At 39.3% G+C, this 67863-nt stretch overlaps 5 protein-coding genes and 1 long non-coding RNA gene across 9 annotated transcripts; 3 read left to right on the top strand and 3 right to left on the bottom strand.

Annotated features, from left to right (window-relative positions):
• Window positions 1-9544: 9544 nt before the first annotated feature.
• On the bottom strand, window positions 9545-17898 carry p3h1 (prolyl 3-hydroxylase 1). Its single transcript, XM_057362088.1, has 15 exons — window positions 17396-17898; window positions 15066-15218; window positions 14559-14742; window positions 14320-14451; window positions 14074-14213; window positions 13622-13711; window positions 13478-13530; window positions 13277-13398; window positions 12999-13153; window positions 12786-12881; window positions 12557-12707; window positions 11792-11885; window positions 11636-11711; window positions 11259-11399; window positions 9545-10276 (listed from the first exon to the last, which is right to left on the bottom strand). The coding sequence occupies exons 1-15, from the start codon at window positions 17849-17851 to the stop codon at window positions 9776-9778; spliced, it is 2544 nt and encodes an 847-aa protein (XP_057218071.1). The 5' UTR covers window positions 17852-17898; the 3' UTR covers window positions 9545-9775.
• A 1055-nt stretch (window positions 17899-18953) lies between these two features.
• lg20h1orf50 (linkage group 20 C1orf50 homolog) lies at window positions 18954-20522 on the top strand. Its single transcript, XM_057361889.1, has 5 exons — window positions 18954-19093; window positions 19454-19569; window positions 19769-19855; window positions 20052-20183; window positions 20321-20522. The coding sequence occupies exons 1-5, from the start codon at window positions 19045-19047 to the stop codon at window positions 20504-20506; spliced, it is 570 nt and encodes a 189-aa protein (XP_057217872.1). The 5' UTR covers window positions 18954-19044; the 3' UTR covers window positions 20507-20522.
• Window positions 20523-21078: 556 nt separating this feature from the next.
• Window positions 21079-24506, bottom strand: ap5b1 (adaptor related protein complex 5 subunit beta 1). Of its 2 annotated transcripts, none has more exons than XM_057361886.1 (3): window positions 24392-24506; window positions 24129-24317; window positions 21079-23722 (listed from the first exon to the last, which is right to left on the bottom strand). In XM_057361886.1, exons 2-3 carry the CDS (start codon window positions 24270-24272, stop codon window positions 21080-21082), a joined length of 2787 nt encoding a protein of 928 aa, XP_057217869.1. In that variant the 5' UTR covers window positions 24273-24317; window positions 24392-24506; the 3' UTR covers window position 21079. The 2 variants fall into 2 exon arrangements, with proteins under 2 accessions (XP_057217869.1, XP_057217870.1); XM_057361887.1 differs by having other exon boundaries at window positions 24129-24293; window positions 24392-24500.
• Window positions 24507-26174: 1668 nt separating this feature from the next.
• cdc42 (cell division cycle 42) lies at window positions 26175-38337 on the top strand. 2 transcript variants are annotated; one of them, XM_057361937.1, is made up of 6 exons: window positions 26175-26276; window positions 31362-31504; window positions 31713-31785; window positions 32124-32233; window positions 32384-32581; window positions 37047-38337. In XM_057361937.1, exons 2-6 carry the CDS (start codon window positions 31400-31402, stop codon window positions 37134-37136), a joined length of 576 nt encoding a protein of 191 aa, XP_057217920.1. In that variant the 5' UTR covers window positions 26175-26276; window positions 31362-31399; the 3' UTR covers window positions 37137-38337. The 2 variants fall into 2 exon arrangements, with proteins under 2 accessions (XP_057217920.1, XP_057217921.1); XM_057361938.1 differs by lacking the exon at window positions 37047-38337 and adding an exon at window positions 34012-34733.
• Window positions 38338-45406: 7069 nt separating this feature from the next.
• On the bottom strand, window positions 45407-56253 carry wnt4 (wingless-type MMTV integration site family, member 4). Its single transcript, XM_057362239.1, has 5 exons — window positions 55477-56253; window positions 48745-48980; window positions 48537-48668; window positions 48015-48157; window positions 45407-47930 (listed from the first exon to the last, which is right to left on the bottom strand). Exons 1-5 carry the CDS (start codon window positions 55551-55553, stop codon window positions 47460-47462), a joined length of 1059 nt encoding a protein of 352 aa, XP_057218222.1. The 5' UTR covers window positions 55554-56253; the 3' UTR covers window positions 45407-47459.
• A 1398-nt stretch (window positions 56254-57651) lies between these two features.
• LOC130570851 (uncharacterized) lies at window positions 57652-64636 on the top strand. Of its 2 annotated transcripts, XR_008965024.1 has the most exons (5): window positions 57652-57955; window positions 58028-58087; window positions 58348-59408; window positions 60683-60843; window positions 61967-64636. It is a non-coding gene; the product is annotated as an uncharacterized LOC130570851 (long non-coding RNA). The 2 variants fall into 2 exon arrangements; XR_008965023.1 differs by having other exon boundaries at window positions 57652-58087.
• The last annotated feature ends 3227 nt before the right edge of the window (window positions 64637-67863 follow it).

Genomic DNA, 67863 nt, shown 5'->3' with positions numbered 1-67863 from the left:
TTTACATTCAAGTGCGTCTCATTGAAAGCCTTTTTCAAACATCTCATCAGTCCATCTCCCTGCATGGATTAAAATACCACGCAAGCATGCTTGTGTGCAGCTGCACAAAACCCACAATGAGCGGCCAGATAGAACCGAAGATCATTGGTCTGCATTGGGATGGATGGATGGATGGATAAATGGATAGATAGATAGATAGATAGATAGACGGACGGACGGACGGACGGACGGACGGACGGACGGACGGACGGACGGACGGACGGACGGACGGACGGACAGACAGACAGATAGATAGATATCAGACAGAAGAACACAGTGAAGAGACTTAAGTGGATTGAGGTAAAAGCTCCCCCCTCATGGCCCAAACTTCAGCGGCTTAGGAGCTCACTGGGAAACTTTGTCCATTGAAAAGACCATCTGGTCAAGTTCACGGCTGGCTAATTAGCGATGAGACATTCATGCGGTTTTTTTTTATCTCTGATATCAACAGACTCGTAATTACTGGAACTTCACATGAAATTGTGCAACTGTTAAGTTCAAAACTTGTTTTTTATGTAAACGCCAACAATGTGTACTACAGAATTCATGGTAATTCATACAGTACAGTACATGACAACTTTTATTTTGTCCAATGTAACGGTAGTAGTAAACCTAAACCTAAGATTGCTTTAGATAAAGTCAACTTTTGTTGACATTGACTTAAATGTGTGTGTGTGTGTGTGTGTGTGTGTGTGTGTGTGTGTGTGTGTGTGTTTTCATTTCAAAGCATTTACTGTACATAGATGTCATGGGGCTTTTTAAAAGAAAGATGTCGACAGATGTAACACATTGAATGTTGAACGCATTGTACGAAGTATCACATGACCAAGCATCCAAACAGGAAACTGTTTAATAAGGTTGATGAACTAAGTACATTAGGTTGTTATCAAATTGTACACAAGCACAGTTTGCTCAAGTGTTGTTGTTTTCTTGTGGTAAGAAGCGTGGGAATCCACTGGGAATGATGTGTTTATACTGGATGTTGGGATGTTTACAGCTGTCTGGTACGATGAAAGATTCCTGTATACTCAGTTTTATTTCTGTTTGTTGTTTATATTGTATAAAGAGACACATAATATGACAGCAGAATTGGGTATTAAAACCTGTTATAAGTTTAAACTGTTCTTTGCTTTGAGCTGTCAGACTTTGAAACAAACCAAAAACAGCCCCAAGAGGATTTTCTTTGCCAAAAGCCAAACTGCCAAGGGACTCTCCCAGAGTCTGAAGTTTAAGTTTCAATGTGATTGTCGAATGAGCCAAACCAACAACGCTGTATATTGTTTGCTGTGGATTGGTTAAAAACACAGTAATGCCGAGCGTAGTAAAACTGGTGTACTGGAAACAATGGTCAATGAAGCATAAACCGTGTTGTTGAAAAGAGAACATGATCAAAGAGGCCATCTCATGTGAAAGTGTCTCATCTCATCATCGTTTTAAAACTCTTCCTTATGTAGCCGCATGACCCAATTCCAGACCTGCCCTTGACGTTCGCGCACAAAATCCTTCCTTGCATTAGTGAAGGTGGTCGTACCCCGTCCGTTTTTCCACTCTTCTGTCCACAGATTTTTCCAGGTGCTTACAACGCTAAACTGAGCTTACAAGTCAGCTGACATGATCAAAGATACCAAGTCATATTCCAGCTACAAGAAAAGATGCATGGAGGAGACCTCCCAGAGGACGGGGACGCGGTGCGCTCTGACATGGGAAAAGAGTGACTTTTGTTGGCCATGGAGAGCCCCATTACAGATTCTATAATGGCTTTTCTCATTCTCATCACAAAGTTTTCCTCCTTTTATTGTACTCGCATTCGTCTTTCACCCCCTTTCCATAATGTACTGTACATTTGGAGGGTCTGCGTTGCGTGTACTTCCTGGTACGTCGGAGTGCACTCAAAGCTAGCACAACAGGAGGCCCTCTCTGCACTTACCGAAATCCGGATGAGGTCTTTGTTATCTGTGGCCCCTGAATTGCCTCTTCCACCTGACCTATAGAAAGTTTTCCTGAAGAGTTTCCACCTGGGCCAAAGAGAGGCACACGGCCCCCACAGATGAAGAGGGACGGGAGGGAGAGTAGCCAACATCAACATGCCCCTATTGAGGGGGCCAAGCCCCTGGGCAGAGCAGCTAAATTGGACACAGAAAAGTGGGGTAGATTAGGAGGGGAATGTGTTGAGCTAATCCACCATTATGCTGCTCCACTCGTGTCTTTAGTAACCTCAAAGACAAAAAGGACATTCTGCCGTCGTAAATACTGTGGAAGCAATGAGGTGGTAGAACTTTATTTTGTTGTAGACCCACGTCTGTCTCAACACAGCAACTCAAGCGATGCTACGTAATGATTTGGCTCATCTCCGTTTTTTTCCAATTTTGTTATCAATGATGTCATAACTCATAGGTCTCTTCCTTCTCTTGATTCTCACCTACCAGCGGCTTGTTTGAAGTTATCGTCTCCAGGAGCTTGCCCAGCCAGTAAGGATGAGCTTCACACGCTTCCCTCAAGCCCGAGCACAATCAAAGTGACTTGGAGTCTGTCCCGGCCCGGCACCGGAATGATCCAAGTCTTATAAGAAGACAGTTCATTGCGGTAACGGCTGAAGTCGTCATTCAGGCATCCATCAAAGTACACCAACAACACCAGCCTGTGTTCACGTTATAACCAGATTTGATTAGGAATGTGACAACTCAATTAAAAAAGATAGTATTGACATTATAACCACTGTTTCGGTGTTTGTTTAAGTGTATTTATGATACATGATTTGTAATGTCGAGCTGTTTAGACGGCCATTTACAGTCAAGCTGACAATGTGTTATTGAAATAACATTTTTTACAAAGTTTATACAAGTTTGATGATGTCCTTTGTGTATTTCAGCTTTCTATTAAACAGTTTCACATATGTATTTGTGCAATGGCCTTCTTTGTGTTTATAGCCTTATAGTTTATTATTATGAACATGGAATTTCACATGTTGATAGTAATTTTTTGTTGATTTAGTCTCAGGTTTGATAAAGCTGTAAAATATTAACCATTTGATAATCTTTTGGGTAAAATGAAAACGGTCAAGAGGAAAGTGGTGAAGATCTGACAAGTACAATGTTTTTGACTGGTTCAAAAACTCTTATAAATGCTCTGGGGACACTGGAGAGCTTTTATGTGATTTCCAGTTGGAAAATGATGTGATTACAATGAAAAATCGAACTTTTGCTCCTGTTGCTCCGGCCTCATGGAAACTTTGGCTGATTTCATGTCAGGTCTTGTTATCCTGCTGCTTTGCCTTCCCGTCCACCTTTTCAAGCCGGAGAGTTGGAATTAATTTGGTCAGGGCGCGTCCTGCTGCGTCCAGCTAAATCCTGCCCCGCCGAAGACGTGCTGAGTCGGTCTCCGTGGAAACGGCTGATGGATTCTTTAAGCCTCCTCACTTTCATCTAATGTTTCTTCTGGGAACACGGGAGGAACGTTATCGGTTTAACTGACACGTTTCACATCATTGGCTTTGTGGGAAAAAAAGTGTTATTCTATACTTCTTTTTAAGCGATTTGAGATGACTACGTTAATGACTGTTTACCCCAATGCCCTACAGCTTGCAGTACAACCATAAATGTCAATCTATTCAATTTTTGATTGAATTAATTGCATGTCATGTCAATTATTTAAATTTTTATCACATTTATCAAAGTTTGCAGAGAAAAGCTCCCAAATAGTATTTAAACTCATTGTTTGACAGATATCTTTCTCATATCAGTTCAGTTTCTTTCCAATATTTGATTAATATTTTAATAGTTGGTCTGTATACAGATATAAATGAATGTCTAATTATTTTTTAATATTGTCTTACTGTAAAAAAAAACATAACGAACTGAGCAAGATCTTTTAAACAGGAAACCTGTTGACACTTTATGTCGTGCAAGGCAAAGGGGGCGATTGCCTTTATAAACGTCAAATAATAAACCGAGACAAAAGCGTTTGTATGTAGACAACAGAACATGTTTCATACTGCTTGGTACATGGCACTGATTTCTTCTGTAAAGGCGTGGATTTATGCAGTCCTGTATTGTATTCAAGCCACAGTATTAATGCTTTGCTTTTCTGTTTGAACAATAGCAAGTTACATACACCACAATCCCTGAAGCGGACAATGTGCTCTGTGTGTCTCAGCGTTAAACAGAGTTTATACAACACGGCAGGCGGCCCCACACAAAGATGCCATACAGCACCGACACGCCCTGAGAGAAGGACAGTAAATGTCTCTGGGCCACCGTGATGCTTTATAAAATGCAAATAAACTTCAGTTAAAACACAGTTTGATCACAAATGTTATGGAAAGTGATGCATGCCACAGTTTGAGCTGAGCGGTGATGCCAACCAACCCTGGCAAGCCCTTTGGCACACTGACTGTCTGTCCTCACATACAGGGTCAGATGGACACATGTGAGGTATGCAGATGACTAAAGATGTAACATTACAGAAGCCACTTACATGGAACTCTGAATTGTTTTGCATTTGTTTTACATCTCATCAGCTCAAACAAAAGACAATGGATGAGTTGTAACAGTTAAGATCTACACCGAGCACTCAGCAGTCAGTCATAACACAAGCAAGTATTTCTTGCTAATGGCTCATCTGCAGTTACAGAAACTAAAGTCAGTACTTTAGTTTCTGCCGAATGCGAACAAAAGACTGTATAGTGACACACTGTGTATAACCTTGTGTGTTTCTTATAAGACAAACTTTCAAAACAATGTAGTAGGTGGTTTGCTAGCCGACCGCTTGCCACAAAACGTAGGCTGATGGTTACTATTAGTGGCTAGCATAAAAATGCTAAGCATGCCAAATATGAAAGTATAAGATAGTCTTTGAATACATTAACTCAATTTATTTAAATGTAATACTAATTTGCTTGTGTTTTAAAAACACAGCTATTGCAAGCTTAAAGTGGTAAAAAAAATGTTAACATAAAATCTAAACCATATAGGCTACTTGTAACAATTAGATCATGTATCGCTGATATTTTGTTTCTGAAACCCAAACACGAATGTCAAGATAGAAAAACATGACTCATGTTTAAGGGGTTATTCCTGTATTGAAATATCTTCGGCCCTGTCCACACGAACACGGTCAAAACAAGTTTTTTTTCTATGCGGTTTGGCCATTCGTCCACACGCAAACGCAGTACCCGGTCACTGAAACCGAACTTTTTTGAAAACTGCCAGGGTGAAGATTTTTTTTTCTTTTTATTGAACTTCAAATAAATACAAGACATGTTCACATACAGGTAAACTTAAGTAAACATTTTCACATGCAAAGTATACGATGCATTAAGGATGTAAAAAGTATGTTCCATATCATCACCATAGAACATAGAAAAAGATTGAAGTAATGCACTGTTAGGTGGTTGCCCTGCAGGCTTATTACAAAAACTCCAATTGGTCCAAAACGCGGCAGCTCGAGTTCTTACACGTACAAAAAAGTATGAACATATTAGCCCGGTTCTGTCAACCTTGCACTGGTTACCTATAAAGCATCGCGTTAACTTTAAAATCTTGCTTATTACCTATAAAGCCTTACATGGTTTAGCTCCTCAGTACTTGAATGAACTCCTTTTGTATTACAGTCCTTCACGTGCATTACGCTCTCAGGCGTCCTGTCAGTTGGTAATACCTAGAATTTCAAAATCAAGTGCAGGTGGTAGATCCTTTTCCTATCTAGCGCCTAAACTTTGGAATAGTCTTCCCTGCACTGTCCGGGAGGCAGACACACTCTGTCAGTTTAAATCTAGACTAAAGACGCATCTTTTTAATCTTGCATACACTACTCTTCCATAATATAAATCTTCAGAGGGTTTAGGCTGCATTAGTTAGATCAACCGGAACCAAAAACACAACTGATGTACTTGTTGCATCAAAGAGTACAGAACAGTACTCTACTCTCAGCCAGTCTTGTCTCATTGTTCCAAGGTTACCACAGCGAGCAGGATGCAGTTCATGGCCTGACCTGATGGTAGAGCGGAGAATGGGAAGTGGGGACCTGACAAGAGCTGAGATGATAGAGCTGGATAAAGAAGGACGCGGTCTCTTGACATGTCTTCACCACAAAACTTCAAATGCTATTAGATTATTAATGATAATCTTAAACTATAATTTATTTTATTATTAAGTTTATTTATTTTATTTAGCCTTGTTGTGCAAGTTCTCTGGAGCTTGTGCAGAGGCAGCAGCTTTTGCCAGAGGGGAACTGGAATCCCCTGGTTGGGCCTGGGTTCTCCTGAGGTTTTTTTTCTCGATTAGAGTTTTGGGTTCCTCGCCACCGTTTGCATACTGTTTTTGCACTATCTGCCTGACCGGGGGGGCTGCTTTAGAATTTTAAAGTTTTACTTAATTAATATTGCATATAGGAATTTATAGTCTGTTATATTTGACCTGTGCTTCTCTCTCCTTTATCCTAAATGTGTGCTCTCACTGAGCGTGTGTGTGTGTGCGTACTTGTCTGTGTACGTACGTGTGTGTGTGTGTTGTGTGTGTGTGTGTGTGCGTGCGCATCCGTGTGTGTGTGTGTCTCTGTGTCTGTGTGTGTTGGTGCGTGTTGTGTGTGTGGAGTGTTTTGTGTGTGGGTGTGTGTGTTGGTGCGTGTTGTGTGTGTGGAGTGTTTTGTGTGTGGGTGTGTCTGTCTTCTGTGTTTTCAACCTTTTCTTGTTTTTGCAGGTACAACTTTGATTGTTTTGCTTGTAGTCAATGTGTCTCATGTACAGCTGCTTTGTAACAATGAAAATTGTAAAAGCGCTATATAAATAAAGTTGAGTTGAGTTGAGTTGAGAAGTGTACAAAAGTAAAAGATAAGAAAAAAGTAAAATAAATAAAAATTAAAACAAACCAAACACGAGGGTAAGAAATTAAATTATACATCAGTTACAGTATATAAATTAAAGTGTTTACAAACTGAAATCGTCTTAATGGCTTTCTTATTTAAAGAAGGTGAAATAGAATCCAGGTATAACTTAAGATCTTTTCGGAAGATCTTATATAATGTCTTATTATTTGCGAATTTACATTTATGTATATAAAATTTACAAAGAAAAAAAATTGAATTAACAATAAAACAAGCCAGGGTGAAGATTTTTAGAAAAAGGAGATTTAGCGTATGACGTTGAATGCGTGCCGCTATCTCCGTTTTTTGACGTCAGATTCCAGGCTTCTGATTGGCCAACACGGCTTTATGGTTAGGGTTATAGCGCCACCTGTTGGTTTGGCATGCTTTTGACAACACTTTATAGCATGTTTTTGTGTGGACGCGGGGTTTTTTTAAACGAAGGAAAAACTCAGTTTATAAAAATACCGTGTACGTGTGGACTAGGCCTAATACGTTTACACGATAAAAACGGAAACGTTTTTCCTTTGCGTTTTCGAAAAGTTTCACGTACACACGACAGCGTTATCAAACGATCTGCATTTATATAGATCCGGGAAAACGAATAAAAACGCTGTATTGTGCATGTCAGGCCAGTGGATGGCGCTGTTGCGCTATAAAGCAACCCTACGTGCTTGCGCACATCCGCACACACTGTTTTAATCTAAAAGCGCTTTTAACACACTTTGTCGGCGTGTATGTGTTTTTATAGTAGTGTGCATATAAATACTATGTCTCCGCTGGTTGTAGTGGTGCAGTAAAACTACGTTTTGCTGGAGAAATGATAATAAGTACGTCACGCGGCACAAACATGCAGCACGGAGGCCGCCATTATTGTTTGGGGAATACTCGCGCATGCCTACAGACTGAATGCGTAATACGCATGCGAATGAGGTCATTGCTTTTGGAAAACGCCGCTTTCAGAGTTTAATGCTAATGCTGTCGTTTTCAAAAGTTTGCGTTTTCAGTCCCCGAAAACGCCGTTTTCGTGTAAATGAAAAGCCAAAATTTTAGTTGAAAACGGCTTACAGGCCTGTAGAGGAGCATTGTGGGAGTCATTGTCCCCACCAGTCTCTGGCATTCTGTTCATGGCTGGTTCTGCCCACCTCTCACCAGTGGGAGGTGCACAAAAGGACCCGTTTGTAGCAGCAGACATACACGAGGGGTCTCGCTGCAGCTGCCACGGGTCACCCTTCACTCTCACCTCCACTATTCACCCGCCAACACGGTCCAGGTGGTCCCTACAGAAACCCAGCATCATTCTGTGGATGTGGCCTTGTGTTTGCATTAGAATGCATACTAAACTATATAAAGAGTAAACTATAAGTATGATTTTAAGTTCTCTTATAGAAAAACAACAAGAAGTCTTGCAGTATAAAACTGTGAAAGTATAGTGTACCTTTTAAACAAACAAAATGTGTAACAAGTATTGAACTAAACTAAGTCAGTATATGTATACAGTAGATTAACTTGTAGTTTAATATTGTTAGACTACTGTTACACTAGACTACAAGTATTCTTTTTTGCTAAAAAAGTGGACCAATAGGTATTTAAATAGTACACTTACAGGTAGGCCTATACAATTAACCTCTTTCAACCTAAAAAGGAAAGCTGCCTTGAATGTATAAATTAAATCAAATTGGCTTACATTACATAGAACTGCCTTAAAAATCTAGTAATATTTCGAAATGCAACTCGATTTTTAAAGTCAGTTTAATAAGTTCATCTGAATAGTAAATTCCAATTGCCAATTTGATTTAACTTCAAACATTTAAGGCAGCTTTTGAAGTAAAGTTTTTTTTACAGTGTACTAGTACATGGATATTAGTATACTTGATACAATGAACTTCATGTTTTTAAGAAGATACTTTTTAGGGGTTGTCATTAACACTTATTGTGAACACTTATAGTGAAATAAGAAAATAAGTGCATAAAACATTGAATTGGGGTCTTAATTTCACATACAAAATCCAAACAGCTGCCTGGCATCATTACAGCATACAGCACCCACACAGACGTGCTGTGGTCGCTCTGTTGTCCTGCTTATTTCTGTTCAGTTAACATAAGAACTCGAATGCTTTCTTCACATCTATTGGCAGCAGTAAATGACTTTCGATTAGACAGAAGAGGTGACTCTCAAGTAAGGAGTAATACTAGCTGTCGTGAGCCCTTGAATATAGTGCGCAGCGCATTTGTCCAGAAAATTGTTTCGGGTGGTTCAGGCATAAAGAGCAAACAAAACCCTTCAAATCGAAGAAGAAAATAAATCACCATTTTGTGCCCATTTAGAATTCCTATTTTATATAAAAAAGTAGCACTACAAGAAAAAACAGCTTGTCCTGTTATTTGTCCACTTGGGATATATGGAATAGCCTCTCAGCTCTCTGCTGCCACCTAGTGCAGAGTTACAGCAGTGCATGTTCAAGAACAGTAATCTCATGGGTTTGATTGTTTTTAGGTATAATTGAAAAACAATTATAACTGCTGATAGATGTAGATATGTATATGTAGATGCCACATTCAACCACTCCAGACACATCTCGGAACCACCCACATTTTCTTCATAAACAAAACTCTTTGTAATAATTTAGTTCACTGATTTAATGTAACATGTCATTTTTATTGGGGAATTGATATGGAAATGCCAAGTGACACATGAAATGTCTAAAAGCTGCATTAGGTCTGTTCCTGAGAATTCAAACAACAAAAAAAGAGAAAATATGACACCCGGCTTGATTGTCACCCACAAGGTAATGATCCTGCGTTACGCTTTTCATTTCAATAGTCTTTAAAAACGTTATAAAAACAGTTCACCATCACTGTAAAAATGTCATAAAGCTCATAGTTCATCTTTGTCTTCCTCTGCTTTGGAGTTTTGAGGCTCTGTGCTCTTTGATTTTGTCTTCTGGTCATTTGAGGTATTTTTCCCAGTTGCCTTCTTTTTTGCAGGCGGTTTCTCCTCTGTCGTCTTGGGTTTTGTTTTGTTTGCTGTTTTTGACTTCTTTTTCTTTGTTGCTGTGCTTTTCGTTTTGACTGCTTTAACTTTCGTCTGGCCTTCTGTTTTGGCTGGCTTTTTGGATGCTTTGGCCTTTGGTTTTTCACTTTTTTTGTCCGCTTTGTTGTTAGTCTTTTTCTCAGCGGCTTTGGTGTTCTGTTCACCAGTAGTTTCGCTGGTTTCTGCAGGTTTGCTTGTCTTATCGTCTTGCTCTGATGTTTCAGCAGGTGTCACTACTACTTCTGGTTCTGAGGTTTTCGTCTCATTGTTGTCTTCTGTTTTCTGGATGTCAGGTGTTGCTGGGTTGGAAAGTGTTTTTAGAAGCTCTTCCGCTTGTAAACGTTCCTATGGATGTCCCAAAATACTAAGGTTAGTAACTGTAGACACATTTTATGATCATAACAAAACAGACCTTTTCCTCAAGAATTAAAGACCTCATGAAGCGTTTTGACAAGTAGAGTTTTCTCTCTTGTATTAATGTATTGAAACAAAAAGTTTAATATCAATAGCATAACAAAGGGCTTAATTTTCAACCCCAAAACAGATACCCCTTACTTAATTATGTTGAGCAAAGTTAAAATATATTATTAAGTACACTCAAGTACTAGTACTTGTAAGTGTACTGTTTCAGTATTGCTTGGGACCAGAGGTGGAACATTTATAGTATTTTTATGAGAGTGTTTTTATACCTCACTGAATTTTAAATCATCTATCATACTTGTACTCTACTACATTTCATAAATACATTTTTAACGTTTTTTCTACTTTAAACAGTAATTTAAGTACATTGTACTTCCAGACTTTTATAAGTAAAAAAAGTAAAAATACTTGAGCAAAAGAAAGTACTAGATTTGAGATTGCACTCAAGTATTATTAGGTAAAAAACAACATTTATTTATGAAATGTAATGGAGTACAAAGTATTTGATATGCTTAATAATGTAGTGAAGTAAAAAACACTCACAATAAAGTACACATATGTAAACATGTACTTGGGAGTGAAAATACTTAAGTAATTTCCACCTCTGCTTAGGACTAAATTGGCCCACGTTTTAGTTTACAAAAGTGTACTTTTAAGTGTAACAGTAGTAAACGTTTAGTGCACAACTGTGTTCTGAAAAAGTACAAAAAAATAAACGTATTTTAAGTTTAAAGGAAGTATACAAATAGCTCACTTGAATAAACTTCTTTTTTGTAAGGGATGTTATGTGCATATGTCTGGTAAAAGACAAACATTTACTAAAAGAAAACTTCAACCTTTATGTCATGAGGTCTTTAATATATCACTTACAAAACTGCATTGAAACAAACTGTTAAAGTGTACTTGCCTTTTCACTGCTGTGAGGATCCAGAGTGAAGCGAATCGCTACAGCACACCTCTGACCTTTAGTTAGTGATGTCACTCCATGAAGATTCTCCTGTCCGGCTCCAAACGCCACGACTCTTCCACACTGAGGTTTCACCACAGCCTGGACACACGATGAAAGAAAATATGACCAGTTTCTAACCAATCTCAAAAAACAATGCATTTCACATTCACATTTGCTGTAGAAGAACAGTGTTGAAAAATGTATTACATAGTTGTCGAAAAAGCTAAAGTGATACCGTATAAATACTAAAAAAGACAAAAAAGTGCAGTTAAGATACAAGTTAGTTACTACTTTAGGTTAGTTATATATAGTTTGAACAAAAATAGAAATCTTACAGTGACAGTTTTAGCGTCCGGCCCAGTGAAGAAGAAATCTCCCCCTTCAAAATCTTGATTCAGGTACAAAACGGCACTGAAAGCCAAATTAAACATTAGTAAAAACACTACAAACTGCATACCCATAATGCATCAGGTGTTCTGTGGGCAGAGTACCTGTAGTCACCATGTGAGAATGCTGATGGGTCTTTAATGCACTCGTTGAGCTCTGAGACGAGCAGACAGCCGTTCTCATGGCCTTCTTGTTTCCCTGCACATGAAGAGAGACGAAAATAATTAAAAAAATACTCATAAGGCCCGATTCACATTTCGCATCTTTTCCCGCGCAAATAGGCACCGCGGGTCATTTGAAGAGAGAAAGCGGCGTGGCTCGCATTTTTAGACGCGAAATGTGAATTGGGCCTTAAGAAGCTAAAACAATGTCTGCTTTTCATAAAAACAATATTCTAAATGTAAATAGGAATTTTCATGACAGTACAAAAAGTGTTGTTTAATGTGCTGTGTGTAATATTTAGCAGGATCTATCGACAGAAATGCAATATAATACACATAACTATGTGTTCAGAGGTGTATGAAGACCTCACATAATGAAGCGTTACTTTGTTTTTATTACCTTAGAATGAGTTATTTCTATCTACATACACCGCGGGTCCCCTTACATGGAATTCGCCATGTTGTTTCTACAGTAGCCCTAAAGGGACAAACTGCTCTACAGAACGCGTTTCATAAATACGTTATGTCCTTCGGCAAAGAAGCTAAAACCGTGAAATCTTTTCCTGTGTTAGCCACCGTAGTGCTTTGAAAGGGAGGGGTGGAGTGAGCCGTCGCTTGCAATTCGCAACCTCACCACTAGACTAAAATCTCCACATTGCACCTTTAAATCAAGAGTATCATGCAAGTCGAATTTCGGTATATTTGTACCTACAACGACGGACCGGCACACCAGATTTGAACTGGAGAAATAAAGAGGCGATTGCAGACCGAAGTGAGACTCCAGAACCTTCCGGATCTTCTCAGTGAGGTTAAAGAAACCCTGAGCACTCTTCAGAGGAACCACACCCTCCCGTCCAAACTATAAGACAAAAACTCATCATTTTAATTTGTACAGTACAGTTGTAAATCATTTAAAAGTAAATGAACGTGATCGTACCTGCAGAGCTTTAAGAACTGGGAGTTCCTGGAACATTTCATTCTGAGAAAGAGGCGAAGGTTTCGCTTTATATTCATCCCCTTGAAGAGCTGCCGCCTGTAAGATGTAATATTTTGAACTAAAACACTAGGAAATATGACCGCTTTAACAGATTTACTAAAGAAACGTTCTCTTTCGACGAAAGGAGAGGGTTGAAGAGGTTTTAAAACACACTTTGGAGAGGCTGTGAAGCTCCTGACACTCATCGTACGTGGTCACACCATCCAGAACGACTCGCTGTGAACCGTTCAGGGCTGCGGATGTCATGGATATTGTGATGTCATCAAACGGGAGACTGTTGCTAGCTGATGTAGGTGCTGATTTGATTTCTGAATGAAACCAGACGGGAATTTATTGTTGAATTAGGACAGGCACATGAAACTGAAAAGAAATTCTTCCTTCCATATACATTGATAATTTTATTGCGTCTCGTGTTTTTTTTTTTTGTCTACCGTCTTTCACCGTCCTGCCGATGTCGAATGATTCTTTACTCTTCTCCTCCACAAGCGTCTCGATCTCTTTCATCAGATTTCCGATCTCTTCTGTAATCCTCGCGGCGGTTTCTTTATCTGCCCTGCAAGAGACACAACGACGAGTCAGACGAGGGTTTCACCGTGGGAAATCGTACTGTCTGAAAGAAACGTGTATTTTACTTTTGTTTGTCTTTAAGTTTCTTAGGCATGATGTTTTCTGGAGTCCACGTGTCCTGAGACAGAATGAGATAAAGATGAGATTATCACTTGTGAATAAAAACAAATACGTATGTTAAATGCTGGGACACACATTGAGATACTTACCGGATCAACAAAGGGTTTACCAAATATTTCATAGCCGAAATAAAGAAGCTCTTTTTCCAACACAGACCTATTAATGTACTGCTTTACAATCTGAAACGAGAAGAAACACTCATGATGAATTTCTATGTTAAACTGATATTGTGACGTTTCTGACCATCTAAAACTTGTTTCGAATGACGTGAGGATGAAAAAATGTCACATTTTTCTTATTTGGGGTGAATCCCTTTCAATCTTTTACATTACAGTTTGTATACACCGTCAGATGTTGGTGAGCATTCTAAGGTGACACGGTCTACGATGTATAAGATGCATTTTATTGTTGTTTGGGTCTTAACTTTCTTCATCTAATCGTCTGGTTAGAATTGTTGAAATGACTCGTAAACTGTGTTTAGTGTCCGTTTGGCTGTGAAAGACAAGCACGCTCATGCATCAGGACAGTGTGTGGTGTGTACCTCTCTGGCTGAGATGTTTGCGGCTTTATCTTCTCCCAGCACAGCAGAATAGTACGCCAAGTTCTGCACCATCACCTCATCCTCAGGGTGAAACAGCAGGTACGTTTTGGCACATTCAATGGCTTGTTCATATTTTTCACCTGGGACAGAAACAAACAGAGAGCGAATTTAAATGTCTCCCATTTGAGAAATGTTGGGGAATGTCTCCCAAACTGATATATGGGTCGGGCGCAGAATGTGTCGTACTGTTATAGTAGGAGAACTGAAGGTAGTTAAAGTGCGATGGGAGAAAATCTTCGAAAGGTTTCTCTCTTCCAACGTTTGAAGCCAAATCTACAGCGCAGTTCTGTTTACAGTTCAAAGCATGAAGATAATGATCTGGAATCAAAGCACATAAAAACACATGAATGCAATAATATAAGTGTGGCATGAAGCAATGAAAATACATAACTTTCTTAGGTGCGATCGAAGAGAAATGCACCTACCTGTCATTGCCTGAAAGAGGTCGGCGTTATACTCCATGTAATTGTCGTAGCTGAACGCTCCCTCACAGAGAACCCTGCACTCCTCATAAGCAGTGAAATATTCTTCAACGGCCGCCTCAAAGTGCTCAATGGCTGGTGCGAACTTCTCCATACTGTACTGCATCTTGCCTTCTATAAATTCAGTCTGAAATAAGAGTCAAGTACAGCTCAAGATTATGAACATATTTCACTTGGTTTACACTGTAAATGTTTGTTTACATGGGGAAAAATGCCTCATATATACCTAAGTACCTAAAAATAATATATATTTAAAAACCTAGCAGAGAGAAGACCATACAGGGTATTTGAAATCCACGCAATACATTCCGTTGTGAATTTTGTATTTATAATGGTACAGTATGCATTGCAGGTACTTTTATATTTACTATAATGTGGCCTATATTGTATAACACTGTGTCATACAGTATGCATCTATCCATCCACCCGGATTAATATTCGGATTCTTACCATGTGTGGTTTCTCCTCTAAATCCTTGAAATCCGCATGCTGCACCCCAGCCATCAGACTGTAGTACTCCAAGTTCTGTTTCATCTCCACATGGTCGGGGTTTGCAATAAAAAATGTATTTGCCGCTGCCACGGCCTTGTCAAGCTTGTTTATCTGCAAATATACAGCGATGAAAACATTCATTTAATTTATACGTTTGCTGGTAAACATTAAGTGTCAGGCGTGTGAGTTACACCCAGAGGTGTAAAGAGTACCTGAAAACCATACTTAAGTAAAAGTACAGATACCTTGCAGCGAAAATTACTCCGTTACAAGTGACAAGTCACCAATCCCAGTATCTGATTTGAACAGTACTTGAGTATTTTACTCGTACTGAATGTAGGCTCAAAGAACACTTAAGAGACATTTCAGTGAAAAACTAGAAACAGTTGATTCGTGAGGAGAGCAATCGCATTTATTTTCTTGAATCATAATAAGACTGAACACCTCAAAATTGCAAAAAATCATGGTCGACACCATAACCTACTGTACGTCTATTACAAACACCCAAGTCTCATTTAAGCTCAAGTGCTCATAAGTAAACCAAACTCCTTCAAATGTCTCTTCAATATAACGGATAAATAAAATAATGTTAAGTAAAATTAAAAAGTCAAAGCCTTTTTGCACTGGACATGCTGGTTTTCGCCTCATCGCCAGCTGCAGTCATGTCCTCAGTTCACATATAAACCGCCAGCGATTGACACCTGATACTGCACTCGTATTCACATCAAGAAGCCATGTTGACCAGTTTTGGTAAATTAGGGCAAAATCCACAATATATAGTACCTTCAATGCCCTGTAAATGGCAATATTAATTATTCTGTAGCAAAAATAAACAGCTGCAAAAAACGATAGGTGCCATGCAAAATGTAATGTGTAATTGCATTAGTCATTACAAATGTAGTGGAGTAAAGAGTACATATGTGACCCTGGATCACAAAACCAGTCTTAAGTAGCACGGGAACATTTTTAGTAAAAGACAAAAATACATTGTGTGGGTCAAAATAATCGATTTTTCTTTTATGCCAAAAATCATTAGGATATTAAGTAAAGATCATGTTCCATGAAGATATTTTGTAAATTTCCTGCCTTAAATATATAAAAACTGTATTTTTGTGAGTGGATGGTCTGCCACAGTGCCCCTGATTAACAACTTCAAAGGCGATTTTCTCAATATTTTGATTTTTTTGCGCTCTCAGATTCCAGAGTTTTAAACGGTTGTATCTCAGCCAGATATTGTCCTATTCTAACAACTCATATATCTACAGAAAGTTTATTTATTCAGCTTTCAGATTATGTAAAAATCGCAATTTCGAAAAATTGACCCATAAGACTGGTTTTGTTGTCCAGGGTCACATATACTTGTTCAAAAATGTAGTCAAGTAGAGAATAAAAGTTGCTAATATCTTTAATACTCAGTACATCTACAAAGTAGCCAAAAAGATACTTAAGTAATTGCATTTACTCCAATACTTTACACCACTGGTTACACCTGAGAACACCTGAAGGGAAATGGAATAATAAGCATATAAATGGTGCTTATTTGAAAATGTAGGGTTGGGGCATAGAGGATACTATTTGTTCAGTATAAAAACAATAGAATTTATTGGCAAGTCCCCACGGTGATGTGTGTTTACTTTTCACAGGGGTTTGTTAAATTTGTCTATGGTGCTACATCTAGGCATTTGACAAGCATGACTTACAGTATATATTTACAGTATAAAAGTATCAGTAGCCTATGTATGTTCACTGGGTATCGAACCCATGACCTTATACTATCAGACTGCTCTACCAATTGAGCAACAGGAGCAGTAATATGTTAGTATAAAACCAAAGAAGGGGATTGTATTCTAGTATTAGCATGCATGCTCTAAACTCATAAATGAAAAGCCTGTTTCATAGGAATCCACTAAAAAAGTGTCTCTCCGTTTTGCATCCCTCCTTTTGGTGTTTTAGTGCGCCTAGTGGGAGTTCTGGAAGCACGCGAGAAGTTCGCAAGGCTCCACCTAAAGACGTGGCACAGCGAAGTGAGTTTGGGGGGGGTTGGGGAAGCCCAGAAGCGCTTCTCATACATTTAACCATTCAGTGATATCATCATTCATTATAAAACATTTGCACGGGATATAACTTGATATGGTGAAACTTTATGCGCGTGCATGCAATGCAATAATGTAACAGACACGAAACGTATCGTTAGTTTTTCGAAATGATGCAAAGTGACGCTTCCAACAAGACGCAGTGATCTTTCTTTATCATAATACACTTTTTGTCATTTCAGTACACTCGTTTACCTTAAAATAAGCCACTTGCAGGTAGTTATAAGGCGTCCGCTTCTTAAACTCCAGCTCTACAGTCTCGCTAACTTTATGAAGTGTCGGTGGTCCCAGTTTCTCGCTTTCACATGCATTCACACATTCGGCCCGTTTGAGAATCCTCTGGAAAAACGCTAAATCCTCCACGGGACCGGCTCCAGGGATCGGGACACCGAGACCTGGAAAAGGATCCCCGAAAGCGTCCCGATCCGCGCAGGATAAGCGGCACTGCGTCTGGACTTTACGCACCGTTCCTTTATTCCGCAAAGCTTTCTCCATATTCAGAATCACAGCCAGCCAGTCCTGTTTATAATACGCCTCCACTGCATTGTCAAAAAGCAGATCGTGTGGCTCAAGTATTGCGCTGATTTGGGTTTCACTGAAGGTGAAATGTAAAACGGACAGGATAATGATCAGGGACCGTGCGCTCCACATCTTGGCGACCCCGGGCCTGTGAGGTAGAGCTCGGTTTGGTGTCGGACGCTCAGCTGAAGTCTGCAGAGAGGGTGGAGCTTCGGGATTTTGGGGTCTGAAACTTTGGGAAACTGTGAATTTGGGAAGCAACAACGGATGCATACATTTTGGTCTCAACAAGGTTCAAAATATTAACTCTGCAGAACATCAAAGTCACAGCTCCAACAAAAACACGAGGCTGACATAGTAAAAATAAAATGTTTTTTCCTCTTAAGAATAATACTTTACTGGGTTACTCTATAGACATTTTGTGAAGTCAATATCAATAGTTTTCACCCCAAAAAGATATTTAAATAAATAAATGATTTGTAGTTTTAGGTGAACAATTCTTAAACGAATATAAATACTGTACTTAAAAGTTCACTTTCAGACTTCTAAAAATAAATAATCTTTTATCATTAAAGGCTGTTAATAAATCATTAGAAAGAATAACATTTTGCGCGTGCGAGTAGCCACTGCATGTTTTTCTCTTGATGGTTTACAAAGGCTTTACATTTTCACAAATGAAAATTATAGTTAAAATAGACTATTTTATATTAGTAGGTCAGATTTTGGGATATTTGGGAGTGAATACAAATAACGAAATGTATATTATATATGTATGACTAAAAGTAGAAACAGAATAGCGTTTTAAATTTGGCCACTGTAGACTCTCTGTGTAGACTGTCCTGAAATTACAGCAATGGGTTTAAATGTAGATGATTTTATGGCAAAAATGTGCGCTTTATGGTTTTATAAGTTCAACTACTGTTCTTTCACAACTACATAAAAGTCACGTTGCTACAGTCTAGACACGTGACTTAACGGTTTAAAGGTATGCGATCTCTATACATGCACGATTGGTTTTCCTTTTAATTTTCGATTGGTTTGCCTTCTAAAATCACTTTATCTTCCAAAATGTAAAATATAATTCAAGAAAAAATATTGTATACATGCGACAGTTTTTTGCCCTACGAAATATTTCTATAAAATTATTATGACAAAATAAGGGCCATTTTTGTACAGGCATCTATTAGGACTACCGCTTGAAGAGGAAAACACAGTAGGACCCAGCAACGCCCCCTTCATGTTTGCTCAATTTTGTAAGACACCGGTGAAGCTGCTCGGGGTAGTTTCCAACAGTTTACAAAGTTTTAGAGATATTGAATTAGAAAATGGATGAAACTGTCAGTTTACCACACCAGACCAACAAAACTACAACAGGTGAGACAAAAGATTATTCGTTCTATCCTTAATAAACGACTTGGATCTTTACTCTTTACCACCAAAAATAATTAACTTTCTGTATGAATGCTTGCTTATCCAACCTGCGACATAGTAAACGGTTACCTAAGTTCACCACCTCTGTCTCGTGTGTAATTGGAATTTGCATTGTTCTTATAAAACATATGCATTGTTGTGGATAGATATATTGCAGTGGTGAGTAGGTGATATACATTAATGTGCATATGGATAAGCTGTGTATATTACATTTTTGGGAGTCATGATTGTTCACTCATCTTTACAGAAATGTGCATTAATAAACTGATCTGAGTTCAATATTAATATGCTACTATATTATAGTTACATTGGTGGAGACCAGCAGTAACCCGAGTGGAGTAGTGCTGGTTAGTCCCTATCAAACTAACCGGGTGGGGGATCCCATGGATCTGGTTACTCTTGCACAACAAGTACAGAAGGTAAGTGATATTTAACCCTGTATTGATCTTGTGTCCGAGAAGTGAAACTGCTCCTTGAACTTTTTTTTGTTAAAAAATGATTAGTTTTTACTGTTTATTTAACTCGTTTTAAAATGATCATCACATGGCACAATTTGTTTGGGTTTTAATGGGTTTAAATGATTCAGAAATATTCATTGTAGTCTTCTGTTCTTTTCAGGGTGATGAGTTTATCAGAGCAAATGCTTGCAACAAACTCACAGTCATTGCTGACCAGATAAGATACCTTCAGGAACAAGCAAGAAAGGTTAATGGTTATCAAAAATCAGATCAATTTTATTTTACAATGATTTCCTGGCCTTCTATTGGCAGCAGCGCTGATGATATATTTGTAACAAAGATGTATTATAAAAAAATCAAATAAATCCAGTTGTTAGAAACCTTTAAACCAATAAAACATATCAAAAAGAGATATAAAAGATAATTTCTTTAAAACGCTTGAGGTGTTGGAAGATGCCAAGAAAGATGCTGAGCTTCACCATGCAGCCTGCAATGTTGTGAAGAAACCAGGAAACATGTACTATCTTTACATGCGTGAATCTGGACAGCGCTACTTCTCAATTCTGTCTCCAAAGGTGAGTTCATTGACATGTTGAGAGAATGTCTGAGAACGTCTTTAAGTTGGATTTAGCAGAATATGAAACAATTGCACAGTAAATGGTGAAGTTTCTGTATGTTAAAAATGTAAGACATTTATTTCAATGTTTTGCAGGAGTGGGGTTCCAGTTGCCCGCACAAGTTTCTTAGTGCTTACAAACTTCAATATGACATGTCTTGGACACCACAGGAGGAGGTTGCAAAAAGGGATGCTGAAATTGGCATCATGGACAAACTGTTGAACAGTCAAACTGCACTTCCAGCTGCCACAGAGCCCAACTTTGAGGGTCTTTCAAAGTGAGAGGACACAACTCACTCTGTTTTATGTGGTCATGGAGGGCACCTGCTCTTCTAGGATACGGTTTAATGAATACGGCAAAAAAATGAACTGCTTTACGGTTTCAGAAAGTGCATTTGACCTTCAGTCATTGGTTGAATGTTTTGCTGGACCACACTGTGTGGAAGACATGATATTACCAGGATGTTTTTAAATCAATGATTCACATAATTAATGTGTTCTTAAACGTACGTCAATCAACTTGAAATTTCATTCTTGTTGTTGTGTATATTGCTTTCTTAAATTTAAAAAGAAATATTATTTTGATCCTTGGTTTTCACGAAATAATTGTTGAAATACCTTGTGTTGATTTTGTGAGCAGCAGAAAATGAGTGCATGCACATCACATGAAATAAAAAATGTATGTGCTCAAAAACACTTTATTGGACTTTTAGTCAAATATTATTTATGTTTATATACAATGATGTTATATACCTATAAACAAGAAACACACTTTTTTAATCAAAATCAAGAAACAATAAAAAAATGCAATAAAAGCATGTAAATGAAGGCTTCCAAAGGTGAATTTATCATCCGTTACCGTTGTGCATCAGTAATGTTTTGTAGGTGGGAGTTCACAAAGGGTAAAAGCTCCCAGTTGTCTGTTGCGATGCTGACCTGAACTGCGTCCTCCGCCCGTCTGATCATCAGCAGAACATGAAACATTGGTGGAAGGAAAAACAAGACTTTCCAGGATCTCTCGCTTTGCTTTTCCTCGATCAGGTAACTTCCAAAATGGGTCTTGATCAAATCCCATAGACTCTCATCTCCGTTCTCGAAGCAGAACAGACTGATGTCAGACCTGTCAGGATTCCCGGAGGCTATGGACTCCCACATGCGGTCAAACACTTCTACTTTGCGTTCGCATGACGTGTTAGGCGGCACAGGTACAGGAAGAAATATCTCTGGGAATGAAACGCTTACATCGGGCAGCTGCGTGTGCCAGGAACGGCTGTCTTGTGTGGTAAATATGGCACTGACGCACAGAGTTGTTGGGTACGGTTGATGGGGTTTGAGAATGACGCTGACCTCTGGAGGCTTTCTGTCTCTAAACACACACGGGACATGTATATCACTTATCTTTCCATAGTTCGAGTCTTGCAGCTCAAAGTGCAGACAGATAGTAAATATTTTATCGAATAAAGCGTCGGTCTCTTCTGCATGAGTGAGATTGTACCTCAATGTGACCTCAGAACCAAAGCCAGGCTTTTGAAACTGTTCCTGATAAACCTCCAAACAATTTCTCTCCTCGTCATTTTCACCCAATGACACTGAACTTGTCATAGTGCTCTTTGAGGTTTCTTCCTGCACTTTGATGAGTTGCAGAACGTGACGTTCAGTTTTGTGTAGCGTCAGGTTGTTGGCAAGTCCTTCACTCTCAGCCATGATGGCAGAATGCGACCGCTCCTTAGCACGTCCTCCGTCGGGCCCTTTGGCGAGAACCCCCGTCAGCTTTTCCCACGAAAGGTTGGTGAGCAACGTGTAGTAGAAGCGAGCGTGATCCTTAATGTCCGTGTCGTCGTAGTGAGCAGACATGTATTGCAAAAGGTCAGCTAGCTCGATAAACACTCGATCGATGGAAGGGTGCTCCAGCAGGTTGCGACAAATGGCGAGAACCGCATTTCCCACTTGCCAGTTTCCTCTTTCGCACAAGTTGGAATTGATGAGAACATTGAGAAGTAGATAGACGGTGTTCCTCTGTGTAATCTGTCCTTCTTTCGCTACTCTTTTCAACACTTTTAGGTGCCAGCTCAAATTATGAATCGTCAGCTGCAACGGAGGCATTTCCATGATGCGTTTCTGAAGGCCGCTCAGCAGCTTGAAGGACCAGACGGGGTCATCCAGACGTACCTGGATTTGGTCAGCGAGACCGATCAGGTGTGGAGCCAGACGACAATGTCTGGAATACAGGTCGCACAGTTTGTTTATTAGCTTCTCGGCGAGTTCCTCCATTCCGTTGAAATGCGCGAGAAAAATAAACAACGCCCTAAATGAGGTCACCACTACTTCTCGGCTTCCATCGTTGTCTACGATTTTCAGAAGTGCCATTATGTGACCGAACAAGTAACTAATTCCTTTGTCCGCATCTCCTTCGTCGGCTTCCAAGTGCACCAGACAGAGCAGGTTTAGTCTGCAAAGCATGGTAGCGCTGTCGTTGAAAACGGTCGGAAGAAGAGATGCGGCCAGACGGGGCGTAACCAGCACGGGTAAACTCTCCTCTGAGGTGCTGGATATGGGTCTGTTCTCTGGAAAGTGAAGGATGCAGTCCATATAAAAGAGTTTCTCGGGAATTCGAAGGAGCGGGTGTTGGGCCATGCCCACCAGACGCTTGAGCAGAAAGTTCTCATCCTCGGCGGTGAACAGGCTGTCGGTGAACGTGTCTTTCATGAACAGCGTAGCGTGCATGAGCTCGACCTCTGCAGTACCAAAAAGCCGTAGAAGCTGAGATTTGAATAGCGCTGGAGAAAGTCCTGGCACCATGGCTACGATTTCCACGAGATCCCTGAGCAGGGCGGACTGGGAAATGGGTGTTAGAAGGTAAGACTCCTCTAAAAGCGAGGACATTATGGATTTGAGTTCTTTACAATCCAGTCCTGGTGGTAGGGTGGGCACCTGCACCATCATGTTTATTGGCAACAGGGTTAAGGGTGTCGGATTATTTTTCCACGCAAATCCTTCGTTTCCTGCTAAAACACTCTTAAACTCTAAATCGGTGACATCATTCTGGTTCGTCAAGATCCGTGTGGCATTCTTCAGCCCTAATGTATACAGCATGCAGTAGGATTGATGGAGAACTGTTGTTTCTTGATGTTTCAGAAGATACAGGACCTCTAATTTTTGAGAGAGAAGACCAGGATTGCACGTCTCCATTTCACGTAGGCAATCACATGCGGTGGTTCTAATAGGCTGCTGGCTTAGCCCACATCTGTAGTCGTTTGTATCGTGAATTGTTTGTAGTAGAAGGTCTAACCAATCCTCAGCCATCTTTGTGCGGCTGGCCAGGCAAGATGTGCATATTATGATGTTAGTGATGGCCAGCATTACATTGCACTTGAGGTTGATGGATTTTTGCGCTGTGTGGGTGAAAACTGACATTAGTTCCAGGGCAGTTTCCTCCCCCACAGAGACGGAAGGACATAGGATGGTTGGATGCTCCAGTAGTACAGACGCAAGGAGAATCTTGTTAAAAGAACAACAACATAATTAGTTAATAGCAAATGAAGTTAATAGCAAATGAAAACGTGCACCGTTTCAACAAAACTGTAATAGAGCTATTACTGTTGTTAATTATAGCATGCGTGTTCTGTAAAGCTGGGTTGAAACGATAAGAAAAATTAAAAAAGAAACATTTGATACTTTTCTTACATAAAATAAATATTTTTTACTGTACATTATAGAAGTAAAAAACTACAGTATCAGAATTATGCTCAACTGTCATAAAGAAAATATCAGAGTGTAAACAATCTTAGTGTGAAATGTCAACTTGACATGTTTGTGTAAGAATCACCTTAACTGCAATGTTAATTTATGTAATATAGAAATGTATTATAATCATAATTTGTGTCTGTTGTGTTTATTTCATTACCTTAAGTTGATCATTTGCTGTATCATTTCTCAGTTCTCGTAACAGCTCAGCCAGGAAACTTTCAGCAGTAGTGGCAGCCAAAAACTGAGAAGGGCTCAGTAGAAATGCAGATATTCTCTGATCCCACAGGTCTCCAAACGTCATGATGATGGAGATCAACTGTGACTGCGGTTTACAATAGAAGAGCTCCTGTCAATTGCAAGAACGCTGTTTATTGATTTCACAATACGTCAAAACGAAGTATTCCTATATTTAAGACTCACCTTTTAAATGAAGTTTTAACAACATCAATGTTATAAATTACTATAAATCTTCGATCTATTGTCGTATTCGAAAATCATGTGTTCTCAGACTGTCGTATGATAAATCAGGTAGTGAGCGAATTTCTACTCTTCAAAATAAATGTTTTACAAATATTTGGTCATGTTTAATTTTAGCACATCACTTCATATGATGGCCTGAAGTGGCATATGTTACAGTTTTGTATAGTATAAGGTTTTATCATATAGATTAGCTTTCTATTTTAGTACATTTTACTAATCGCATAAAACAGGACTATTATTTTGGTACGGTGGAGCGACCCTGGAGGTGCGTGCCATTTGGCCGTAAGTAGACTGCAAAGTGGACTTCACAGGGTGTTCCGCCATCTTAAGTGAGATTCCAATCCTAAGGGAGCGAACATGTTCAGTACGAAGGGCACTGCGAACGGCGTAGGGAATCAGGGAACATCGATCCATTACTTCGCCGGAAGTGGAATGGGAAAATCACCCAACTGCCATTGCGCGCCGCGTTGTCAGAAAAACAACGGACGAGTTTACGTATGCCTTTTTGTACATTGTGAAAGTTTATTTAATTATTGTCAATTATATTAAATGCTGTGGTTTACGAAAATGTTTTATTTTACTTTTTGTAGCGTTGTTATTATGTAGGCTACACACTCGAGATGATGAATATGTATTGATTTGTATTTATATTTTGTTGCATTCATATGCGTGTAAGGATTCGTCCATTTTTATATTATTATACAAACTATGTAAAAGTGGTAAGCAGCAGCAGTTCTTTTTTTATAATGTTATGTTATGTTACCTCAGGAATGTTTACCACATAGGGAAAAAAGCGAGATGAGACCGACGCGACCATGGATTAAGAACAACTTCCTTAATAGTTGACCAAATTAAAATGTATTTTTATATTGCATAACAGTAGAGTTTCAAATAATCAAAGCTGCATCAGTCAAATAATAATTACAAGCATAAACAAAAGTGATTAGATATATAATGCGTGTTACGTTTATGTATATTTATTTATATTATAATCTGCGCAACCGTACTGTTGGCTTTCTTTGATGAATTTTCAGGGCATTCCAATTGAACGTTTATTTTGTCAGCGAAGTCCACTTCAGCGGATATCCCGTGTTTAGGGAGTAGGGAGCAGTGAACACTGCAGTGAACAACACCCTATCAAATTGAACGCAGCCCTTGTTTCTGATGAGCCATTACTGCCATCGTGTGGTTCTTCGAAAAAGTTGTTAAAAAGAAACTTGAATTCATAAATTAATGTAATAATACTATGTACGTTTTTTAAACAATGTATGTTATAATATAATGTTAAAAAACGTCTGTTAATAGTTTATTGCTGTCATTGCCCATTAACACATATGTTATTTTAATATATCAATACATTTTATTGTATATTTAAGTATTTGCGAATGATTTGTGTGTTGTATTTCCATTCTCATGGTGTTAATAATAATCATGATAAAACTTGATGTTATCATATTCATTACACAATATAAATCGTGAATAACGAAAGAAAAGCCATTTTTGTTTCCCATGTCTTGACATTTTCCTTGGTTCTTCCAAACTTTTTTGAAATATCAATTATATTTATAACATTAAGCCTATAAAATGCAAAAATAAATTATGCACGTGAGGGTAATCCATATAAAAAGCAAAAATCCACATGTATTCGAAGTGTTTACAGCTTGGTAACTGGTTTTATTTGCCAGTGTTGTAAATAAAATACTTTATTTTTATAATATAACAGTGAGATAAAGTGACGCAGCGCGCCCCTGCTCTTCAGTGCGGGAAACCCCGAGCTAGCGGACCTGCCAACGCCCGGCGCAGAGAAATAAACAGAAAGGATACGGTGAGTGCCAAATGACTCAAAATATTAACCATATTTCTGTCACGTTAACCAATATCATTCCTAAATGTGTTGGAGTATCGATTTGTGATTGTTTACGCTAGGAAAAAATATATATTTTTGATTGGAATTCAACGAATGAAACGCGTTATATGGAACCGTAGGGCAGTTAGCACAGGCGGCTAACGTTAGCTGAGGCTGAGGAGAACCGCTAAGATTTTACCTCATACACTTTTGCAGCAACAATCATATTATTTTAAAACGACTCGACTACTATTCCACAATAATACTTTATGTACAGCACATTTGTATTAAACATGAAGGCCTATGATGGCTTTGAATCTGCATCCGTTATGGACAGACTGTTAATGATAGCTAACTGTCATCATTTGTTATTATTATGTCGCATTTGATCACTTTGTATCTGTGTCAGACATACGTTGCTATTTGTGGTTGTTATAAAGAGATTTTGCAGTGCACGGTTGCCCAGTTGAAATGTGGTTTCAAGGTCTTGCACAGTTGTATATCCAGCATCACTGGGAATTAAAATATTCAGGATTGATTTATTATTAATTGTTTGGCCTTGAATCAGTGTTTGTGTGTGTTTGGCATGGATGACAGTGCAGAATCGTGTTATTGTTGATTTCAGCAACGTTTTGTACATTTTGTAATCTAACCCTTACTCCTGCACACATAATTATCATGATATATGTATTGGACATATATGTATACCTGTGTTTGTGTGTGTCTCTCTACATATGCATTTATGTAAGATTATTTATTGCATTTTATTGATTTTGGTAGCCTCTATATATTCATACAAAATTGAAAAACCTCCAAGGTGTTGGTTTGAATGCTTAATCAGATTTGTGGTTGCTGCCAGTTCTCACAAACCCCATTGTGTTAGGAATATTTCTGACTTTGTTTTATGCATTCATTCTATAGTTAATGCCTTCCAACACTGGTGTTTACTTTCAGCAGGTCTAAAATGTGAAAGAAAGGCAGTGATGATGGATACTTGCATCCACAGTACTACCTAGACCCAGTGGTCTGAGGAGACCAAACTTAAAGGGGTCATATGACACGGCTAAAACAAAGATTATCGTTTGTTTTATATGTAACGCAATGTGTATACACGATTTAAGGTTGAAAAACACTGTATTTTCCACATACCGTGCATGTTTGTATCTCCTCTTTGCCCCGCCTCTCTGAAACGAGCAGATTTTTTACAAAGCTCATGGCTCTGAAAAGCGAGGTGTGCTATGATTGACCAATTAACCAGTGCGTAGTGATTGGTCAAATACTGCAAGCGTGTGACGTAAATGTAACGCATCTTAGCATATTTGGAACATCAGGTTCCTCTTCAATTGTACTGACATGTACACCCACCTTACTTGCGTATACATTTGGGTGGTCTTAGTCAAATCACACCTCGAACTGATGTGGATTTGTGGGGGTGTGGTTACACGAGGCGTTTCGGGCAGGTCTGGGTAAGCATTTGCTTTTAGACAGAATACATCTTTTGTTTCCGACACTTTAATTTTTGCAATTTTACGTGTCTAATACATGCATGGGCAACTTATAACACACCAAAGACACAGAAAAACACATATTCGCACCATATGACCCCTTTAAGAACTTAAGATCGAGGTGGATGCTGAATTTGAATAAAAATGACAAGATGCAGGAAGTTTTCCTTGCATCATAATGTGTTATGCAACAAGTTCCTCTCGCTTGTGGTCATTGAGGAAATGCTTTTTCCGGCCAGATGAATTGTTAAACATCAGAAAGGAAGAAGGATGAATGAGAGTCTTGAAGATTGAACACATTCAACAGCACAAATCTGTAGTTTTACAGGTGCAGTGGAGCGCTAATGTTAGGCGTATATAAATGAATGGGTTCAAATGGTTTCTGCCCTAAAAATCAGCTGGATTTGAGCAAAACAAAGAATTGGGGTGAGGTTGACTACTTGCAGCACAGGCTGATCCAAATCCACCCTGATTTTAAAGAAAGGGATTTACAGTCTGTGACTTGCACTTGGTTGTGGATAGCATTGCTTTACTCAGTCTGTTGCTGAAACTGATCTGAAGTTTGGCCTTAATCCAGTTAATTGTGATACAGAACTCGGCACTCACATTTGACAAAAATTGGCTCTTGCCCTGATTACTGTCGAAATCCATGATTTTGGCAAATGAACGTTTTGAGAATGTAATTTATTGTTGAGATAGTTAACTATTATTATAATTCAACTGGATATTAAAGATGTTTGTATCAGCAGCTTGACATCAAGGAGGTGTCTTAGATTTTAGGCCTACACATTACTCGGATGAGTTATGTTGGACAGGTAACAGCAGTCACCAGAGGACCTTGAATATTGTTTTGCTTGTGGGCTTGCCACTAACAGTAGATTGAGGTCAGGCCTGACTTCCGCAGATTGCAATGTTTGAGAGGAAGGAAAAAGCCGGGATGGGCTGCCATCTCCTCGTCCTGACCATCTGTGAGCTTGTGAATGCTCAGACTGCTGCAGAGGCTCAGCCGCGGCGTGAACAGCAGGAAGTGGCCGTCTCACATCTCTTTTCTCAGTTTCCCCTACCTACTCGCACTGGGTAAAAGCTGTTGGCGTCCTTCCTTTCTCCCTTACTGTGTGCCATCCACAGGCTAGGGGTCTTGGTGGTGTGGCGTGTGGTTTAGGGTACTGTTGTGATGCGACTGAACCGATGACGTTATGCTTGAGTTTAAAGCCGCAGTCACACACAATCAGAAGGGGGAAGGGGACGGCTGTCCCAGCGGCATGGGTGTCAGTTAGGGTTTTTTGGAATGTAAAATGTAATGGTTGAACGGTTAGTTGTTTGGTTTTATGCTTTGTTGTTGTTAGAGGTTTTGTGTTTTATTACACTGTATCATTTTAATGTTTGTGGGTTTCTGTTTGGTTTGAAGAAACAGTGGAACAGAAAATCATATCTAGATACTTAAACCACATTGTGAAATGTAAACTAACGGTACTGTTTAGCGTGTTGACAAAATGTTTATATGTGACCCTGGACAACAAAACCAGTCTTATGGGTCAATTTTTCGATATTGAGATTTTTACATAATCTGAAAGCTGAATAAATAAACTTTCTATTGTTGTATGAGTTGTTAGAATAGGACAATATCTGGCTGAGATACAACCGTTTAAAACTCTGGAATCTTAGAGCGCAAAAAATCTAAATATTGAGAAAATTGCCTTTGAATTTGTTAATCAGGGGCACTGTGGCAGACCATCCACTCACAAAAATAAAGTTTTTATATATTTAAGGCAGGAAATTTACAAAATATCTTCATGGAACATGATCTTTACTTAATATCCTAATGATTTTTGGTATAAAAGAAAAATCGATAATTTTGACCCACACAATGTATTTTTGTCTTTTACTAAAAATGTTCCCGTGCTACTTAAGACTGGTTTTGTGATCCAGGGTCACATATGCTCTCCTACTTGTTAGCCGCTTTGGATAAAAGCGTCTGCCAAGTTAATAAATGTAAATGTAATGTATTTCATTACGTTATATAACTAAAAGTCCAAACCGGTGGCATCTACAAACAAATTGCAAACGTTTTTGGTCCCAAGGTGATTTTATTAGGTGTTTGAAGTTGGTTTTATTATTTTGACGCGTAACTTTTTGGGGGGAAATATTTGACTTGTCCTATTATATGAGGTTGTCATGTTATACTTTTTAAATAAATGTGTGGTTTGATATTTTGATATCTGATGCAGTGACAACTTACATGAGAATGTGTGCATCAGTATATTTGATCACTGAAAACAGCCTGACTATACTAGATTTAGTTTAGCTCCAGTGGTGAAATTGTGTATAGTATGTATTAACTTAAACTTCAGTGATCAGGCTGTTTCTTTTTAGATGTGTAAACTATTAGACTGCTAATGAACTTGTTTGTGTAACGGTGTTGTTTCCATCTGATATGTGTTTAATAGAAAAAACAAATCATGCCTCAGTCAGCGCTCAGTTTGCGTGAATGCATACAACGTGATCTCATTACCAATCACATATGAGCGTGTCATTGATGAAAGTCTGTGAGGAGTTGATAGGTGCGAAATTTTGTGTGACTAATATCCTTTCTGCAGCAGCAAGGGCATAGATTCATTTCTCACATTTTGTAGAGAACAGACAGGACTGTCACAGTGTCTAATGCTTAGCAGGGCTCCAGACTAACTTTTTTTACTAGGAGCACTGTAGCCCCTGACTGAAATTTTTAGGAGCGCAAGCAGAAAATTTTGCAGCAAACCTTAAATCAGCCTGCAATGCAATTATTGACATTTCCCCTAAAATAGCTGTATTACTGACGAATACTTTGATAATAAATAGACTCAACTCTGTGAAATTACAATGTGCCGTTTTATTTTCATTTCAGAGGGATATGACATTACTCAATACCAGAGGCATATGGAATCTGCAGACGTTTTTGTTAATTCTGTGTTAAAAGTTTGGAAAAATCTTCAGAATTCTGTGGAACAGTTTTAAATGCAAATGTAAATGTGTTAAAATAGTCTTAAAATACTACCTGTCTATGCATTTAACTGCAGGTGACAGTGGTTTGGTTCTGCACACCATTTAAAAAGAGGCAGAGCCTTCAGAGAAGCTTTAAGGGCTAAGTAAAGAGACTCTTTAAACTCTGAATACACCAGACCAAATTAGTACTGAATTCATTTGAACCAACAGAAAATCCAAAAATCTGGAGCCCTGCTTAGTAATTCACGCACTTTTAGACAAATAACACATTTAGTATCAATAGATTGCCTCAAATGTGTGAGATAACAGTTTTTACTCTGTTAGCAAACAGTACAACAGACTGAACAGAATCCAATTTTTGTTTAGATGATTAAACAATTTAATTTACATATGGTAGTCCTATTATTACTTTGTCTATTAGTAGCATTTACTTTTACCTTTCACCATTGTTTGTTATATGCACGCAATCTACATATGTGACAGTTGTCAACATTGCATGTGCTCTAATTATTTCTGCATGCACCATGTGAATTTGAAACACTATTTATGACAGTGTGTTATGACCCCTTGTTTGCAGATCTTGAATGTGATCAGTGGATTTATAAAAGCACAGCTATGCAGACGATCAAGTGTGTTGTTGTTGGCGACGGTGCCGTGGGCAAAACCTGTCTATTAATCTCCTATACAACTAATAAATTCCCTTCGGAATATGTACCAACGGTGAGTAGTGTTTTTTTCATTTCTTCCCATGTCAGATTGTTTGATTTTGTTTGAATGCCTTGTCATGCCGTTACCTGTCTCCAAATAGCTGTTTCTGAAATTCTTTGCTAGATCTCATTGGCTTTAAAGATTAGTTTTATTCTTGTGGAAACCATAAGAGATATTATTTCTGCATGAGCAATGCTGACTTTCTTTGCCTTCATTACAGGTCTTTGATAACTATGCAGTTACGGTTATGATTGGCGGTGAGCCGTACACTCTTGGACTGTTTGACACTGCAGGTACAGTAAAAATTGAAAATTAATTTTTATTTGACACAAGCATTTTCTCATGTGGCGTCTGCTGTATGAATTCATTGGAGGGTGGAGTTTGTAAGCAGATGTGGAAAAAACATGGTGATTGTCATCGTTATAGAAATTAGATCTCGGGAGCCTTTTTCAAATTCCACACGTTCCTGTGGAGGGTGGTTGAGCTTTAAAATGCTTTTTTCGGGAGTACTGTGAGACCCAGAGTCTCACTTGCACCCTCGGGCGTATGACCAAACAATCTTCCTTAGCTGATCTGCAGTGCTCAGGCTCTCAAATACAATATTTATTCTTTTATTTCCACGTCTCTGCAGGTCAGGAAGATTACGATAGATTACGACCTTTGAGCTACCCCCAGACAGATGTCTTCTTAGTCTGTTTCTCAGTTGTTTCACCTTCTTCGTTTGAAAACGTTAAAGAAAAGGTGAGTTTCTATCCTGGTTTTACTGCTGTTCCTAAAGTTTTACATGCATGTGTAAAAAGTCAAGTAATTTATGCGGCAGTAATGTTGTGCATGGTTTGAAAACAATGTTTCGTTCGAAGCATTAAGCATAAAACTGATCTACTTCTTTAGTGGGTACCTGAGATCACCCACCACTGTCCAAAGACCCCCTTCCTGCTAGTGGGGACACAGATCGATCTGAGAGATGATCCCTCAACCATTGAGAAGCTTGCCAAGAACAAACAGAAACCCATCACTCCGGAGACAGCAGAGAAGCTGGCTCGCGATTTGAAGGCCGTCAAATATGTGGAGTGCTCCGCTCTCACACAGGTGAGCCTCACTGTCATGCAGAGAACATACATGGGATCATAAATGTGCATGAGCAAATTTCATCTACATCGCCAACAGAAACTGCCTCTTTGGTTGGTTATTGAACACGTTAACGTATCCTCAATGAGATTGGCTGTTTATCTCATTAACTGGCAGAAATGAACTGTTGATGTTGGCAAAGAGTTACAGGTTGACACAATTGAGGGAGCTGAATCTAAATCCTATTTAAATTCTGTTTTACCATTTATGTATCCTTTGCCCGGTTTCACAGACAAGGCTTTAGCCTAGTCCCAGACTAAAATGAAAGTTTGAGCTGTCTTAACTGAAAATAAATTGCCCTGACATCTTAAAATATGTCATCGCCATTGTTTTGTCTCAAAATGCACATCAGTAATGTTTTTATCGAAGGCATTTTAATAAAAGCGACTTAAATATCCTAATTTAACTAAGGCATAGTCCTGGCTTAAGCTAAGCCTTGTCTGTGAAACTGGGGCCATTATGTCAAAACAAGAAAGTGGAAGCATTACAGCTCAGAGACACCGTTGGGTTGTTTCATCACCTGACATGCGATTTGTGTCTTGGAGTAAAACCGAAAAATGTGAAAATAATGCAGATTGATATTTGCTATTATTTGTCACAATTTGATTGGATTGGTAACGTTGGGTATTTCATATTTGTGGTTTGTTTCCCCACCCACATTGCCTTTTTAATGTTGTGTCATAAGGTGATAAGTATATTTTGATGAAATTTTCCCCTCTTGTTTTAGTCTTTCTGAGTGCTTCTTGTCCTTTTTAAGAACTACTCTAATAAAAACAAACCACTTGTTTACAGTGCATTAGTAAATGTGGCTGCCAACTGTTTTGGATGGCTGATTTGTATAGTTTATTTCATAAATGAACATTTGACGGCTGTGTAGATAAGAGGATTGTGATTGGAGTGTGTTTACAGTCCATTTAAATCTTTAATGTCTTGCAGTTGGCATCAACAACCTGAAATTACAATTCTGTCGCACAATGTCCAGTATGTTGTGATAGTTCTTTTAGTACGGGTAGGCCTACATGGGCTCTATGCATGCAGAGTTTCATTAAAAGCAACACAAAAGTTTCTATTTTAAAGTAGCCTGATCTATAAATGACTTGAGGTTGACTCTGGTTATCAAACTGGGATTTTATAGTATTTTCACTCTGAAACCTATAAAGGTGCCTATAGATTTCGCGTGTGCCTAGTCTTTTGCTTGTTTATAATCGTACAACAAACACTTGATTCTGCTGTTCTTGTTCCTCAGTTTCCTCTCAATGAGTCTAGCTTCTGTGTTCTTATGAAATGTGCTAGTTCCTCTCTTACATCTGCTCTCTCCTCTTTTTCATCAGATTTCTGTAACTGCTAACCTTGCTGCTTTATTCTCTTTCCCTCCCCTCCTGTCTTTGTAGCGAGGTCTGAAGAATGTATTTGATGAAGCTATCCTAGCTGCCCTCGAACCTCCTGAAACGCAGCGAAAACGGAAGTGCTGTATATTTTAAAACCTCTCTTTCTCTTTCTAATTCCCCACTCCTGTTTGCTGCTTCCTTTAGTTACCTCTTGTTCCACAGAAATGACAAGTTTCCCGATCTCTTAAGTGACGATATGTAACTAATGTCACCAACAGTAAAGCGTTGTTTGCTTATGCCATTGTATTTTCCTTTTTCTACTGTTTCTGTTTGTATTGAGGATGCTAAAGTTAGACCTGGATCATGGGTATGACATTTGTCTCCTTTTTATAGTACTCTCTTATTTCTGCACTTTGTTTCAAAATAAAAAATTGTGAAAGTTTACAACCATGGGTTGCATATGTAGATTTTGCTCTTAAGTATTAATAAGGTTGCTCTAGACATTTAATCACTCATAGTCTTATTTATTGTTATTTAAGAGCAGAATAAGCTCAAATGAAGCTGCTCAATTTTAATCCGTTCTTAAGAATCATCATTCCTTATGTCAGTGTATTTATTTTGTACTACATCACTTGTATTATAAAGGTAATTCTAATCTAAATAACCTATGGCTACAGTTTACAATTTGGTGCCATTCTTATCCATACTTCGTCTTGAGAGTTTCAATGGCTTAATATAATCTTGTGAAATGATTTGTGCCATTAATAAAGGAGAGCTGCAATTGCCATCGCTTCAAGCGTCTTTCTCATTCATTAAATACTGATGCGTTTGAACAAGAGGAATATGTTTGGTTCTGGAGGGGTTGTATATTTTACATTGTTAAACATTATCCACAGTGTCTTGTTGTACAAAGTGTGGTTGCTCACAAATAAATCGTTCTTTATGGCTAACAGTGCGACCCTGTTACAGCCCTCATTGAATCCTGCTAACAGCTTGGGACTTAACAATATCTTTTCAGTCTATTCTTCTAAAGGAAATTTCCTTTATACTAGGGATGCACCGAATGTTCGGCCACCGAATATATTCGGCCGAAAATAGCAAAAAACGCATGTTCGGTATTCGGCCGAATATGTGAAATGGCCGAATAAATTTTACCGAACATGACTCGAGAAACGATCAACTAGCAACCAGCGCAGAGAGAGAGAGAGAGAGAGAGAGAGAGAGAGAGAGAGAGAGAGAGAGAGACGTGCGCTTTATTAATGCCGCAAACATTTTGGCAGTGTGTGTGTGGAGCATTTTAAGGTGTCAGAGAAAGACACAGCACGGGACTTGCCGCACGGAAGTAAATTTCCGAATGAAAGCGTCTTTACCGGTCGGTAACTTGTGTACTTCAGACGGGAGCGGGCTGTCTGACAGTAGCCCCGCCGCTCGCGACATCCTTTGACATCATACAGTGGTCGCGCGCACACAGTTCCCTGTACTAAACAACTTGTCAAAGTATGTTCTGTGCATCCCGGCCACGAGTGCACCAGAGAACAGTCAGCTTCTGTGGGCGGAGTTTGGAAGAGAGACGTGAACTGATATGGTTGTCAGTCAGCATCAGTCAGAATTGCTTGCGTTCGATGTTTTTTTTTCTTAAAATCATTTTGCAACGTAGCCTATAATAATCCAACAGTTTTAGTTTATTCGTATTTTTAGTTTATAGGCCTAATGTGGAATGACACTTTTTAATGAACTGTTTTGTTGTAGGGGTACAGAGTAACTTACATGACATTCTTTTAGCAGTCAGTTATAGGCCTAATTAATATAGGCTATTAAATGTTTTGTTTTAATGTATTTTGTTTTGCTCAATTTTATATTAAGTTGTATTGTATTTTATTGAAAAGCAAGACAAATTTTTAAAAGCAAATTTTGACTATTCAGTTTGTGCAATAGTGAAAAAATAGCTTAATAAATAGAAGAAATGCAAAAACCATATTCGGTGTTCGGTATTATTCGGCCAAGTGTTTCACATCATGTTCGGCTTCGGCCAAGAATGTTAGATTCGGTGCATCCCTACTTTATACTTATTGTTTCTCAGTGAGACTGGCTCCTACTTAATGCACGTGCACAAAACAGTGATTCTCTTGCAGTCATCTGACTTGTCAGCAAACAATAGTGATTGTGATGGTGTCGTTTTTACTCTCTGCCCTGACGAGGGAAGTCTTGTAGCACTCTCACACGACAGCTTACATTCTCTCGATATCATTTGTCTCTGTGTATGTCTGTTGTTTCACCCAAAGGCTTGAGTTTCTGTTTGGCAGGCCCTTCACCTCACCAACCCTTCGGTTTCTGAGCCTGTGTTTGCTTGCTTCCAATTTCTTGTTTGACATTTGGTCGTCAGAGAACAGCTCAGCATGGCTATTATAAGAGATGTTGAGACTGCATTAAATTTGGCCAGCCAGTTGAAAGTATTTTGGTTTATTGTTTGGACACTTACTGACATTGATTAGCTTTTTTGCAAAGCAGTTCTCTCAATGTGATCCCTGTCGCATGTGAATTTTCTTTTACATGTCGCATCCACCATTTATTTTATGCTTATTTGTTGGAGATGTTTTTCATTCTCAGGTGTCCAGATTCTTTTGTGCTTGACATAAATGTTCATTTTCAGCTAGGGCTGGGCAATGCATAGAATAATAAGTAATGTTATTAAATGAATATTAAATACCTGTCTGTAAAGACAGTGTTTTGCAAATGAGTTAATAATCTGTAGTAAATAATACAATTGTTGAATTCAATTGTCAGTGAATCGATTCAAAATTCTGATTTGGTTGGGTCAAAAATGATTTACTATGTATTGTTATATTGATGCATATAAATGAAAAATCATTCCTAAATCATTTTGAATCCGCAGTGAATGTTTGGGGACCTTTATTATGTTATATTTGACGCTGTTTCGCCCAGCCCTACTTCTCCAACAGCCCTTCTATAGGCAGTCATGTTACCCCAGCAGCAAAACGTTTCATTTCATTCCCAGTCCTCATTCATCTAATTTAGCTTTTTGTCTGTGTGCTGACCCACGTTGAGTGTCCATATCTCCCTTGCTTTTGTGTTCACAGAAAGGACTAAAGAACGTATTTGACGAGGCGATTTTGGCAGCCCTGGAACCCCCCGAGCCCAAGAAGAAGCGCAAATGTGTGCTGCTATGAGTTCTCTATTTCCCATGGCCCCGCCTCCCTCTATCCCCTCTGTGCTCTGCTAAGGCTGGTCCACAGCTTTTCACTTTAAAGCAATGTGTAAAAAAAGTGAGTTTCAATATTTGCTCCGCAATAAAGATATAAAGACTACCCAACCATGCACATGTACACGTAAACACATGCAAGCAATTCACATGCCCGTTAATATAAAAAAAAAACCTAGTGGTCCTTTTTAGTTTTGATTCCTGGGGTCTTACTTCTGTACTTCATGGTGAGATGCTGCCAGCTGAATTTTGTCACGTAAATGGGTGAGTTTTACAGTAAAGCTTTGCAGACGCTCAGTGACCCGTCTTAAGTAGTTTTAGGTCGTATCTGTTTCCGTTGTGCTGTGCAAACAGTTGTCTGACCTAAGACACATCACTAGCCCAAACGTAACCGTATTTTGAGACATGCACTAGAGTCGTTTGTGAGCTTCATCTCACCCTTCAACAATATCACCTGAAGTGCTTAGAAATGACAGCTCCTTTTTCTTTGCCAATATTCACTTTAATAGGCATCTGAGACCGTAGCTCCGTATACGGCTCAGTTGTTTTCCGTGGATAAATATACTCCTCGCAGTGATTGGCCTATCTCAAGCAGGGAACTTTCTAACAGTGTTAGCAGAACATGTGGCGTGTTCGAATGCGTCGCTCGGGACCATGGAAGCGATTTTTCCAGAACTTGTGATGCATGTAGGTAAACCTCCTGGTTCCTTTGGATAGGTTAACATTTTATTAAGAATAATGTAAGCTGACAAATTGTCGTAGGCTCCAGTTGTTTTTACCAAATGTTTTTTGTTTGTTTGTTTTTTGTCGTTGTAATTTTTATTTTCTTTGATAAAGGTTCACTCCTTTCATTTGTTTAGGACTGGATCACAGCAAATCTCTGATCCACTTGTGATTTTAAGGGCGTAAATACAATAGGAACCCATTTGAAGTATGTAGTAGTTCATGCTAACCTCTCTGACGGACGTAAGTCTTTCAACAGAACCAAGTGTAGTCGTGCAGCACAGGTGGATCAGAGGTTTTGGATTTCCAGTCTTCACCTCTTCCTAGTTTTTTGGTTTGTTTTTATTTTTATTTCGTTGTAAACCAAATGCTCTGTATGAAGTCTCTCCTTTGTACTGTATATGCATTCTTTTGAGAAAAAATATTAAACTTATACCTTAATTGCCTTTGATCATGTTCCAGTTCCTGTTTTAATGTCTTAAGGAGGCAAAATATGACAATTTCTCCAAAAATGGTTTCCTTTGTCTCGTGTTTAATGGCAGGTTTCAGCAGTCATTTTGGTAAATCCACCAGTTACATCAGACTTTGAGCCTTCTGTTAGTGTGTTTTTTTCATGAACATCAGCTAGACAGTGTATGATACTTTGATTCAACGGAAGTGTTAAGCATTCTCTGCCAGCAGGGTGTGCTGTAGGACTGATAGTTGTAGTAGAGCTCCTAATATTAGTTATCTGTCATTGGGCAGGTTTTTATGTTCAGTATTTCCCAGTGACCTATGTGTCTAACACTTTATGCCAACAGGAGAGAACAGCTGGATTCTTTTTTTCTTTGTGAGTATTCATGACTTGCACCTTTCAGGGGCTAAATCAGTTTTCTGTGTACCACTCATTATGTCACAGCACCCTTCAAAAGTGTACTGAACTGCTCGAAGTTGTGCTTAAATCTTCACCTACCTGTCTATAATATTGGCTTAGCATCCAAAATTCCCATTTGGAATAGCAGAATTATTTAGTATGTAATACTTTATAAGGAAGTATTAACAAACCATAAGTGATAATTGACAGTAAATGTAAACTCAGTTTTCATATTGGTAATTAATTTCAAACTCCTGACTGTAGGTTCTAAATGAAGATATTACGTCATTATTACACACATTCATCACCGTGTCTAACACGTTCTGCTCAAGTGCTATTATTTTACATTCCCTGAGCGTTTAGCGGCACGGCTGTAAGAGTACACTTGTGTTTAACAGCCGCAGAAAGCCATCAATTATGTGTGGAATGGCAGACATTCCTGCGTGTGGTTGGTGGGGGTGTCCACCTGCAGAAGTTCACTCATTATCAGGCTACAGCTCCAATCTAATTGACAACTTTGCCAGAACTGCAACTCAGAAGCCGTCTGTTATGAAAACATCCCCAGCTGTGCTGTCGTCATTGTGTTCTGTAAACTCACGCTCAAGTTCTCGGGTGTCAAGAACATGTCAGGATCACATATCACTCCAACATCCAAAGAAAGTTATATTTTAAAAATCGTTTTTTAGTGATTTTAGTGTTGAATGGTACATGCAATGTTGGCAGTCTGTTTATATATATTTTTTGTTTATTTCTTCTAGACCTGCCTTCATGGTGTGTGTTTAAACATTTCTTTATTCTTAGTTATAAAAGGTAAGATCTCATTTTTAAAGATCTCATTATTTTCATCCTTGGTTTGTACTCTGACTGTATCATCAGAAATGAGATTTAAGGTCAATGTGATGTTATACAGGTCTACATCATGCGCTGCTCTCCCATCATGCTCTTCTCACAATTCCCAGGTGGCTGATTCTGACATGGTAAACTTATCAGAGAACGGGGGTTATTTGTCATCTGGGTAACCCTGAAACAGATTGTCCAAGCTGTCCAACACAATTTCTTCTGGTTGTAATTGGATGAGTTGGATAGCTGATTCCAATCCAAAGCAAACATTGCTCTTGACATTCATTTCATAGCTTTGCCATGCTCTCCGTACGATGCGATGTTTCTGCTCAGGATGGCATTTCTTTTCATCATGTCTGAACGCCGTGTCGTAAGCGTTGCCCCGGGGAGGGACGATTACATCCAGAGGTAAACCTTGATGGCTTACAAAAATCACAACAGCCCATTAATATCAGGAAAAGGTGTGCAACTTTAAATCTTAAAGGTTGTGTTAAGCGTAGGTTTGCATGACAATTGATGTAGACTGCTGCAGATGTGCCAGTGGAAGCCAAGCATGTCGGGGATGTGCTGAAAGGTGAGGCTGTGGACTGAGACGGCTACGAGCGTTGAAAAATCTAAATCCCACATCTCTTGCTCCCTTTGGCCATCTGTAACGTGGCTCAAACAGAACTCAAACTCAGTCTTGCATACCTGCCATGGCAGCACCGTAAGAACACTCAGTCTGTCTTTATATTGGATCGGCTTCGGGAACATTTCCCCCCCTGAAATAAACCTGCTGATGTTGGTTCTACTTTAGCGCTACTAAGCAGAGATTGTGATTTATATTTGTAGAAATAATACGGCCGTTGTGCTACATGAGAACAAACACAAGCACCTTAAACTGTTTTTCATTTCACTTGTGAAATGTCCCGTTTACTGGTAATCGATTTCCGGTTAGTTTGAATGCGTTTGATTCCCTTTCCTATTTTTATTCAACAAATTTAATTGTTCTTGATAGTTTATTAATTCCTTTGGGTACAAACTCAAAAAAGTTGGCGTATTTGATGAATTTCTCTTTCTGTACAGGCTTCTTGCCAGGACTGCAGTGCACTCACAGCGAGGAACGATGGTTTAAATCCAGAGAAGCCAAGAGTGACGGTTCTGATCATAAATTTTGATTATTGTGACGTGCTACAGATACATGTGTCGCATCCACAGGCCGCTTGCGATGGCCATCGCAGATAAGAAACCGCTCAGGTGTGTTGGGATGTCCATGAGAAACCTCATCTCGTGTGTTGACACTGTCTCGCTCGCTCACCGAGCCTCGCTTCCATATCACGGAGGCAGGGCAACCATGTCCAAACTAGAGATACCAGCATGCAGTCTGAGTGCAGGTGGATGGATTTCGGTTTGTGAGTTGATGGATTAACCATAGGTCTGTTTAGGGCTGTATTCTCTTTTATTATGGTTTTGGTATTCGTGACCTCTTTTTTTTGAGAGTCTCTACACCTGTGTCCTCTGTCTGATTTCTGGCTGAATGGAAAGCAACTCTATAGTTTTAGTAATTGCATCATCTCTGAGATATGTGGATACAAATTTAGATTCTTGATGGCGGGGGGAGCTTGCATCAGTCTAGAAGGCCTTATATATCACTTTATGATGGTTGAAATCCTCAGCGATTCATGATAAAACAATACCTTACGTTAAGGCTCTGCTCCAACGTGAAGATTCATGTTGGTTTTTAGTGGGGAAGGGGAGTTTTTTTTTATTTAATTGTGCATTAAGTAGCCTAACTTTGGGCTTGGCATTATTGGCACTTATTTGTCTTAAACAACAACAGCTGCTTTGTTTGTTCATACAGTATGTTGAGTATAAAAATACTTCGCATTTCTTTAGATGTAATCTTTTGAACGGTTAATTCTTGTGTGTGGTAAGGGCAAGTTCACCTAAAATAATCACAATTTATTCCTACGTTATTCCGAACCCTTATGACCTTATTGCTAATTATTGCACGCCTCATTGGAATGCTTGATTCTGATTGGCCAGTCGCGACATTTGCAGGTTCATTATTCCCAGATAACAATCTCTCAAAACTAATAGCACACGGTAACCTGGATGCAGCAAATCATTTTGACAGGTTTTTTTTTGACAAATTAAATATAAATATGTCTTTTAATAACATATATGACGTTATATTTACAAATGATTAAACCAAATTGCCTGTTCATTACATTTGAATGTCGTTTCTTACCTTAAAACCCGAAACTAATCTACTGGAAGGTCTGCGTTCGGTAAAAATGGTAAAAAAGCCATACAATAGCTTTGTGAGGGGCAGGCTGAAACTTCATTTCATCACATTTGGTTGATGCTTGTTTGACAAAGCATATACAAACAAAACTGCAAAGTTTTTTTCCATTTTGTGTAGTTTGACAGGCTGTGATCATTCAGACAGTCTTTAAAGATTAAAGTGATTAAAGGGTTTCATGCTATCTTCTTATGTCATGCATGCTGACTTCTTTACACTGTTAAACGTGCTGGCTTCTCATGCTTAACATGGTCAACTTGTTAAAAAACGAGTTGGACGTATGACGTGGTATTTCTGTACTTGATACACTCCAACTGGTTTCGGAAAGTTTTTTCCTATTCTGGATCCCTGTGTCGTGTGATGCTGTGTTGCTTGCCCGTGCTGCAGTTCCATCCCACTCTCCCCACTAGTTCCACATCTAGCTGCTCGTGTTTTTCCGGAAATAATCGTACAGCTGTTTCTCTCTTTTATAAATTTGATCCAACTAAATACTCTTCGTAGATACGAGGTATATAATACTGTATAGGCACTCAAGACTAAGAAACTGCCTGTGATACGCAATCTTTAAAATGTCTCTGTTGGAAAGAAAAAAGACCAAAGGATTTGGGAAAAACAAAGGTGAGCAAATATTTTCTCATGTTGGGTCAACTATCTCTTGGGGATTTTGCTAAATTCACTGTAATGATCATCAGTATGCAATATAAGCTATTTCAATTGATCAATTTAGGTGTGTTATGATATTGTTTGAAGTGTAGTTTTACTGTTTAGAGACATTTATCAAACCACCTTGAATCTTTTACTACGGCAGCCTCACATGAATCAAAAGAAGAATAAACTTTGGTATGTGAAATACTTACGTTGGTCTGTGCCACTAGGGAGAGCCAAGACAACTTGACATCTATTGAGCTAGTTGAGCCCGGTTGATTCTAGTAAATCCATAAAAAAAGTATGCTAGCCTGATGAATACTAGACACAAGCTTCTGCGCTAGGTACCACAATAACATCGTGGTGAGGGCCTGGTAAGACTGTTGCACAACCTTTGATGCTTTGAGGAGGGGGTACAGCAACTGTCATCACAAACAAGAAACATGTGTCTCGTTTGTGTAACTTGTTTTCTTTTAATATGAGAAGTATGTTGGTGGAGATCTACGAGTTTTGAAGAAGGCCTGGGAGCAGAGAGGAGCGCTTTACGCCTAGCATGTTTGCACGTCTGTCTTACTCTTGGAATCTTCTTTAGAGAACGTTTTCTGCAGACGCATCACCTGCTGACTATAAAGCAGTACTAGCACATGAATAGCCTACATGCATTTGCAAGACGCGTCTATCCAAAGCGTGTTCCTTGAGAATTGAACCCATTATCTTGATAAGGCTGACCAGACAAATTCTACATTTCTATTAATAATTCTATACAATTTTTGGAATTCAATAATTCATAATAAAAGCCATAAAATAACCATTTTGGTTTCCAACAGCACCATTTACTTAAAGGTTTGCTACAGGAAAAATCTCTTTTTTTAGAATCTAAAGAACTTTTTACTCTACAGTGAACCTTTGGTGCCACAGAAAGGTTCTTTGGATGTAAAGCGTTCAGCTAAAAATGATTCTTCTATGGCATCACAAAGCACTTTTTTAAGAGTATAGCTTTGCCACAATAAACATGCATCATTGTTGGTATCGATACTGTATCTAAAAACTATTACACCAACCATTGACATTCACTGTTATGTCTTGGTCTAATCATACAAATGTCCCCATGAAGAGTTCAGAGACCAAAGTCATATTAAAAGTAGCTGAAAGGCTAAAGCCTCCGATCTTTGAGTTCCTTTATTGAATTGTAGGTTGATAATTATGTTACGTCCCTGGAAAGGCCTTTCCAAATATTAAATTACGGTGTGGTATTTTCCATCAAAGAGGCGGTGACAGGGCCATTCTGTTGACAGGATTAGATTTCTTATAGTGAAATCTCCCTCAAGCACATTATAGATCTATTCTCATACACGCCGATTCTTCCACATTCAAGCATTGTGTCCTACATATTTTCCTCAAATAGCCGCCGGAGAGATTATTATTATTATTACTACGATCAAATGCAGGTTGTCCTTGCTTTGGTATGGTATAGAGTCACCTTTAGACATTCTTGTTTTTGCACGCATATTTTTTTAAAAAGCAAGTTGCACAAATCAACAGTGAATAGAAACACTTGTGTTTTGGACTTCAATATCTCTGATTCCACAAATACAGGATGTGCTGGATATTCTGAGGATTTTTTCACAATTCCTCCAGCCTGCATCCACAGATATGCCGCCTCCTTTAATTTCCCGGTGCACGATAAAAAACAAACCCACTTCTGTTCTAAGCACCTCTTCCCGTTCCTCAATGTGCCTTATTAGTAACATACTTCAGTATTGCCAAACTTTAGCAAGCAGACTAATGTTCAGTGTTACTCTGAAAAAGTAATTAACTACTAGTTACTAATTACATATTCAATAGTGTAATTAGATTACTGGAAAAATGACGCTATCCAAAAAGTATTTCATTCCTTATTACTACTGTAATTACTATATCCTACATCAACCTTGATTTTGTTAAGTGATTCAAGAATAGACATGAAACGGCTCTTTTAAGTCATTCAAATAAATAATATAAAACTAAATAAAGTAGTATTATTAACTGACCAAAGTATTACAAATGTGAGAGTTATACATTAAAGCACAGATTTTAAAGTTAGACTTGGAATTTTGATGTCAATTCCACTATTGCACACACATATATTACACAAAGTATTTAGTTTAATTACATCAGAAGTAACTGTAATTAAACTACAGAAAAAATTGAGTAATCCCTTACTTTACTTTTTCAAAGGAAAAGTAATACATTTACAGTAACTAATTACTTAGTAACTAGTTACACCCAACACTGCTAATGTTTGGCTGAGACTGTACAATTTCATGGTGGGTTTGTTTTGGACCATATGCATAATGTGCTGGGTTTGTAACAACTGAAAAAAGCAAGATGTGATTTAATGACATGTAAAACATAAATTAAAGGTGAAATTGTAGAATTAGATTTATAATTTTAAAGTTTTACTTAATTAATATTGCATATAGGAATTTATAGTCTGTTTAATATTTGACCTGTGTTTCTCTCTCCTTTATCTTAAATGTGTGCTTTCACTGTGCGTGCGTGCGCGTCTGTGTGTGTGCGTGCTTGTGTGTGTGTGCGCGCTTGTGTGTGTGTGCGCGTGTGTGTATGTGCTTGTCTGTGTGCGCGTGCACATCTGTGTGTGTGCGTGCGCGTGCTTGTCTGTGTGTGCGTGTGTGCGTGCGCGCTTGTGTGTGTGTGCGCGTGTGTGTATGTGCTTGTCTTTGTGCGCGTGCACATCTGTGTGTGTGCGTGCGCATCTGTGCGTGCTTGTCTGTGTGTGCGCGCTTGTGTGTGTGTGCGCGTGCGTGTATGTGCTTGTCTGTGTGCGCGTGCACATCTGTGTGTGTGCGTGCGCATCTGTGCGTGCTTGTCTGTGTGTGTGTGTGTGTGTGTGTGTGCGTGTGTGTGTGCGTGCGTGCGCGCTTGTGTGTGTGTGCGCGTGTGTATGTGCTTGTCTGTGTGCGCGTACACGTCTGTGTGTCTGCGCGGCTGTGTGTGTCTCTATGTCTATATGTGTTAGTACGTGTGCATATTGTCTGTGTGGAGTGTTTTGTATGTGGGTATGTCTGTCTTCTGTGTTTTCACCTTTTTCTTGTTTTCACCGGTATAACTTTAATTGTTTTGCTTATAGTCAATATGTCTCATGTACAGCTGCTTTGTAACAATGAAAATAGTAGAAAGCGCTATATACTGTAAATAAAGTTGTGTTGAAATTGTGAAAGAACCCGGAGGGTGTAATCTACCTGTCTCACAGTTACAAAACAGACCTGTATGGTATTGCGTGGTGTCTGATAACAAGGGTAGTAAAGAATCAGCTGGGCAGTTCTCTCCAAAATATATCTTAATAAATTCATGCACATAATGGACCTGTATCATATCCCACAAAAGTAATATTCAATTTTGAGTTGGATGCAAAAATAAGGCGGACCTTCAAAATGTGTGGAAAATGCTCCGCTTATTACAAGCTACCGGGCACGGGTTTAGGAAAGTCATCGCTGGGGCGGCTTTGTTGAAGCACCGAACCACATTCACGCGTGTCCAACATCCTTCATTCCTGCCATTATTCCATGAATAGTTTCTATAAATATTTATTGTTCTTGGCGTGATGGCACGACTCTCTGGGTGCAGTGGAAACCGTGTCACTGGGCAGCTGTGTGCCGGATTGGTACGACCAGGGCAAACGTGTTTGTGTGTGACTAATGCCGTGATATTATAATGACCGTGTAGATGGCATTGCTCTTTTAGACTGAAAGACAGCGTTAAACCCAACTTTACAAAGTGTCGATATTTCTGCACAACTTGAATTCTTACTGTATGTTAAATTGTAAAATAATGTCTACATGATGAAGTTTAGTTCAGTAAGAAACAGCACAAGGATGTCAGTCTTTGACACAGCATATATTTCAATTTAACATACATTCATATGAAATATAGTCCTCTTCAGTGTATAATTCTTTACAAATCTATGTTTCTTTAAAAGCGTACTGGATAGCAATTTGTACTAAAGATAAGCTCGGATTTACGGTATTGTAAATATTCACCATAAATAACTCGCTTGGTCTGGCTAACGGTGCAGGGAATGCTTGGAGATTTGTTTTTTTGTGATACGAAAGGAAAAGTGCTAGTGTTATTGTGCACAGAATCCATGATCCAAGCACCCCGAGTCGATCTGTGGGTCAACAATTTATGTCAAATTTTTTACCCCAAATGCATGATTATAACTCGTTGGGTGTCTGTCTGCATCAATAGTTGGTCACCTAATTGATGCTGTTTTCAGTCCCCATCTTGTTCGGAGTTGGTTTACATCCCTGGAAAAGCAGGGGGGCTTTAATACTTGTATACAGAAGACCAAAGCTGTACATTATTGGTGAGTGATTCTTGAATTCAAGCAGCATCACAGCTATATAGGAACGAATGGCCATATTTAACATTCTACTTGGTAAAGCAGATGTACACCTGGACTCCATTCCAACGTGTAATGTTCCATATTTCTGTAAGTCCAATGTCCATCGTTCAAGATGAAACCCTTTAAGCAGCATTAACAATGGAAAGGTGTTGGGAAGCGACGTCCCGACCGTGACCTTTCACCATATTCATGTGCCCCTAATCCGTCTGGGTCAATGTCTGTTAATAACCTCGTTCCCACTGGCACTCTGCGCGGTGCATGTCACATTAAAAAATTCACTCTCTATTTCAGTTCAATAAGTTAAAAAAAAAATATATAAAAATAAGAGAGCGACCACATTTAAACAAAAATGCACGAGGAGAAAACGGGAGAGAAAAATACTCTCAATGGGGAACCCCTATATTTTAAAGTGTCTCATGTATGACATGTTCCTCTATCATTGTTTGAAATGCTCGGGAATGTCCGTGTCTTCCCTTTTCTTGTATGTGTCTAGGAAGCGATTGGGAAGGAGGAGGCCATCTCCGAACGTTCTGACGATGGATCACCGACACGTGTGCATCTCGACCATCTTGCGACACTGTTTGCACTTGACGTAGCAGCACCAGTGGAACTTGCAGCTACAGCGGTCCACCACCTCCACCTCCTCCGTGTGGAACCCTCGACCGCAGCACATGAGCTCACAGCCGTCGATGGCCTTAGAGGTCTTGTTGCAAAAGCGTCCCGTGGTTCCCATTATCCCCGGCGTTCTGGGGTCGTGATCGCAGAAGTCGGGGCTCGGGTCCAGGTACACCAGATCTTCATCTGTGTGGGGCTTGAACTGTGAGTTCCGTGGAACCAGGACCTTGGTGGTACCGATTTTGCGCAGCTCCACCTCTGTCGCGCCGTCAAATTTCTCCTTGATGTCGTTGCCCACCTTGCGGAACGGCGGCATGGCTTTCCAGCAGGTCTTCACCTCGCAGGAGCCCGACACGCCATGGCATTTGCATTCCACCCTCATGTGATTCAGAATTGCCTTGGGGTGGTAAAGGTAACATTGTCAATCGGATACTGTTGGGTAATGTTTATTAAAAAATGTTTGTAATATGATTTCTCTTACTTTTCTCCCCGCTTCGTTGTTATGTAGATTCATCAGGGCACGGTTGGATGACTGTCCTTTACTTCTTTCTCTGACGTCCACAAAGGACTGAGAAAAAGCAACTCCATAGGCGATGTTGTCAGAGCATCCTGACCACTGGAAACCTATTGAAAGATTTGAGAAGTTATTTTTCTGTTTGCTTGTCATTTACTCACTTTCATGTCATTCAAAAGCTGTCTGAATTCTGCAGAACACAAAAGACGATGTTTTGAAGATCGTTGGGAACCAAATATCATTGGCCCTCATTGACTTTCATTGTGAAGACACAAAACCACAAAGACATTTCTCAAAATATCTTCTTTTGTGATATAGATATTATAGATTTTGAACACCTGGAGAGTGAATACATGATGACAGAATTAAAATTTTTGGACGAACCATCCCTTTACCAGGTTTCTGTGCAATATACTTTGCAGACTGGGTGTTTTAAGGGTGTGCCATCTGAAGCACAGACTACAATTACTCAATCCAAACCAGACGTACCTTCTGGACTGACACCGTGCACGTTGCGGTCACATCCGCACTTATCCAGCTCCCCGCTGCTGCAGGCCCTGGTCACAGCGAACGCTACGCTAGCAGCTGATATGGCGTACACAAAGGCAGCTTCCCTAGTACCTGTGACCAAAATAATCATTAACAATCCACACATCTTCATATCCGAATGTTCATGTTCAAACAAGCGGCTAGTTACCCTGAGTGACCACTTTGCCAAACACAGGAACGGTCTCTAGCGTGGAGCAGTTCCATCTTCTGTTGCGGAATTGAAACTGGCACTCGTCGATGGCGAGCTGGGCGCCCCTGCGGACGGCGTCCATCACCTCCACATTGCGCTTGCAGATCTGAACCTGCCGCTGTATGAGCCCCCGGAGCTTCTCGCACGTTTCCTCGTCGGAGATGCTGCCCACCGACGACAGCTTGGCCAGGTATCTTGAAACCAGGAGAGAAATGATCAATGCACGTACATGGTCACGTTAAATACACAACTAGTGTTCACAATCTAGAGTTTTATTTCTGTTTTGTATCTACAAGCTGAATGTTTCTGGAAGCGATTAGCGCGCTGTTTGAAGAAAGTGGTCAACCAGCGCATCATTCCACAGGTTCGGCGACCCCACAGAGCGCTGTTTGTTTAAGGGACTCCAAAGCAGTCATGTAAACGCCGTGGCGTTCCTGGAAAGCTGTGCTAGATGAGGTAAGGGGGATGTTGAGAGAGACGGATAGATTATCTTCCCACATCACCTCCAGGGCCGTGGGGTCGGGGCAAGCACTCCGAGATGTGAGGGATGGAGGGTAACACTTTGAAGGGTCCAGCTCTTTAAAAATAGGTCTCGCCAGCTCGCAAACAACACGCTGAGATCGAAAACAGTTTATTAAGGTACAGTCAGTTACCATCAAGGACGGCAGGAGATCAAAGTCGCGTGCGGTTGAGGAGTGGGCGGATGACTTTGGTGGCTTGCGTGCAGGTGCTGTTTACAGGCTCAGTCACGGATGGATTTGCGGTCAGTCAGTTGCCTTTTGTTTCTAAATGTCTTTTTGTGGGGCGATGAGTAATTTAATCGTACGAGTATAACGGTGAAAAGACCTCGAGATGGCTTTGAAGGTGCGCTGTTCTGTAAATACTTAATTAAGTGTAAAGGAAGAACAAGGGATCGCACGGTTTATTGACTCGGATCCTGTCTTGCGACTGGTCCGCTGGTCGACGTTGTCACGAAACCTCCGGCACGTTATTGCATGTATTTATAGTAGTGTCTTGAGGTCTGTTTTGTTTCAAGGGCTCATCTTAACATCGCCGTACGCTCTTTACATGCTTGTACCCCTGCGGAGTTAAAAACGGCACATGTTAAATCCTGGCGGCCGGCAGCGACACTTCCTCTCTCTCTGCTGTTGACAAGAGCTGATTTGGTGGGGCAGATAAGAAACAAACACCTCCTTGTCCACAAGACCCTCATCTCTCCTCTCATGAGCTTTGATAACCTTGATCCAAAACCGCCTGTCTGACCGGCACGACAACGGTGACATCACAGGCCTGATGCGCACACGTACGTTTTAGTTTTCTGTGAGATTATTTGGCTCATGGCGGAGTACGTTTTTTTCCCATCATGTTAAGCATCTGTTGCGTGGTTTTGCGTGCATGTTTACAGCTTTTGTTTGTTTAAATTACTTGGGAGATCCTGACCTGATAATGAATCTGGCAGCTAAATGGTTTCAGAGGACTGCTCTTTCAAGGATTTGGGATGGGATATATCTGTGCCAGATGCTCTCAGAGGACAAACACCTGTAGAAAATTTGTTTTGAAACGTTTTTGTCTGGGAAAATGATAATTTCAGACCTTGAGTGAACGTGGGTCATTTTGTTTTCATTTCTATCACCCTTTCTGTTTTCGACTCGCAAAACTAAGATTAGAGAAACGGCGAGAGCTGGCGACGGCTAGAAAAGAATAGCGGCCGCTCTTCCTGGGAGGTTTTTGCTTTAGCTTTCCACCTGGAGCCTTCTTTTTATGTCATGTTTGTGTTGAATTACACTGCCCGGGCCTCCGAGCGCTGTTGGCTCCAGATGGCTTAGCCGAGCGCGACTTAGCACGCAAGACTTTCATACAAGAGAAGTCGGGGGAGAATGAGAACATGTGTACAGATGCCAGGCTGTATACATCTCTAACCGTATAAACAAACTATGAGCTGCGAAAGAACCGAGAATATACGTGTTCGCGGACGTCCACGTAAAACTTAAAAGATTCATTTTCTCTCCACATCTTTCTTTTTCGGGTTTATTGAATAATCAGGCTATGGCTGTTGACCTTTCCTGTACTGAAGAAAAAAAAATTGGTGAAGGTAAATAGCAGACCTGTCCAAGCTACTGACAGCAAATAAACATACTGTGCGTGCTTCGGTGTCCAAGAGTCACAATCTTGTGATGTTTATAACAATATTTGATATTTACATATTTGTCAACTGTGCGTCACAGCACTCATGTCTGTGTATTAAGAACTTTTTCTTTGACAAATTTAGATTTGAACTACGGGGCGTTCGAGGAAATTGATGCATTTTGGTATTTCACACGTATTTTCATTTTTACAGTCATTAAATAATTTAAAGTCACTGTGTGTTCTTTTGGCAACACAGTTTTTTAGTATTGTTTAACCGTTGTATATTTTATTAATAGTTTTATACAATAACAAAGCTTTTTTATTGTGTTTCATAACTTTGAGATGACCATGAAAGTTGTGTTATTGCATGGTAAACGGTGACTAGTATAATTCTTTTAAATTTCTCCGTTTGTGTCCCTAGAAAAACAAAAATCATGCAGGTTTGGAACAACACGAGAGTACGTAAAATCATACTTTTTAACTTTTTCTGTTCATAAATCTCAAGCATTGCTTTTTGATCATTGCTACTGTTACTTTCTAACTCCATAGACATTGTAACATCTTGCACAAAGGGCCCAAATGTCACTCAAGCACTCATCACAGAACGCCTGTGTTCTGAAACAAACGTGTCGTCCTTACACAACTTCTCAGTACCACAGTGACTCACTGGTGCTAAGAATTCTTGAGAAAATCTGGAGCACAGTCCAGAGAGCAGCATCTACACAAACCTATGGCATCTGTCTTTAACTCTAGAGGGCAGTGTTATCTCGTGTATCTATATCATCAATAATCCAATAGATTAGTAATGCAATTAAAAAAGTAACTGAAGTGAACGTGGTTAATCATTTCTTATATCATATGGGATTCATTTGATGTGGAAATCATGATAGCATTGCTGAAGAGAGCAGCAGTGCTTGTTGCCAATATTTGTTTGTTAAACTTGCTTCCAAAAGTTCAAGCAGGTTAAGTATGTAGGCTGTTACGTACATTGAATGTTTTAGTGAAAGATACGTAGTTTATACTAAAAATGTTGACTTTGAACATCTAGACGTTGCCCCAGCGGTCCGCTAATGTCCTGTGTTGCAGTTATTCTCGGCCATGTTGCTGGAGGACCAGTTTTGGATATCTCTGTTAAATTGTTAAATACAGTTTTTATGATTGGTAAGGCATTCAAATTGGGGACTGTTGGGGGTTCTCCAATTTTTTCTCCGGGATTAAGAATCACTAATACCTATTTGACTACAAAATTCAACAAGATGAGTATATGTTTAGTATATTTTATAATTTGTGTATATTTAAGCTTGGAATGGATTATTTAGATGAAGAATGGATGTTCGGTTTAGGACATTTGAGACACGTTTTAATCTGAATGCTGGAACGCAAATAAAAAGGATTGAAGAGAGGCCAATGGGAATACACTTGTGTACAGTACAAAATAGACAATGAGGAATACAACAGAATGTTTACTTCCGGGTGTGTAAAACGGGGCAGAGTTGCAGTATTTCAGCCCTTGCAGAGGATTTATTTGTAGAAACTTGAGCAAAGGCTGTTTGATAACCAGATGGGCCATGAAAGCAATACAAATCTGAGAAACTCATCTGCACATTATAGTTGAATGTTTTGGAGACTAATGTGTGCACAAGCCCCATCAGACTAACTCTCTCTCTCTTTATTTGCGAGTCAAACATGACTACAAGAACATGACTTTGGCATCTAGATTGGAGTAAACAATTGTCTGTTCCGTTCTTTCATGTGAATGTTTTCAAACATTTGCTTTATTAAAAGGCTGAACTACTGTTTTATTGTATTAGTGTTGTAATAGGAAGCTATATGACTGGAGGTGTGTGACAACAGGTTTTACAACTTCATTTCCCTTCGTCGCTCGGCGCCATGTATTTCGTGTTAGGGGATTCTCTCTTCTCATGTTGCTCAGCTGTGAACTATTTATTGACCGTCCTGTTCAAACGTTCGAAACACTATTCTTTCCATCCGATGCTAAATGTAATACCGTATCACTTGTAGATATGTGACCACAGAGCTTTGTGTTATATTACTGTAATATTTGTGAGTGATTTGTGACAAAGATTTGCCACATTAGTGCATGGCCTGTGCACTTCTGTGACCTGAGCACATAAACCATTTCAGATGGTTGATCAAATGTTTCACCTGTCTTGATCTTTATCTGAAGTAAATAAACTTGTAAGCTTGAAGAACAGTTTGACAGACAGACAAAGAACTGTCAGGAACAGATTTCTGAACCATTTGGGTTTTTTTGCTGAATATAGTGATTCATTGTTGACATTTTAACACAAAGCAACCCAAAGTGATGAATAAAATATTAAACAGCAGCGTAGTCATCTGTCAGTGTTGCGAGCTTATATTTGCGTGAATAAGCGCGTGCTGTTGATGGAGATTTGAAGACGCGCAGGTGGAACAGAGCTGCGCTCGTGACCTGCACCTGCGCACCTCAAACCCTCACACAGGTGCTGATGGACAAGCTCAGGTATAATACACGAACACATCTCACAACTAAAAAGGCTTGAGCTGCATTTCAAAACACTTCATTACGGCTGTTGAGTAAAGAGTGAACGTTTACAGCATCAATTTGATTACGTCTGTTACTTAATTTAATTGATCTGATTCGCTCGATGAACGAGTATCAGGCTGTATTTAAATTCACACGTTAAATGAAATGTTTTGTAGTGACTGAGAAGAAAAAAATGTTTAAACATTATAGGCTACATGGAAGTTATTAAATTGCACACAGTTATCAACAAGCTTCTATAAAAGATAATAAACAAATGCAAGACGAAACGAGTTGTGTACTTATTCTTAGGTTTAATCTGCGTTTATTTTGAAACGAATAAAAAAACACAAATAGGCCTAGTACGTTTATTTACGACAAGACATAAGGAACAGGTTTTATCTCGTCTCAGGTTAAGATCGAATAACTAAACATGTTTCTAAACATGCGATACACAAAACTGGCAACGAATTTTTAAACTCACTTTTTATATTGTAAACTAAGACTTATAAGCAGTAAAATAAGCAAAGGAAGAAGTTTTATAAAAGAACATTTATTCCGATATGATGATGCTTTTCATCCTTATCATACAACGAATTTATTCCGATGTTTGTATTAGCCTATAATACAGCAGATGTAAATAATTCGTGTAAATTCGAGTCCAGCAGGCCATTTCTTTCGCCTTTTATTATCAGGACAATAACGGGTTCAATTCGCCTGGATTTGACGTTTTTATTTTAAGTTTTCATTTCGGCACTATTCTGAAAATCCATTCTTTAAGAATAAAAAGATCCCATAATGCTTTTAAAATTCATTTATTTATGCATGTAGCATTGCTTTGTTTCCAGTTTTCATTTACCTACATCTTTTTTTTTAAAAGACACTTACTTTTATACTACCTCTTAAAACAAACTTTTTTTCTTTACATTTATCTTTCGTCTACACCTTGAGTCGATATGAAAAGATATGACCACAGACTTAATCCCTTTTTTAACCTTGAATGAACATATTCATAATTTGTTTGAATTGCTTGGGGCCACAGAGCTTCAAACCCACGTGCTCATACAGAACGTTCACATTTTCTGTTTGACAAAGCAATCTTGTCTAATGTCTATTTGGCTACCTGCTAATACCTGTCCTGAGATGGCAATGGAATAGTGTACAGAATCCTGTCAGAATGATCATATTTTGTAGACAGGCAGGAGGTTTTACTTTAGTGTATAGCGTGTCTCTACATGCAGGAGACCTGTTACCACACCTTTAGTTAAAAACACTCTTCCATCGAAAAGTCAACTGCATCTGGATAGATTAAATGCTGTCGTTTTTGCCCTGGGGATACAGATAAATATAATCCCAAACACATAGAAATGCGTACATAGAAACTAAATCTTGATTTGTATGTTGATTTGACAACTACAATGTTGATTTTGGATTACAATCGGTGCATTAAGTGTTCATGGCTTGTTGCAAACTACTTTCTTTATTTCATTATTTATACACCCCACTTTAGTGCATTGAATATAATGTCCACTGCTGTCATACCTATGCATTGCTCTCCGTGCAGGCTGTGCGTAACGAGCGCAAAGCGCAGCTGTGCACAACTGAAAAGGTGGCTGACAGTCTTGATTTCACTCCCTAAGTTTCATTTTCTCATATTCTGTATCAGACATAAACAAATATACATTTGCGTAATCTAACGCTTATTTACTATTACACAAACCTCTCATGCGAAGTGTCCAGTCCTCTGCACCCCATGCTTTTTGCTTTAATTCGTCCACGTTAAAGAATCGATGTCCATGCACAGATTTGACAAGCTTTTAAGAACGTTTACTAATTTAGTTTAGTCACATTTTTGATTGTCAAGTCAACCAGGAACATTTATTTTTACCAGTCAGGGAGTCTAAATTATGGCTGTTTAAAAGTTTAACTCAACCAGACAGCATTTGACATTTTCTCTCGGGAACTGACTGACTTTAACTAGTCATAACATACAACACAGAAGTCATAATATCACACGAATTAAAAGTTTGTGCACTTACAGCCAGTTGCTTGCGTTGGCAGAGAAGAGCGCTAGAAAGAGCATAAGCAGCGACCTTTTCAAATACCCCGATGTCATCTTGAGAGCAGGGGATAAAAATCAGGTAAAGGTTGGTGATATAAAATCCCCAGGGGTTTACCAGGGCGCTGCGCTGTTGGCTGCTGAAAGTCGCATGGGTCGATCCCTCAAAAAGCGATTAATCCATCATTGCGCATCCACTCGGTTAATATGCAGGTTTGTCTGTATAAACAGTTCTTGCCTCCTCAAATAAACAAACGCAAGAGCTCAGCGCAGAGCTGGCCACAACCTCACACATGCAAAAGCTATCCTCTTGTGCGATCAAAGCGCATGCAAAGCTTTCCACGGTCCACTTTTGCGCATCATCAGGTAGAGACGAACGCAGCCTGTAAAGTGACTTTAAACCACAGTCCAGTCCAGTTATTCATCTAAAGCTGAAGTGAAACTCAGTTTGATGACCCCAGCAGATGCCACTCTGAATCCAGCCTGAGACTGAATGCTGGATGTACTGACTCCTGAAGGGTTTGGTAGGGGCGGCGCGAAATTTGGGGGAGGTTTTGATGTGTGGGAAAGGAGATAAAGGCGTGTTTAGTGCATATATATTTTTTTCTTGCTCTTGGCTGCCAAGCATTTTCGTAAGAGTTCTCCAAAGGCACTCAATACGGCAGCTATTCACCGTGGCTGAGGTATAACCGCTTATACTTTTTGGCAAGGTGTTTTTCCCTTGGCCTCAGTGCACCCACACGCAAGTACTTTGTGGTTAAGATGCTATTTTAAGGCTGTCTCGTATTCTGACAGCTTTGTACAAAAATAGACTAGACATTTATTATTATTGCTATTAGCATCGCGTATTATTATTTAAAATGGCCATACAGCCTATAATTGGTATGTGACATGCGTTTAAGTGACACCGTTTCAGTGAGAGGGTGTGGATTTCACATGTCACTCTTGAGTGTCTCTGGAAATCTTTTGAGTGTTGCTTCTGACTTCTTGTTTATGTGCCAAGCTTAATACGTTTACATGGACAAAATAAATGATGGTTTGTGCATGTGGATTTGAGGTGAAAGTAAAGCACAAACAAGTCACCATTAGTGAACTGTCACTCAAAACAGTTATATTCGCCAGAAAACAATTTTGTTCACAAATTATGTGTGATTGTTTTTATCTCACAAGTTTAATAGAAAGTCAAAGTGGTTGGTCGGGTCACTCAGACACCTCGCTGACCAACAGAGGGGGAAAGTGAGTAACAGTATTCGATATTTGAAGACTGTTGTCTGAATTTCACCAACCTATTCAAAATCCACATCACTCCTGAACCAAATCTATGCCCTCATCCTAACCATCCTTTCTTTTTGGCACTTTTTCTGACATGCGCAGAGCGGAATGGAGGGGAATGAGTGGGGTTGGAAGATGCTGTGGCCAGACTTGAACTCGTAACTTCCACATAAGCTCCACAGCTCAATGTTGTCCGTCCAAAACAAGCTTTGTGTTAAATGTCAGTGCAGGAATGGCTAAATGCCGTTAACCAGAAAATCTTATCATACTAGTTAGTTGTGCCAAGAACAAATTTGTAAAAAAAAAACAATTCCCCCAACAGAGCTTTAATGTTGAGATTGATGAGCGCAATGTTATGAAATACTGATTTGTAATCAAATATTAAGCTACATTCTTTAACTATATAACAAATGGTGTTAAGTGAGGATTTGGCTGATATTCTATTTATATATTTGCCTCACATACAGTTTACTCTATCAAATAAAGTATATGATTTGTGCAATATCGTTTTTCTTCACTTATTATTCGTGGGTCATGGGGGCATAAATGGCACGTTTCAAATCAAAACGACAACTTAAAGGTACATTTTTTGGAGGATCTATTGACAGAAATGCTCTTCTCTATAGAACTATGTCTTCAGAGGTGTATAAAGATCTTTTATGACCTTAGAATGAGTTATCTACATACACCGCGGGTCCCCTTGCATAGAATTCGCCGTGTTGTTTCTACAGAAGCCCTAAATGGACAAACTGCTACAGAGCGCGTTTCCCAAATACGTTATCTCCTTCGGCAAAGAAGTGAAAACGTGACGACATCTTAGTCCTGTGTCAGCCACCGCAGTGCTTCGAAAGGGAAGGGATGGAGTGAGCCGTTGGTTGCAATTCACAACATCACCGCTAGATGCCGCTAAATTTCATACACCGGACCTATAAATGGTTTAACTGAGTTCCTGAGCATATTCACATTCCTGTTAAATTTGAGGCTTGTAATCCCGTATAGAAGGTTCAGATTTTGGAGTACAAGGCACACTTGCCACCAGTTCGGTCCAGTTCTGCCTTTTATGTGGTGATTTACTGCGTTTTGGCACATGTGCAGTCCCAGACTCACAAAAGAGGTGTGATCTGTCATTCCCACAGACGCCACCGATGGACAAGGAGAACAAGACTCAATGGAGGCAAGGAGATGAGGTTTGGACTGTGCGCAACCTACGTGACGCGTCCTTTTCTCTCGATTGTTGTGCTCACTGCCTTATTTTCCAGTAGGCAACGCAACCGTTTTGAAACCACAAACAACGCATGTGGATTGACCCGCTCACTCTGGTAAGCACGTGTGTCGGCAAGGCTTTCTGAATGCTGCAACTCTCTTTCCTCCTTTCTTTGGTCTCAAGAGAGTTATGACATTTGTTTGTCACAAATAACACAGCGCAGGTCTTTGATTTCTTCTGCGTAACTGCTATACAAACATGTCTGCGCATGCCTGTGGTGCCTTTTGTGCAATGCCGTACAGTATAATGCCCAGTTTCTCTCATAAAACCTGTTAGACATTTAATTGTACCTCACTGATTTTGTCGTTTGTCCAGCTCGGTTCAGGAACAAGACAACATTGAAGCTCGAGGCACAAGCGTGTGCATGGCTGCATTATGTCCTCGTGTGTGGATAAACAGTCAGTCAATGATGGTGACTTACGACACACCACGCTGAGAAATTAAAGACATGTGCCACCAGTGAATGAATCCATTCTTGTGGCGTGAGGCTGTAGACGTCTGAGTGGGTTCCTCACAGCATGCGCTAAACATGCTAGTGCATAACAGTCATTGAACGGCAGACTGCCATGCTTGTCGTGCATAGCAACACAAGACTCTTGAATAGCATTCGCTGTGAAACACGTCACTCCAAAAGCTTCGTCTGGAACCTTTTTTTTATCGTTTAATTTAATATTTGGTCTGCTTATAATATAAGGAAAAGTTTGATGTCTAAAACAAATGTATTGTTTTATGAATTATGAACACATCTTCTTTTTATAATACTTTAAAATAGATTGGACTAAGAATTGCTTTGTTGCATTTTTACAGTTTTTTAAAGCTGAATGTTTGGTGTTAAAAGGACAGTTTACCCCAAAATGAAAACATTTATTCACCCTCATGTGGTTTAAACCCTATATATGACTTGTTTATTCTGTGGAACACAAAAGAAGATATTTTGAGAAATGTCTCGGTGGTTTTGTGTTTATACAAGGGAAGTCAATGGGGTTCTATGTTGTTTGGTCACCAACATTCTTTAAAATACCTTCTTTTGTGTTTTGGAACGACATGGATGAGTCAATATCTCGTATCTTATTTCTTTTCTTTTTCGTGTCCCATCATGGCAGTGTAAATGTTTGCATGTTCGAAAGTCATGATAATCATATCAAAGATCATATCCGTTTTTTATATTAAGAACCTCTTTGCACAAGTTTATGGTCACCGTAGCCTACATTTGACAAGTAGGGCAGTCGTGTTTGGCTGCGCACATCCATCGAAAGATCCGGGAATGACAGATGAGGAAATGACATCAGGATCTGTTTCCCATCTGCTGAGATCAAAAAAGGACGTGGAGGCGAAGTTAAAATCAGATCCGAGCGCACCGATCTGTTTTCTCTTTGGTGAGTACGTATATTGTTATCTTTTCAGACCAAAGCAAGCTGGCCAGAATTAGGCTGAACTTAGTCGAAACCGACCGGACAGGTTGAGAGGATAAGCAACAGGATCATCCCTGTCTGTGATCAATTAAAGCCAGAATAAATGACTCCTGGGAAAAGGGAAAAGAAAAAGGCTTAGTCACGAAAAGGCGTTCCTTCGCTGACCCGCCCTCCATGGCAACACGGATTGCCACATATATCTGATCACAATGGCGTTTCGAGCTCAAACAGATTTTATACAGCTCGTGCTTGCAGAGCTGTCGCCAAAGCAACGCCGTCCCAGTGGCATGTTAACGGTGCCGTGCTGGACCCCTTTAACATTTACACTGAGCGCCGGGTACCATAAACATTTCCTCTTCGCGTTTCACTCGACAGTGAGTTATGGCCGTATTGCTGCCGAGGGTCCGGCCCCTTTGGAATCGCAAGTGTCATCACGCCGATGACACTGGATCTAATGTAATGATTTAGCACGTATAAACAGCATACAGAAAACATTCACATGAACACTTATGTGTTCGGCAGGCGCTTACATCCAAAGAGGATAGGGAGCAGAGCACAAACAACAGAGAGCTCGTTGTTCATGTTAAAAGATCATTTCAAAGATTTCCAAAAATGTATTTATTTTGTGTTACAATTTAGACTTCTAGAATACTTGAATCTGGTTGGTCATGGCATTTCATTGTCCAGTATTCTCAGAATCTTGACTCTCTTTCTTCTCACTTGATAAAATAAATGAAATCTAAAAACCATTATGTCATGTCTGTCTAGTGAATGATTTGAAACGTTGCTGTGTAATAAGGAACGCACTTTGCACCTGGTTTGGGTTTAATTTTTTTTACGATATCTGGTATCGATCCTGGAAACTTTTCAGTCTCCCTGGAAATCCTGATCAACACGTGTCATGTCAAATGTCGTGAGTGACAGTGTCTCCAGGTTCCTCTATCTCAGATCACAACAGGTTATGTTTGTTCTGCTTCGTCCCCTCGTTTCCCCTTTAAACATAAAACCAGATTCTCAGTCAATACAGCACAAATATTGACTGCACCGTTTGTAATACTGGATTATATTACCGTCAATGCTAGACATGAGATTCAAAGTTTCGTTTTCTGGGTTTGCTATGGTTTTTTGTATCTACATACACTCAGGGCTCATCACACCATCACAATGCTCATGCGCTATCGTAATGACTTTGCTTCATTCACATCGCAGGGTTTTAAAGGTCTGGTCTCTGTTAACAGGTCCACAGAAGCTGTTTATGTGTGGTGAAGCTCTGCTCAAACACTCGAAGCGTTGACCCTGGCCTTGCCCGACACTGAGGCTGTGACTGTGGACTAACATTTACTCTACATGACACGTCCCGCTTGTTTCCGCTTGAGTCAATACAGAAATCCTGACTGCAGTGAGTGTGCGATACATACATGGATCATGGGAAAACAGGACATTATACAGGTCTTTTTTGTCTAAAGGTTTATGCTTGAATTCTTACAAAATTATATTCGTGGACAAATAAGAAAACTCATACTAACCCTTACAAAAACGGCATATTTAAAGGGATAGTTCACCCAAAAATATATTTTTTTGTTATGAATTACTCACGCTCGAGTTGTTCCAAAAATGTGTTTGTTCTCAAAAAGATATCTGGAAGAATGCTTGTAACTAAACAGTTCTTGGCCACCATTGACTACCATAGAATAGTGTTGAACACAAAAGAAGATATTTTGAAGGATGTAGGAAAGCAAACAGTTCTGGGACACGACTACCGCTATCATTTTTCCTACTATGATAGTCAATGGTGGCCAAGAACTGTTTGATTACAAGCATTCTTCTAAATATCTTTCTCTGTGTTCATCGAAACAAAGGAAATGTACACAGATTTAGAACAACTCGATGGTGAGTAAATGATGACAGATTTTGGGGGGATGAACTGTCCCTTTAAGCAAACTTCAGGTACATTTTTAGGTGTTCTTTTTATAGTAAAGGTACTATGTATGTATATTTTAAAATGTACTTTACTACTCTGACAGTACTTGGAAGTAAATTGGCCCACTTTTTAGTGCAGAAAAGTGTACTTTTGCGTATGCTTTAGGTGAAACGGTAGTAGACTTTTAGTACAAAACTAGTTTATAACTATGTATTTATGAACTTTGATCAACTGGATCAATACTTGTAGCATTTTTAAGTTCATTAAAGTATACTCTCAGTAAACTATAGTCAAAGTAGTACTTAGAAAAATGTCAACTTTTTATCAAGTATAACTAAGTACAAGTATATACTTGTAAGTACATACTTAAGTGTAATTTCAAGTGTATTTCTGAGAAGTACGTAAAATGTACGCTGAAAGTATACAGTACATTCTTATTTTTAGTGTAAAAGAAGTATACTAATAGCACACTTGAATAAACTTCTTTTTGTAAGGGTTAAGATTTCTTTACATAATGTCCACATTTGTGCTGTTATAATATTTGGAAAATAGTAGTGAGCAGGTGTGTCTTAATGTGTGACTTTTACTGTATTTTTGTCAGCACGCTGCGAGTCTACATTGATGTCTGTGCTACAGCGCTTGGAGATCTGTCTGAAGATGAAAGCAAGTTGGAGAAACAGAACAAACCCGAGTGAAGGGAATGGAGGTTTGCGGCGCAGAGCAGCTTTAGAAATCAGATCCTCTTAGAAACTGGAGTCATTTCGATGTCTTGGTCTAATCCTGTACTGGCCCAAAACCCTGCTGTGAGAGAGAAAGAGTTACTGAGTAACCCAGTTCACTGCTCATCTCTTACAATCTCTCCAGAACTACTGACCCCCGGCTGCCCTCACCCGCCCTCGGAGGTCACACCCCTCCCTCATGTTATCACTTTCACTCTCACATGCATTCACACACATCATGTATGCTACGGTGCTAAAGAAGGCACATCTAATGTGCTCACAATTATATCAACGTCTGTGCGGTGACTACCCTGTTGGGGTCCAAAAAGTGCCAAAAATGAAATATCACTTTTGTCTCAGATATATCTCCGATAAGACACAAAAGAGTCCGAGAGTGTTTAAGAATGGCCTGAAAACCATTTGAAGAATTGAATGAGAAAGACATTTTTGGGCTTTTGATTGCAGACCATAATTAATATTTGACATTGCTGAGATGTCTTCCGGAACTTTGGAGGTGACGTGAGATTATAAGGGTCTTGTTTTAAAGACAAAGTATGCCTTTCATCTCCATTTAATTGGATTTCTGTCTGGGAAACATCATTGAAATGCAACAAGATTATTTCAGGTAATATTAACTGGATCTTTCATGTGATTTGTCTTAACACAGGTAACCAACTCAAGACCCTACCGAAGGAAGGAACGCTGAAGACCCTTTATTCATTAAGAGGGATGCTACAAGAGGCGGTATGACACCACGTCTTAATCAGTTAGTGTAAGAACAACATGACGAAACGCATTTCATGATGAAAACAATTTCTCCAAGTGTATGTGTTCAGACGGGACAGCCCGTCGTGCTGGGGTTCCGAGCGTGACCACTGGTTTTTGGGGTTTTAGGGCTTCTGTTGACGCCGGGATGGGGGTCGATGGGGGTGTTGCGAGGTTGAACAGCTGAGTTATTTTATTTAGTCTGTATAAAGGCAGCCCAACTGTCATAACAAAGGAGGAGAACAGCGGGGCCCCTCGACAGACAATGAGGAGTCAATGGCTCCAAAGAACATCTCCAACACAGAGCTCTCGTGAAAAGAGACGTCATTTCAATAGGATTGAGGGGACGCACATAACAAAGCTAGAAACAAGCTCAATTGGGGGCATCAATCAGCGCTCTCACACGGGACTCTGCACACCGGCCGATTTGTAGAAATTCAGCGCTTGGTAAAATGGAAACATGATTGATTATTGTGTCCATGTGTGCTGTATAAAGAGACATGAGATGTATAAAAAATGTGGTAACATGGAGATCAAATTCATTCAGCAGGTTGATCTTGCTTCAAAACGTCATCCAGCGTGAGTCTGAATGTCATGGAAAAATAAAGAATGTGATTGTAGTTTCAATCGATCGATCTTTTCCGCTCAAGTTAAGGATCAGAAATGTAATGATTAACAAGTGGCTGTATGTTATCCTCTCTCTTCACGTGGGGGCGTTCTGTTTTCGTGATGTGATTTTAAAAGCAGTATGTGTTTTTCCGGATAAATAGTCAACGCCTTGCACTCGCTGGTCCAAAACCTGTTGCCAGGTTGTTGCTTTCAGGGTTTTGCTAAATTGTTCTTAATAGTGATGTCTCGGTGGTTGCCAGGGCCGTTGCTAAGTGGTTACTTATTCGTCCACACCAAAGTATCTCTTCTGCAGTTTGTCCTCCAAAACCAGGATAGAATCTCACTTTTTCGTAGAGGTTTGGTCATTACCGCGCTAATTTTACCCGAACAATGTTTTGCTGTTGAAAACAATTTTAGTCACATGCAGAAATGTGTAAGAAACAATAGCGCCTTTCAAACACGATGTCAGCAAAGTGCTGTCAAGCAGATGTTCAAACACATTGTCAAATTAATGATTAAGAAAAGCTTTGCTGGCCAGAGCTAGACTCCCATCACTTTCAACACTCCCCCAGGTCTCTATTTCTGCCAGATTCAATGTCATTGGGCGGGCCATATACTGTACATGATTCACTTAAAGTTCACTCATCATTAACATATTCTTGAGGTGCATCTTGTGGTTTTGGTAATTTTAAGTAATTATAATGAAAAAAGTAAACTACTACATTTAAAAGCATGTTAGGTTAACTGATTGTCACCTTGCATTGTATGGATTAAAAATGATTTATGTAAACGTTGTGTGTAAAGGCAATTCGGAAAATGTTACTTAATGTAATTTAGGAACTTTAAGTAGGTTGATTTCCATTGTATTATGTAATTACTGTTCAATTAGAAAAGTGGAGTTTACTACACTGTAAAAAAAAAACACATCATGGTACATTTACAGTAAAAAGCTTTCCTGTGGCTCAGTGGTTAGAGCATGGCGCTAGCAACGCCAAGGTCATGGGTTTGATCCCAGGGGAATGCACATAGTCAGAAACAAATGTATAGTGCCATGCAATGTAAAAGCGTCTGCCAAATGTGTGTCTGTGGTTGCCAGATATTCAATAATGTTACAATGAAGTTGCATAACTATGAAATGCATTACGCTGCTGTCCTTCGGAAACCTTGTATCTCCATATTTCGTGATTTTTTTGTTGCAATAAATCATTATTATTAGTCAACCTTTATGTTTGGCACTGGGTTTTGTGAATATCTAACCAATGAAAGTATTTAATCATTTAAAAAGTACAGTGGTTTTTTTCTATTTCCTGAAAAACAACAAATTTGGACATCCGAGGTTTGGGATAAAGTTTATAGTTATGCATTTGGCAGACTTTTATCCAAATTGCTTTCATCCACCAAAATGCCACTTTATTGAATATATGGCAACCCCAGCTGCCACTTTTAACTGTAAATTCTCCCTGATTTTTTACAGTGTAGTAAAATCCACAGTTCCCGTTCCAAACCTACAGTAATTGAGATGCAGTGTTGCTCGCCAAGTGCATGCCAGCATGGCTGAATTATGACATGATAAAGTGAGTTATTATTACTTCTGTAAACATGATATAAGCCTTCTGAAGAGCAGGAACATCCATTAATTACACGCCCAGCTTACAGCGATCAGGGAGAGAACAGGTGCCGATTGTCTCAGAGCGAGCGCTGCGTGCCCGAATCACCCCCTTCTATCCTTCCACCCAACGGGCCGAAGAACCCACAACAGTATTTCTGAGAGAAAAAACTCCAGCTGCATGTCACACCTCATAACTCCTGATCGGAAGTTTTAAGTTATACATCAGTGGTGAGCATTTCAGTGAATGTTTTATCACCGTTGCTGATAATGAACTATTTGAAGTGCATGATTCAGAGTTAACTCATGAGTAATGCGTCAAGAATCCAGGTTAATGAGATAAATCAAGCTGTCAGGATTATATCTGGTGCTCGGATGAAAAGAACCGTAAGGTGGGCCTTAGAAGTGAGAGAATTTATTACACAATTTTAGTTGAAACATGCACCCTCTTAACATCTCAGTGAAAGATTAACATTGAGTTATTGTGGTGGTTCAGGCTGGTTTATGTTTGGTTATGCTTCTTGCTGGTGTAGTAGTTTCTTTTCGTCTGACGTGGGCGGTTCTTGGCCAAATTACGCAAGTCAAACGTTTGCCTGTTTGAGACCACTAGCACACCAGCAACCCATGTTGGAGACCAGTGGCCAAAACACAACATGCTGTTGACCATCAACGTTGTATTTTTTCGGGCAAAGAACATCAACCCAACTGCAACACATCAGTGGTGATTTTAGCGGCCGAATTCTGTATGTAATGAAAAGCATCTGGACTCAGCTACATACATGCTGTCGGTTGTGAATAACCAACCCTTCAGTTCACCTGAATGAAACCTAATGACATTTATTGCTTTTGTCGTGCACATACACTTATACACAAATCATGGGAATTGATGAGTGGCATTCAGCTAAAGTGAATGAAACATTTTTATAGGGGTTACGGGGAGATTTCAGGTCACACATTTCACATTTTGCTTGAACATCAACTAAGAACTGATGAATTGATGTTGAGTGTTTAAACCCTCATGCAGTTTATTTATGAACACTGAATGGGTTTTTAACATGAAGCCCTTTTAAATTCAAATTAATATACAATCATATCCAAGACTGTCCACCCAGTTGGTAATGAAATTATTACTCATTTATCAGAGATATTCAACTGAAATTCTTTAACTCTTCACGTCAACATGAAACAGCCTTAACAATCTATTTTACTTCTGTAACATCACACTTTTAAGTAGTGAAACGGGACAAAATGTATCGCGGACTTGATTTTATCCATTGGTGGTTAATACAATTGTGATTTTCTTCCAGAGTTATTATAGTCTTGATTTTAGTTTTATTTAGTTTTTTTAATCATTTAAATGTAGTTTTTGTGTCAATTTTAGTTAAAGTTTAAGCAATTTTGGTATATGTTTTTGTCATTTTATAATTTATTGGTTTATTTTTAATGTTGCTATATAAGATTAATTAATTTTTATTTTAGTTTTGTTTATTATTATAATTTTACTGCTTCAAACTTACTTCAGTTTATTTTTGAGGCAACATTTCAAATTTTCCAAATTTAGGTCACTATTTTATTTTATTTTATTTTATTTTTAGTAAACTACAATAACCTTGTTTTCTTCTCGAGTGAAACGAGGATTGCGTCAGCGTGCAGTGGATTATGATTTTCTTTGACAATGTCAAGGATGTGCAGTTCAAGTTAACTTGATGCATCTGGTAGATTATACATTTGAGAGATTTGTATTAATATATATATAAAGCTTAGAGTTAGATTACGGGGTTTGTCAAATGGCAAGACGTCTCATTATTTGCTTACATTGCAGTATCCTTAATCGCATCAACATTTACCAAACCACACAATTACCCACAACAACTTAAGGGATAGTTCACTGAAAAATGAAAATATTCCCTCATTCACTGTCATGTCATTCCAAACCTGTATGACTTTCTTTTTTCCTAAGAACAGAAAATAACATATTATGAAGAATGTTGATAACCAAGCAACATTGGCCCCCATTGACCTCCATTGTACGAACATAAAACCACTGAGACATTTCTCAAAATATCTACTTTTGTGACTTTATGCACTTTCTTCAAGGGCTTAGTGAATGATGGCTTAGGACTTCCACCTCATGAGGCCCAAACCAGCAACCGGCCGGTTCGCAGCCTTGATCTCGAGTCAGTACACGTGCCCATGCCGCAGCCCACAATAGCTTGATCGCAGTCTCTGATCCATTAGTTCATGGCTCTGGTATTCCCAGTGGAATTAGAGTCCTGGAAACGTGAAACAACCCAGCACTTCCATTCCATATTAAAGTGCGGCCGCCAAGTCAAAAACGAGGTTTGAAATACCAGCAGCCTTCGGAACCCAGATGCACCGCTGGCCCAAAAATAGGTTAGCAGGGGCCTTTTAACAGACCCCGTCAGGGGAGGTGGGAGACTTTCATTCACAGGAAAGATTAAGATACCATCAGAAAGAGGTGCCAAGGGGGATCAGGGTGGAATGGGTCGAGGGGTGAGTTCACCGACGGTGAGGCTGCGTGTTTTAGTCCCCGGCAGTATCGGACCCTCTGAAGTGACACGGAGAGATGTGATTGACAGGGATGCGGGTCGTGGGTGGTTGCATGTAAGTTGACTATGCTTGTCATTTGAGAAAGTTCGTCACAGATTGTGACGTTTCCATTATATTGTCTCACTGCTGTGTTTATGAAAATGATGAAATAAACCATCTAATATCCTTTGGAACCAACAACCATTTTTTTAAGAGGCAAATCTTTTAAAAAAATCTTCTTTGTGCCCT

The sequence above is a fragment of the Triplophysa rosa genome, linkage group LG20, assembly GCF_024868665.1.
Source record: "Triplophysa rosa linkage group LG20, Trosa_1v2, whole genome shotgun sequence".
NCBI classification, from domain to species: Eukaryota; Metazoa; Chordata; class Actinopteri; order Cypriniformes; family Nemacheilidae; genus Triplophysa; species Triplophysa rosa.
Note: the sequence above shows the minus strand (reverse complement) of the source record. Positions and strands in the feature narration are given on the sequence as shown.

Coding starts and splice junctions, on each gene's coding strand:
- p3h1 (XM_057362088.1), bottom strand. CDS start 17,851: ATGTGGAGCGCACGGTCCCTGATCATTATCCTGTCCGTTTTACATTTC. Junction 15,219..17,395: donor TGCAAGTGGCTTATTTTAAG/GTAAACGAGTGT, acceptor GTATATTTGCAG/ATAAACAAGCTTGACAAGGC. Junction 13,531..13,621: donor GTAAACCCTTTGTTGATCCG/GTAAGTATCTCA, acceptor ATTCTGTCTCAG/GACACGTGGACTCCAGAAAA.
- lg20h1orf50 (XM_057361889.1), top strand. CDS start 19,045: ATGGATGAAACTGTCAGTTTACCACACCAGACCAACAAAACTACAACA. Junction 19,570..19,768: donor TTGCACAACAAGTACAGAAG/GTAAGTGATATT, acceptor TGTTCTTTTCAG/GGTGATGAGTTTATCAGAGC. Junction 20,184..20,320: donor TCTCAATTCTGTCTCCAAAG/GTGAGTTCATTG, acceptor AATGTTTTGCAG/GAGTGGGGTTCCAGTTGCCC.
- ap5b1 (XM_057361886.1), bottom strand. CDS start 24,272: ATGACGTTTGGAGACCTGTGGGATCAGAGAATATCTGCATTTCTACTG. Junction 23,723..24,128: donor CAGCAAATGATCAACTTAAG/GTAATGAAATAA, acceptor TCTTTTAACAAG/ATTCTCCTTGCGTCTGTACT.
- cdc42 (XM_057361937.1), top strand. CDS start 31,400: ATGCAGACGATCAAGTGTGTTGTTGTTGGCGACGGTGCCGTGGGCAAA. Junction 31,786..32,123: donor TGGACTGTTTGACACTGCAG/GTACAGTAAAAA, acceptor ACGTCTCTGCAG/GTCAGGAAGATTACGATAGA. Junction 32,234..32,383: donor TTGAAAACGTTAAAGAAAAG/GTGAGTTTCTAT, acceptor CTACTTCTTTAG/TGGGTACCTGAGATCACCCA.
- wnt4 (XM_057362239.1), bottom strand. CDS start 55,553: ATGACATCGGGGTATTTGAAAAGGTCGCTGCTTATGCTCTTTCTAGCG. Junction 48,669..48,744: donor TGGCAAAGTGGTCACTCAGG/GTAACTAGCCGC, acceptor TTTTGGTCACAG/GTACTAGGGAAGCTGCCTTT. Junction 47,931..48,014: donor ACAACGAAGCGGGGAGAAAA/GTAAGAGAAATC, acceptor TACCACCCCAAG/GCAATTCTGAATCACATGAG.